General features: G+C 47.8%; 2 protein-coding genes across 4 annotated transcripts; one reads left to right on the top strand and one right to left on the bottom strand.

The window, feature by feature from the left end:
- Nucleotides 1-16,247: 16,247 nt before the first annotated feature.
- On the top strand, nt 16,248-46,659 carry LOC140407202 (uncharacterized). Its single transcript, XM_072494867.1, has 3 exons — nt 16,248-16,312; nt 17,746-19,064; nt 44,381-46,659. The coding sequence occupies exons 2-3, from the start codon at nt 17,853-17,855 to the stop codon at nt 45,170-45,172; spliced, it is 2,004 nt and encodes a 667-aa protein (XP_072350968.1). The 5' UTR covers nt 16,248-16,312; nt 17,746-17,852; the 3' UTR covers nt 45,173-46,659.
- Nucleotides 30,061-34,905, bottom strand: LOC140407203 (uncharacterized). 3 transcript variants are annotated; one of them, XR_011939524.1, is made up of 3 exons: nt 34,588-34,904; nt 33,370-34,500; nt 30,061-30,556 (listed from the first exon to the last, which is right to left on the bottom strand). XR_011939524.1 is itself a non-coding variant. In XM_072494868.1 (2 exons), the coding sequence occupies exons 1-2, from the start codon at nt 34,154-34,156 to the stop codon at nt 30,385-30,387; spliced, it is 954 nt and encodes a 317-aa protein (XP_072350969.1). In that variant the 5' UTR covers nt 34,157-34,905; the 3' UTR covers nt 30,061-30,384. The 3 variants fall into 3 exon arrangements, 1 of the variants encoding a protein (XP_072350969.1); XR_011939523.1 differs by having other exon boundaries at nt 33,370-34,905; XM_072494868.1 differs by having other exon boundaries at nt 30,061-30,551; nt 33,370-34,905.
- Nucleotides 46,660-54,440: the final 7,781 nt, after the last annotated feature.

Raw genomic sequence — 54,440 nt, 5'->3', positions numbered from 1 at the left:
ACCACCTCTGTGTATCTAATGAAGTAATATCTCACACATTCTTGAGCCCACTAAAATGCACTTATAAATTTAGACCAACTACTTGCATGAAGATTTTCAGATCTCTGTGTGCTGAAAAGGAAGTAGTGAGCATGAATCGAGATAAATGGCACCTTGAGAATTGGAAGTGTGTATATCAGGCACAGCAGAGTGAGAATGAACAGAGAGTGTGTGAGACGGTGATTTACAACTTTTGGGGGAAAAGAAAGGAAAGAATTTTCCATAGAAACTAAAATTATCTGTTCTGAATTTTTATCCTGGATTTACAGTGATGACTTTTGGAAAAACTATTTTTACAGGATATCAGAAGGGAAGGATTTTCAGACACAAATCTAAAAACAAATGTCATGCTGCGATCTGACACAGCCAATCGATTCATTGAGAGCTGAATATCATCAGATTTTGAATCTAGAGTGCAAAATGTTTCTGTGTCAAAGGATTTTAATCATCAGTGACTGGAAAAGCACCGAGACACACACACGCTCGAACGAGAGTGTTCCAGTGAACTGACTGTGGAAAGAACTTTAACCAGTTTCACAGCCTGAAGAAATATCACACCATTCACAGCGAGGAGAAACCATACACATGTTCCATGTGTGGACAATGCTGTAACTGACTGTCAAACCTGGAGAGACACAAGGACACCCACATGATGGAGAAACTGTGGAAATGTAAGGACTGTGGGAAGGGATTTCTGTTCCCACTGGAGAGAGACCGTTTACCTGCTCTGCCTGTGGAAAGGGATTCAGTGATTCATCCACCCTGCGAAAACATCAGCATGTGCACACCAAGAAGAGGCTGTTCACCTGCTCTGAGTGTGGGAAGGGATTCAGGGATTCATCACACTTGCTGACACACCAGCCGGTTCACACTGGGGAGAGGCCATTCACCTGCTCTGACTGTGGGAAGGCATTCAGGAATTCAGCACACCTGCAGACACACCAGCGAGTTCACACCGGGGAGAGGCCATTCACCTGCTCTGCATGTGGGAAGGGATTCAGTCAGTCTTGCAACCTGGTTGTTCACCAACGCGTTCACACCGGGGAGAGGCCATTCACCTGCCCCGAATGTGGGAAGGGATTCAGCGATCCATCTGCCCTACAGAGACACCAACTTGTTCACACTGGGGAGAAGCCATTCACCTGCTCAGTGTGTGGGAAGGGATTCACTCAATTATCCAACCTGCTGAGACATCGGCGAGTTCACAAGTGATTCCATTGGCTGGATTCTGCTGTTAATCACATTCAGGACTGAACTGTGTTCTTTCTGACAGTTGGTGAAGAGGGAGGATCAGAGAGTTTATTTCTGCTGGACTGGCCGGTTTCATTACTTTGCTTCCAGGGAGCTGATACTCTTTGAGCCTGGGAATGCACATTTCCACTCATTCAGCCCATCACGTTCCTGCTGGTTCCGCGAGAACAATTCAGTGAGTCCCATTTCCCTGTATTTTCCACAAGTGTCCTTTCTAAATTATTCCATCATCTCTGTTTCTCCCACACTCATGGGGAGTGTATTCCAGGTCATTACCACTCACTTGACTGACAGACAAAATGAAGAGGTTAGGAGGTGGCCTCTCTGCCAATCTTGATCATGCTGCCTGTTTGAAAGAGCTACCCAGTTAATCCCTTTTCCCTGCAATTTTCATTTCCTTTCTTTTGGAAAACAGTCTCGCAATGCAGGCCGCGGATTCCAAATCACAAAACTTCACTGTGTTTTCAAACAAATAATTCAGGAGAAAGTGTGTTTGGATTTTCAGAGTATTTAACATGGTGTCAAAGACATGGTCATTTTATACAATTAAAACATGAAGCTTTTTTTTTTTTGAAATATATTTTATTGAAATCTTTCGATCACAATTTTTTCCCTTTACAAATCAAACATAAAAAGAAAAAGAAAAATGTAACAGTACATGTAGCATGTTAACCACAGTCTAATAAAAGGTAATTAACCAACATGATAAACTAATCAATTAACATAAACTGAAACTTTCTCATCTTTAATAAAGGTCCATGCTTCTTCCGCCGTTTTGAAGTAGTGATGTCTCTCCTGGTACGTAACCCATAGTCGCGCCGGCTGCAGCATCCCGAACTTCACCTTCTTGTGTAACACCTCCTTGGCACGATTAAAACACGCCCTCCTTCTCGCCACCTCCGCACTCCAATCCTGGTACACCCGTACCACTGCATTCTCCCATCTACTACTCCGTACCTTTTTGGCCCATCTCAGAACTACTTCTCTATCATTGAAGCGGTGAAATCGCACGATTGTCGCCCTAGGTGGTTCTCCCGCCTTTGGTGTCCTCGCCGGGACCCGATGAGCCCCCTCCACTTCTAAGGGGCCCGCAGGGGCCTCAGCTCCCATCAGCGAGCTTAGCATCGTGCTCACGTAAGCCCCGCAGTCCGCTCCTTTCACTCCCTCAGGGAGACCCAGGATCCGAAGGTTCTTCCTTCGTGCTCTGTTTTCTAGGGCCTCAATCCTTTCAATGCACTTTTTGTGGAGCACCTCGTGCGTCTGTGTTTTGACCGCCAGGCCCAGGATCTCGTCCTCATTATCCGTCACCTTCTGCTCCGCCACGCGGAGCTCTGTCTCCTGGGTCCTTTGTGCCTCCTTAAGCCCCTCAATTGCCTGTAGCATCGGGGTCAGCACCTCCTTCTTTAGTAGCTCCACACACCGTCTTAAAAATTTGTCTTGATCGGGCCCCCATGTCGCCTGGGCTTTCTCCGCCGCCATCTTGCTTCTTTTTCCTTTCTGTCCCTCTCGTCGAGGATTCCTCGCGATGTAGCCGCCGCCGCCGATATTTTCTTCTTTCGTTGGGGGGGACTCCCTATTAACTCACCCCACACCGGATTTCGTTGTGCGAAAATTTCACGTTGGGGCTCTTAAAAGAGCACAAAGGTCCGTTGGAGCTGGAGCCGCCTAAACGTGCGGCTTAGCTAGTCATCGCCGCAACCGGAAGTCAAAACGTGAATCTTTATTAATGACTAAATGTACCATATACAAATTTGTGGCCAATTGAAAAAAATGCATTTCTTATTACACCTCTCACGACCGCAGGACTTCCCAAAGCATTTTGCAGCCCATGGAGTACTTTTGAAGTGGAGTCACTGTTGCAATGTGGGAAAATGTAGGGAGGCCTGGGGAGTCATTTTTAGTTTTAAAAATCAATCTTGTTCATACTGTATTCATACTGTATTCATTGTTATAAGTAACAAGGTCAAGGAAGCCCTTTTATCTCCAATTTCTTTCAGCTGTTTCACATTTAGTAACTCTTCTTTATTTATTTTTTAATAAATATTTTATTGAAAATTTTTGGTCAACCAACACAGTACATTGTGCATCCTTTACACAATATTATAACAACACAAATAACAATGACCTATTTTATAAACAAAAAATGAATAAATAATAAATAACAAAAATGAAAACTAACCCTAATTGGCAACTGCCTTATCGCAAGTAACACTCTCCAAAGATATAATTTAACAGTACAATATATAATTATCTGTCGCAACGACATATACATATTATACAGTATATATTAACAACCCAGAGAGTCCTTCTGGTTCCTCCTCCTCTTCCCCCCCCCCCCCCCCCCCCCCCCCGGATCCTGGGCTGCTGCTGCTGCCTTCTTTTTTCCATTCCATCTATCTTTCTGCGAGGTATTCGACGAACGGTTGCCACCGCCTGGTGAACCCTTGAGCCGACCCCTTAGAACGAACTTAATCCGCTCTAGCTTTATAAACCCTACCATACCATTTATCCAGGTCTCCACCCCTGGGGGCTTGGCTTCTTTCCACATTAACAATATCCTGTGCCGGGCTACTAGGGACGCAAATGCCAAAACATCGGCCTCTCTCGCCTCCTGCACTCCCGGCTCTTGTGCAACCCCAAATATAGCCAACCCCCAGCTTGGTTCGACCCGGACCTCCACTACTTTTGAAAGCACCTTTGTCACCCCCATCCAAAACCCCTGTATTGCCGGGCATGACCAAAACATATGGGTATGATTCGCTGGGCTTCTCGAGCACCTCGCACACCTATCCTCCACCCCAAAAAATTTACTGAGCCGTGCTCCAGTCATATGCGCCCTGTGTAATACCTTAAACTAAATCAGGCTTAGCCTGGCACACGAGGACGACGAGTTTACCCTGCTTAGGGCATCTGCCCACAGCCCCTCCTCGGTCTCCTCCCCCAGCTCTTCTTCCCATTTCCCTTTTAGTTCATCTACCATAGTCTCCCCTTCGTCCCTCATTTCCCTATATATATCTGACACCTTACCATCCCCCACCCATGTCTTTGAGATCACTCTGTCCTGCACCTCTTGTGTCGGGAGCTGCGGGAATTCCCTCACCTGTTGCCTCGCAAAAGCCCTCCGTTGCATATACCTGAATGCATTCCCTTGGGGCAACCCATATTTCTCGGTCAGCGCTCCCAGACTCGCAAACTTCCCATCCACAAACAGATCTTTCAGTTGCGTTATTCCTGCTCTTTGCCACATTCCATATCCCCCATCCATTCCCCCCGGGGCAAACCTATGGTTGTTTCTTATCGGGGACCCCCCCAAGGCTCCAGTCTTTCCCCTATGCCGTCTCCACTGTCCCCAAATCTTCAGTGTAGCCACCACCACCGGGCTTGTGGTGTAGTTCCTCGGTGAGAACGGCAATGGGGCTGTCACCATAGCCTGCAGGCTAGTCCCCCTACAGGACGCCCTCTCTAATCTCTTCCACGCCGCTCCCTCCTCCTCTCCCATCCACTTACTCACCATTGAAATATTAGCGGCCCAATAATACTCACTTAGGCTCGGTAGTGCCAGCCCCCCCCCCTATCCCTGCTACGCTGTAAGAATCCCTTCCTCACTCTCGGGGTCTTCCCGGCCCACACAAAACCCATGATGCTCTTTTCAATCCCTTTAAAAAAAGCCTTCGTGATCACCACCGGGAGGCACTGAAACACAAAGAGGAATCTCGGGAGGACCACCATCTTAACCGCCTGCACCCTCCCTGCCATTGACAGGGATACCATATCCCATCTTTTGAAATCCTGCTCCATTTGTTCCACCAACCGCGTTAAATTTAACCTATGCAATGTGCCCCAATTCTTGGCTATCTGGATCCCCAGGTAACGAAAGTCCCTTGTTACCTTCCTCAACGGTAGGTCCTCTATTTCTCTACTCTGCTCCCCTGGATGCACCACAAACAACTCACTTTTTCCCATGTTCAATTTATACCCTGAAAAATCCCCAAACTCCCCAAGTATCCGCATTATTTCTGGCATCCCCTCCGCCGGGTCTGCCACGTATAGTAGCAAATCGTCCGCATACAAAGATACCCGGTGCTCTTCTCCTCCTCTAAGTACTCCCCTCCACTTCTTGGAACCCCTCAACGCTAGCGCCAGGGGCTCAATCGCCAGTGCAAACAATAATGGGGACAGAGGGCATCCCTGCCTTGTCCCTCTATGGAGCCGAAAATATGCAGATCCCCGTCCATTCGTGACCACGCTCGCCATCGGGGCCCTATACAACAGCTGCACCCATCTAACATACCCCTCTCCAAAACCAAATCTCCTCAACACCTCCCACAAATAATCCCACTCCACTCTATCAAATGCTTTCTCGGCATCCATCGCCACTACTATCTCCGTTTCCCCCTCTGGTGGGGCCATCATCATTACCCCTAACAGCCTCCGTATATTCGTGTTCAGCTGTCTCCCCTTCACAAACCCAGTTTGGTCCTCGTGGACCAATAGAGTGAACACATTCCTCTATTCTCATTGCCATTACCTTGGCCAGGATCTTGGCATCTACATTTAGGAGGGAAATAGGTCTATAGGACCCGCATTGTAGCGGGTCCTTTTCCTTCTTTAAGAGAAGCGATATCGTTGCTTCAGACATAGTCGGGGGCAGTTGTCCCCTTTCCTTTGCCTCATTAAAGGTCCTCGTCAATACCGGGGCGAGCAAGTCCACATATTTTCTATAGAATTCGACTGGGAATCCATCCGGTCCCGGGGCCTTTCCCGCCTGCATGCTCCTAATTCCTTTCACCACTTCTTCTACCTCGATCTGTGCTCCCAGTCCCACCCTTTCCTGCTCTTCCACCTTGGGAAATTCCAGCCGATCCAAGAAGCCCATCATTCTCTCCCTCCCATCCGGGGGTTGAGCTTCATATATTTTTTTATAAAATGTCTTGAACACTCCATTCACTCTCTCCGCTCCCCGCTCCATCTCTCCTTCCTCATCCCTCACTCCCCCTATTTCCCTCGCTGCTCCCCTTTTCCTCAATTGGTGTGCCAGCAACCTGCTCGCCTTCTCCCCATATTTGTACTGTCCACTCTGTGCCTTCCTCCATTGTGCCTCTGCAGTGCCCGTAGTCAGCAAGTCAAATTCTACATGTAGTCTTTGCCTTTCCCTGTACAGTCCCTCCTCCGGTGCTTCCGCATATTGTCTGTCCACCCTCAAAAGTTCTTGCAGCAACCGCTCCCGTTCCTTACTCTCCTGCTTCCCTTTATGTGCCCTTATTGATATCAGCTCCCCTCTAACCACCGCCTTCAACGCCTCCCAGACCACTCCCACCTGGACCTCCCCATTATCATTGAGTTCCAAGTACTTTTCAATGCACCCCCTCACCCTTAGACACACCCCCTCATCTGCCATTAGTCCCATGTCCATTCTCCAGGGTGGGCGCCCTCCTGTTTCCTCCCCTATCTCCAAGTCTACCCAGTGTGGAGCGTGATCCAAAATGGCTATAGCCGTATACTCCGGTCCCCTCACCTTCGGGATCAACGCCCTTCCCAGCACAAAAAAGTCTATTCGCGAGTAGACTTTATGGACATAGGAGAAAAACGAGAACTCCTTACTCCTAGGTCTGCTAAATCTCCACGGGTCTACACCTCCCATCTGCTCCATAAAACCTTTACGTACCTTGGCTGCTGCCGGCCTCCTTCCAGTCCTGGACTTTGACCTATCCAGCCCTGGTTCCAACACCGTATTAAAATCTCCCCCCATCATCAGCTTTCCCATCTCTAGGTCCTGAATGCGTCCTAGCATCCAAAACAAAGAACAAAGAAATGTACAGCACAGGAACAGGCCCTTCGGCCCTCCACGCCCGTGCCGACCATACTGCCCGACTAAACTACAATCTTCTACACTTCCTGGGTCCGTATCCTTCTATTCCCATCCTATTCATATATTTGTCAAGATGCCCCTTAAATGTCCCTATCGTCCCTGCTTCCACTACCTTCTCCGGTAGCGAGTTCCAGGCACCCACTACCCTCTGCGTAAAAAACTTGCCTCATACATCTACTCTAAACCTTGCCCCTCTCACCTTAAACCTATGCCCCCTAGTAATTGACCCCTCTACCCTGGGGAAAAGCCTCTGACTATCCACTCTGTCTATACCCCTCATAATTTTGTATACCTCTATCAGGTCGCCCCTCAACCTCCTTCGTTCCAGTGAGAACAAACCGAGTTTATTCAATCGCTCCTCATAGCTTATGCCCTCCATACCAGGCAACATTCTGGTAAATCTCTTCTGCACCCTCTCTAAAGCCTCCACATCCTTCTGGTAGTGTGGCGACCAGAATTGAACACTATACTCCAAGTGTGGCCTAACTAAGGTTCTATACAGCTGCAACATGACTTGCCAATTCTTATACTCAATGCCCCGGCCAATGAAGGCAAGCATGCCGTATGCCTTCTTGACTACCTTCTCCACCTGTTTTGCCCCTTTCAATGACCTGTGGACCTGTACTCCTAGATCTCTTTGACTTTCAATACTCTTGAGGGTTCTACCATTCACTGTATATTCCCTAACTGCATTAGACCTTCCAAAATGCATTACCTCACATTTGTCCGGATTAAACTCCATCTGCCATCTCTCCGCCCAAGTCGCCAGATAATCTAAATCCTGCTGTATCCTCAGACAGTCCTCATCGCTATCCGCAATTCCACCAACCTTTGTGTCGTCTGCAAACTTACGAATCAGACCAGTTACATTTTCCTCCAAATCATTTATATATACTACAAACAGCAAAGGTCCCAACACTGATCCCTGTGGAACACCACTGGTCACAGCCCTCCAATTAGAAAAGCATCCCTCCATTGCTACCCTCTGCCTTCTATGGCCTAGCCAGTTCTGTATCCACCTTGCCAGTTCACCCCTGATCCCGTGTGACTTCACCTTTTGTACTAGTCTACCATGAGGGACCTTGTCAAAGGCCTTACTGAAGTCCATATAGACAACATCTACTGCCCTACCTGCATCAATCATCTTAGTGACCTCCTCGAAAAACTCTATCAAGTTAGTGAGACACGACCTCCCCTTCACAAAACCGTGCTGCCTCTCACTAATACGTCCATTTGCTTCCAAATGGGAGTAGATCCTGTCTCGAAGAATTCTCTCCAGTAATTTCCCTACCACTGAAGTAAGGCTCACCGGCCTGTAGTTCCCAGGATTATCCTTGCTACCCTTCTTAAACAGAGGAACAACATTGGCTATTCTCCAGTCCTCCGGGACATCCCCTGAAGACAGCGAGGATCCAAAGATTTCTGTGAAGGCCACAGCAATTTCCTCTCCAGCCTCCTTCAGTATTCTGGGGTAGATCCCATCAGGCCCTGGGGACTTATCTACCTTAATATTTTTTAAGACACCCAACACCTCGTCTTTTTGGATCACAATGTGACCCAGGCTATCTACACCCCCTTCTCCAGACTCAACATCTACCAATTCCTTCTCTTTGGTGAATCCGCCTCATAAAATTGGCATCATCCCAGTTCGGGGCATATACGTTTACCAAAACCACCGTCTCCCCCTGTAGTTTGCCACTCACCATCACGTATCGGCCCCCGTTATCCGCCATTATAGTCTTTGCCTCGAACATTACCCGCTTCCCCACTAATATAGCCACCCCCCTGTTTTAGCCCCGAATGGAACACCTGCCCCACCCATCCTTTGTGTAGCCTAACCTGGTCTATCAGTTTCAGGTGCGTTTCCTGTAACATAACCACATCCGCCTTAAGTTTCTTAAGGTGTGCGAGTACCCGTGCCCTCTTTATCGGCCCGTTCAGCCCTCTCACGTTCCACGTGATCAGCCGGGTTGGGGGGCTTCCTACCCCCCCCATCCTTGTCGATTAGCCATCCCCTTTTTCCAGCTCCTCACCCAGTTCCCACGCAGCTGTATCTTCCCCCAGGCGGTGCCCCCCCCCCCGCCCATCCCCTCCCATACCAGCTCCCCCCTCTCCCCAGCAGCAGCAACCCAGTAATTCCCCCCTCCCACCCCCCTCCCCGCTAGATCCCCCGCTAGCGTAATTACTCCCCCCATGTTGCTCCCAGAAGTCAGCGAACTCTGGCCGACCTCGGCTTCCCCCCGTGACCTCGGCTCGCACCGTGCGACGCCCCCTCCTTCCTGCTTCTCTATTCCCGCCATGATTATCATAGCGCGGGAACCAAGCCCGTGCTTCTCCCTGGGCCCCGCCCCCAATGGCCAACGCCCCATCTCCTCCACCTCCCCTCCTCCCCCCATCACCACCTGTGGAAGAGAGAAAAGTTACCACATCGCAGGATTAGTACATAAAACTCCTCTTTCCCCCCTTTTTAACCCCCCTCTTTGCCCCCCACATTCGCCCCACCACTTTGTTCAAACGTTCTTTTTAATAACCCGCTCATTCCAGTTTTTCTTCCACAACAAAAGTCCACACTTCATCCGCCGTCTCAAAGTAGTGGTGCCTCCCTCGATATGTGACCCACAGTCTTGCCGGTTGCAGCATTCCAAATTTTATCTTCTTTTTATGAAGCACCGCCTTGGCCCGATTAAAGCTCGCCCTCCTTCTCGCCACCTCCGCACTCCAGTCTTGATAAACGCGGATCACCGCGTTCTCCCATTTACTGCTCCGAGTTTTCTTTGCCCATCTAAGGACCATTTCTCTATCCTTAAAACGGAGGAATCTCACCACTATGGCTCTGGGAATTTCTCCTGCTCTCGGTCCTCGCGCCATCACTCGGTATGCTCCCTCCACCTCCAACGGACCCGCCGGGGCCTCCGCTCCCATTAACGAATGCAGCATTGTGCTCACATATGCCCCGACGTCCGCTCCCTCCGCACCTTCAGGAAGACCAAGAATCCTCAGGTTGTTCCTCCTTGCGTTGTTCTCCAGTGCCTCCAACCTTTCCACACATCGTTTCTGATGTGCCTCATGCGTCTCCGTCTTCACCACCAGGCCCTGTATGTCGTCCTCATTCTCGGCTGCCTTTGCCTTCACGACCCGAAGCTCCCGCTCCTGGGTCTTTTGTTCCTCCTTTAGCCCTTCGATCGCCTGTAGTATCGGGGCCAACAGCTCTTTCTTCATTTCCTTTTTGAGCTCTTCCACACAGCATTTCAAGAACTCTTGTTGTTCAGGGCCCCATGTTAAACTGCCACCTTCCGACGCCATCTTGGTTTTTGCTTGCCTTCCTTGCCGCTGTTCTAAAGGATCCACTGCAATCCGGCCACTTTCTCCTCCTTTTTTCATCCGTATCCAGGGGGGATTCCCTTCTGGTTTACCGCACAGTGTTTTTAGCCGTCAAAATTGCCGTTGGGGCTCCTATCAAGAGCCCAAAAGTCCGTTTCACCGGGAGCTGCCGAAACGTGCGACTCAGCTGGTCATCGCCGCACCCGGAAGTCCCTAACTCTTCTTTATTAACTATAGATTGAACTACATAAAGTCACTGATGATGAAGGTGATAATTACGTTTTCACAGTAACTTCATTGCAGTGTTAAACAGAAATTGAACTGGACCAGCCACATTAATACTGTGGCTACCAGGGCAGGTCAAAGGCTAGGAAAACTATGGCAAGTAACTCACCGCCTGACCCCTCAAAGGCTGTCTACCATCTACAAGGCACAAGTAAGTGTAATGGAATACTCTCCACTTGCCTGGATGAGTGCAGCTCCAACAGCACTCAATAAGCTTGACTCCATCCAGGACAAAGCATTCCGCTTGATTGCTCCATCTTCCTCAAAAATTCAAACCCTGCACCACCGACAGAAAGTAGCAACCTTGTGTACCTCGACAAGATCACTGCAGTAACTCACCAAGGTTCCTTTGGCAGCACCTTCCAAACCCACAACCCCTACCATCTAGAAGTACAAGAGCAGCAGATACCTGGGAACCCCACCACCTGGAGGTTCCCTCCAAGTCACTCACCACCCTAAATTGGAAATATGTCCCCGTTCTTTCACTGTCGCTGAGCAAAATCCTGAAACTCCCTCCCTCACAGCACAGTGGGTGTACCTACACCTGAAGGACTGCAGCGGTTCAAGATGGCAGCTCATTACCACTCTCTGAAGGGCAACTAGGGATGGGTAATAAATGCTGACCTAACCAACGATGCCCACATCCCATAAAAATGAATTTTAAAAATATAAGCCTATTTGTGACAATAAGAAAGATTACTAGATTATTATTAGTAATGAACCTTGATTCGGCTATGCTGAGTGCTGCAAAACCCAAAACCCATTGTGCTACATTAGATGTGATCCGCAATTGGATAATATTTGTTAAGCAATTCTGACTGTTGTAAGAATTACGCTGGCACCCAATTTAAGATTATCATTTGGGCTTTCAGAGTGGTTCTAGAAGCTACATCTGTGAATACACAGAGCCCTGATCAATGCAGACCGAAGAAGCTGGAAACTCATATGCTTGCTTGAACTGAACAAAATAATGACAGGTGTGTTCCATTGGCTGGATTGCGGGTTTGGGATGTGGAGCAAGGCCAGCAGCGCGGGTTCAATCCTGATACCGGCTGAGGTTATTCAGGAAGGCCCCTCCTTCTCAACCTTGCCCCTCGTCTGGGATGTGGTGATCCTCAGGTTAAATCACCACCAGTCATCTCTCCCCCTCAAAGGGGAAAGCAGCCTATGGTCATCTGGGTTGATGGCAATTTTACATGGCTCGTTCCACAGGAAATGCCCTGATACAATCAGAGTCAACCTGCCTGGTTTGAATTTAAACAAAGCTTGTCTCATCAGTTAACTGGTGCACTCTCCATAGCAATGCCTCTCCATGGCAATGTCTCTCCACGGCAATGCCTCCCCATGGCAACACCTCTACCAATCAGAGTCCACTTATCAACAAATCAACACTCTCTTCTCATGAAGTTTAAATTGTTGTTCCCTTTACATTTTCTATTCTTGCGAATGTCCTAATGAGTGGAAGATGAAAAGCTTCAACTCTTTTCTCGATTACTGTTTTCATTACCTACCAGTCTGTAATGCTTGAGTAAGAAGTGAGCCTTCATTGAGTTACAATTAACTAATCAGTAGTTATAGTGAAAGGCTCACTTTTATTTGTTGTAAAAATGTAAAAGCCTAATTGTTGTGTATGTAAAGAATGTGCAATGAGGATAAATGTACTGGCAAGAGAGACCTTCCAACTCTGATTAACCTCAACATTTGAAACGGTATGAATAAGGAATTGTACAGAATCAGATAAAGGGATATTATGAAACAGTTCAATTGTATTCCTGTCCAAGATAATGAGAGATGGTGATTCAAGTAATTACCATCCAGTCATAAATTAATCTAGTGATCAAATTGAACAATTTTCATGTTGCAACAAGCCCAACTCTTGCCTTTGCCAATGTGTCGCATAGGAGACTGTTAAATAAGTTTAAGAGCCCATGGTGTTAAGGGTAAGATCCTGGCATAGATAGGGGATTGGCTGACTGGCAGAAGGCAGAGAGTGGTGATAAAGGGGTCTTTTTCAGGATGGCCACTGGTGACTAGTGGTTAGCCTAGGGTCTGTGCTGGGACCACAAATTTTCACAATGTACATTAATAATCTGGAAGAAGGAACTGAAGGCACTGTTTGCAGATGATAAGATCTGTAGAGGGACAGATTGTATTGAGGGGGGCTGCAGAAGGATTTGGATAGGCTAGGAGAGTGAGCGAAAAGTGGCAGCTGGAATACAATGTGGAAAAGTGTGAGGTTATGCACTTTGGAAGGAGGAATTTAGGAATAGACTATTTTTTAAATGGGAAAATGCTTATGAAATCAGAAGCACAAAGGGACTTGGGAGTCCTTATTCAGGATTCTCTTAAGGTTAATGCGCAGGTTCAGTCGGCAGTTAGAAGGCAAATGCAATGTTAGCATTCATGTCAAGAGGAAAGAATACAAGACCAGGGATGTACTTCTGAGTCTGTATAAAATCTGATCAGACCCCATTTTGAGTATTGTGAGCAGTTTTGGGCCCATGTCTAAGGACGGATGTGCTGGCCTTGGAAAGTGTCCAGAAAAGGTTCACAAGAATGATCCCTGGAATGAAGAGCTTCTTGTATGAGGAATGGTTGAGGACTCTGGGTCTGTACTCGTTGGAGTTTAGAAGGATGAGAGGGGATCTTATTGAAACTTCTAGGGTACTGCGAGGCCTGGATAGAATGGACGTGGTGAGGATGTTTCCACTTGTAGGAAAAACTAGAACCAGTGGACACCATCTCAGACTAAAGGGACGATCCTTTAAAACAAAGATGAAGAGGAATTTCTTCAGCCCGAGGGTGGTGAATCTGTGGAACTCAATGCCGCAGAAAGCTATGGAGGTCAAATCACTGAGTGCGTTTAAGACAGCGATAGATAGATTCTTGATTAACAAGGGGATCAGGGGTATGGAGAAAAGGCAGGAGAATGGGGATGAGAAAAATATCAGACATAATTGAATGGTGGAGCAGACTCGATGGGCTGAGTTGCCTAATTCTGCTCCTATGTCTTATGGTGAGCTCATGGTCACTTTGGAGGATAAAATAGAGGTTCCAAAGGTCTTGTTAGCCAAGTGCTAAAGACTACCGAGGCTACGTTCCACAGAAATTGCTGTCAGAGAAGGAGCCTGAGAGGGTTAGGTTTCTACAGATTGGTCACCTGCATGACGTTGTGAAGGTCAATATCTCAAAGTTGTTCAGTAAACCTTTATCTTTGAATAAACCTATTTATCTTGGGGATCACTGCACAATGTTCAGTGCCATTCACAACTCCTCAGATACTCAAGCAGTTCATTTCCAAATGCAACAAGATCTGGACAATATCCAGACTTGGGTTGATAAGTGGAAAGTAACATTCAAGCCAGTCAAGTGCCAGGCAATGGCCATTTCCAACAAGAGAGAATCTAACCAATGCCCCTTGACATTCAATGGCATTACCACCTCTGAACAGTGCTAACCACCATGCTACCCATAAGTGTAATGCAATACTCTGCCTTTGCCTGAGTGGAGCTCCCAACAACAGGCAAGAAGCTTGACACCATCCAGGACAAAGCAGCCCACTTGATTGGTACCCCATCCACAACATTCACTCCTTCCACTACTAACAAACAGTGGCAATGGTGTGTAACATCTACAATATGCACTGGTGAAACTCACCGAAGCTCCTTACACAACACCTTCCAAACCCCCAACCACGACCATCCAGTAGGACAAAGACAACAGATATATGAAAACACCATCACCTGGAAGTTCACCTCCAAATCACTCACCATCCTAACTTGGAAATATATTACCATTCCTTCACTGTCACTGGAACTCCCTCCCTAAGAGTACTGTGTGTGTACCAACACTTCAGGTACTTCAGGGGTTCAAGAAGGAAGCTCACCACCAACTTCTTGAGGTCACGTAGGGATGAGCGATAAATGTTGTCCAAGCCCGTTAATGCACATCCCTTGAATAAATAAAAATTAAATAATAATGAACTTTATTAGTGTCATAAGTAGGCTTACATTACACTGGAATGAAGTTACTGTGAAAATCCCCTAGTTGCCACACTCCGGTGCCAGTTCGGGTACACTGAGGGAGAATTCACCTAACAAGCATCTTTGGGACTTGTGGGAGAAAGCTGGAGCGCCCGGAGGAAATCCACGCAGACACTGGGATAACGTGTAGACTCCGCACAGACAATGACCCAAGCCAGGAATCTAACCTGGGACCCTGGTGCTGTGAAGCAGCAGTGCTAACCACTGTGTTACCATGCCACCACCTTTCACTTAAACTGTCCTGGGTATAGACAAGGCAGCCATCTTGAATCCTACCCCTGCCATTTCACATTATCCAATTCATATCCAGGTGATAAATACCTACGATTACCTTTCTCACAAGTCCCTATTATTTCTGCAGCAATTATAAATCGACCAGGCTGCTTCTGTTAGGTGACATTTAAACTACTAAGTACAACCGTGACTTACTACTTATTTTGCTTATCTCCAGACAAGCTAATTCTACATCTGAGACGTAATTCTACATCTAATCAAGGGCTGGTTAGCACAGGGCTAAATCGCTGGCTTTGAAAGTAGACCAATGCAGGCCAGCAGCATGGTTCAGTTCCCGTACCAGCCTCCCCAAACAGGTGCCGGAATGTGGCGACTAGGGGCTTTTCACAGTAACTACATTGAAGCCCACTTGTGACAATAAGTGATTTTCATTTCATTTCATTTTCACATCTTCATCTTCTGAGCCAGGATAATTTCTCACGACTGTGTTGATCTCAAATGTGATCAACAGAACATACCCTTTCATCTCGTCCTATCCTCTGTGAAGTCAACTACCCCGCAATATTCAGTTTCCAGCCTCAGCAACTTTGCAAACACATCCCTGTATTGGCTGCGATACCATGCACATTTATTTCTATCTCTGCCATCAGTTCATCTATATTATTACAAATACTGGTGTATTCAGATGGAGAGCATTTAAATCTCTTTCTATCCTGTTTCCCTACTTTGACCCTCTGTTGCATCATTATATTTGTACATATCTGATAACTCTGGTTATCATTGCCTGTATTGCTACTTTGACTATTGCCTTGTCTTTGTTCGTTAAATTTGGAGGGTATTACTTTTTTGTTCGCTATTTAATTCCAATCTAAGATGCTCATGCTCCCAGAGGAGAACCTCTTGCTGTATGCTACCGATGTTGCTGGCAACAACATCTACCACAATAACTACGCCAACCCTCTCCTTCTCTGTATTCTATGGAGCAGATCCCCCACCATTCATAATGCGGACTTAAGCGTTTTACATCTGTGGTTCAAATTATAATCGGACCACGAAAGATGAATTTGTATTCAACAATATCTCGTCGTAATGGCGATTTGATTACCCAGCATGCACTGAGAGGGTGAATATGCCCTAACTTCACTACGGGCGTTAATTGCGCAGGCGCACTACCGCTCATGCTGGAGCGTGCGCAGTGCGGGTGTTGCCAGTGGGCGGATGGGTTGATGTTGGAGTCGCAGGAAGAGCAGAAAGTGATTGGAGACAGCAGGTGAGTGAGGTTAAATGGAGGCGGTGGGCGAGAGGGGAGGCTTCATAAACACCTGGGGCAGGAAGGGAAGCTTTAATAAAACCGGATGGAGGCCTTATACCACAAATGAAAAGCTCGAGGTCCCGTGTTTGGACCGATTATGCAGCCGCCATCTTGTTCAATAGACGAAGTTGGGGCCATCTTTATGGGGGGCACTGGGCAGCAGAGCGCATGCACGGCCGCCATCTTTATTGGGGCCAATAGGATCCGCCCATGAGACCAGGGTGGAGTCGGTCAATCTTACTATCGTGGGAATAGGCGGCCCTGTTGGTGATGTGAATGTGTGCTCAGAATCTCGGTTTGGGAATTAGTAAATAGTTTACTTCAGCCTCAGACAATCCCCAGGGAGAGGGCTGGAGTCAGTGACTAAGGAGTTTGTACTGGGGACTGAAGGCAAAGATCTCGCTCTGCCCCATATTCAAATAGAGGAAATCCAATACAGTCAGGCAAGTCACGAAGATGACCTGGTCCATCTAGAAGGTGCAGTTTTAGGGTTTGGGAAATTGTACTTCAGTTGTAGGTTTATAAAATACTTCTCCATCGCTCTGTGTCTCCCACACCTTTTCCTGTCCCTCTGTTCCCATTCTCGCTCTGTGTCTCTCACTTCCCCTCGCTGCTTCTCTTATCACAAAATTCTCTACCCCATAGGGTTGTGGGTGTACCATCATTGAATATATTTAAGGCTGAGATGGAGGGAATTGAGGGCGGCATGGTAGCACAGTGGTTAGCACTGTTGCTTCACAGCGCCATGGTCCCACGTTCGATTCACGCTTGTTCTCCCTGTGTCGGCGTGGGTTTCCTCCCACAAGTTCCAAATACGTGCTATTCGGGGAACATTGTGAATTCTCCCTCTCTGTACTCCAACAGGCACCGGGCTTTTCACAGTAACTTCATTTGAAGCCTACTTGTGACAATAAGCGATTTTCATTCATTTCATGTGGCGACGAGGGACTTTTCACAGTAACGTCATTGCAGTGTTATAATGCGGATTAGCCTACTTGTGACAATAGTACAGATTATTATTGTTTTGGTCTCTTGGGAAGTCAAAAGGATCTGGGGAACTGATGGGAAAGTGGAGTTGAAGATTAAGATCAGCCATGATTGTGCTGGATGGTGGAACAGGCTCGACGGGCCAAATGTTCTACTTCTCCTATTATGTTGTTACAGAGGGCAGAGTCTTGTCTCGGTCCACAACGGTGGCAAGTTCCCTTCACTGAAAGACATGAATGAACCAGTTGGTTTTCTGCAAAAATCCAGCAGCTTTCCTGGTCATTGTTTTCCTAGTGCCGGCCCCACAAATGACCAGATTCATTCAGCTCAATTTCAGAACCTGCCTTTGTGTTTTAGTGGGTTTTTTCTCACTCCCTATTTTCTGTTTCAAATCAATTTCACAGAATACTTGAAAGGGAGGATTTGCAATCAAGAAACACAAAGCAAACCACGTCATAATCGGACGCAGTTCCCCATTTAGTTGTAAACTGAATATCGATGAATTTTTAACATGGAAGAAAACGGCAACATTCACACTGAGGAGAAACCCTGGAAATGTGGAGACTGTGAGGAGGGATTTGGATCCCCATCTGAGTTGGAATCTCATCGACGCAGTCACACTGGGGAGAGGCCGTTCACCTGTTTTGCGTGTGGGAAGGGATTCGCTCGATCATCCAACCTGCTGCAACACCAGCGGGTTCACACTGTGGAGAGAACATTCACCTGTCCACAGTGTGGGAAGGGATTCACTCAATCCTCCCAGCTGCTGAGACACCAGCGAGTTCATAGTGGGGAGAAACCATTCATCTGCCCCGAGTGTGGGAAGGGATTCACTCGCACATCAGGGCTGCTGACGCACCAGCGAGTTCACACTGGGGAGAGGCCATTCACCTGCTCCAAGTGTGGAAAGGGATTCGCTCAGTCATCCAACCTGCTGAAACACCAGCGAATTCACACCGAGGAGAGACCTTTCAAATGCCCAGACTGTGGGCAGTACTATAAAAGTTCCCTGGACCTAATGCGTCATCAAATTGTTCACACTGATGAGAGACCGTTCAAGTGCTCTCACTGTGGGTCTGGGTTCAGGCGATCAGAAGAACTCACTGTGCACCTACGAATTCACACGGGGGAAAGACCATTCACCTGCTCAGAGTGTTTGAAGCGATTCACTCAGTCATCTGCACTGCTGACGCACCAGCGAGTCCACACTGGGGAGAGACCATTCCCTTGCTCAGAGTGTGGGAAGAGATTCACTGATTTATCCACCCTGCTGAAACACCAGAGTGTTCACACTGATGAGAGACCTTTTAAATGCTTGGACTGTGTAAAGTGCTATAAAAGTCATCGGCAACTGATGTATCATCAACGTGTTCACACCACTGAGAGACCATTTAAATGTCTAGACTGCGAGAAGTGCTACAAAAGTTCTGGGGAACTGATCCGCCATCAACGCGTTCACACTGACGAGAGACCATTCAAGTGCTCTTACTGCGAGACAGGTTTCAGGGGACCAGAACAACTCACTGCGCACCAGAGAATTCACACTGGGGAGAGGCCATTCACCTGCTCCAAATGTGGGAGGGGATTCACTCAGTCATCCACACTGCTGCGACACCAGCGAGTTCACACTGGGGAGAGACCATTCGCCTGCCCAGAGTGTGGGAAGGGATTTACTACCTCATCCACCCTCTGCAAACACCAGCATGTTCACAATGAACAACAGTGATTGGATTTTGTGATTAATCATATCCACACTGAACCATGTTTATTAGGGTCTGTTTCTGCTGATGTTAGTAAACTCCAGCCCATATATCTTCACTAATATTGTAGATAATGGTCAAATAAATCAGTTTTGTGCTAAACACAGTGTGTTGAGTCTCAAACACAACTTAGTTCTTTTTGGAGTGTTCTCCCTCTCCCCCGTCTCCTCCATCCTCACCTCCAACAACAAGTGTGAGGAGCTCATGGAGTTTCTTTGTCACCAAGGTTGAGACAATCTGATCAGCTGCCTCTGCTGCTTCCCTCCCACTAACCCACCAGGCCAAACTATTTCTACATTTCCTCAAAGTCTGAGCCCTGAACTACATCTTTCTCCAGTTTCTCTATCTCCTTCCCTCTCAGAGCTCACCTTGTCCATGAGACCCACCTTCTGCTCCTTTGACCCTATCCTCAGAAAAATGCTGACTATCCAACTTCTCCATGTGACTGATATCCTTAGTGATTCTCTCTTAAATTCACTATCATCAATCATCCTTTTTTTAAAAAAGTGTTCATCCCACCACCTTTGCAAACTAGCACCCCATCTCCAACCTGCCTTTCCAAAATTCTTTTCATCTGTGTCCCCCGAGGATCTGTCCTCGGCCACTCCTATTTCCCATCTCCACGCTGCCACAAGGTGACATCATCCAAAAGCACATTGTTAGTTTTCACATGGACACTGACAACACCCAGCTCTACCTCACTCCCATCCCTCTCCATTCCTCCACTGTTACTAAATTATCAAACTGCTTATCCCACATCCAGTACTGAATGAGCAGAAAATTCTTCCAATTAAATATCGGGAAGATCAAAGCCATTGTCTTCAGTCCCCATTAGAAATGCCGTTCCCTAACTCCCGAGTCCATCCCTCTCCCTGCGAACTGTCTGAGACTGAAGCACACTCTGCGCAATCTCCGTGTCAGATTTGACCCCAAGATGAGTTTCTGACCCCATATCCACACCATCACTAATATCAGATATTTCAATCTCCATAATGTCACCTGTGTCCATCCCCACCCCCAGCTCATCTGCTGCTGAAACCCTCATCCATGCCCCTGTTACCTTTGACTTGATGATTCCAATACATTCCTGTCCAGCCTCTCACATTCACCCCACACGGAAACGTGAGATCATCCAAAACTCTGCTGCCTGAGTGCTTTCTCACACCAAGTCCTGTTCACCATCAGCCCTGTGCTCACTGACTTTGCTCCTGGTCTGGTAATGCCTCAATTTAAAAATTCACATCCTTGTTTCAAATTCCTCCCTGGCCTCGCCCCTCCCTATGTCTGTAATCTCCAGTCGCACTCTCTCGGAGATGTTTGCACTCTTCTCATTCTGGCCTCTTCACATCTCCGATTTTTAAAAAAATGTTTTTTATTGGATTTTTGTACAGAGTATATTTCACCGTTATGTACACAGGATATTTGTATATACATGTAAGTAGGCATCCGTTTGTGCCGGCGAGGCACTTCCGGAGGGCAATCCTCAAGTGGGCCTGGTGCCGGTGATGGCCCTCGCTTCTCCCGGTCGGATTTCGCCGCCGTTGTCTTTCGTGCACGCTGCCGCTGCAGCCGGCCCTCCCGTCCTCCGCCTGTATTCTCCTTTTTCTCTGTTCCTGTGGATGTCAGGTTGGTTAACGTTCCCCCCCCCCCCCCCCCCCCACCTACCTCCCTGGCTCTCCTCTATTGTTCCCTATCCCTTCCGTCCTCTCACCCCACCCCCGCGGTTCGCCTTTCCTGCCTCTTAGAATGAGTTGTTCTCCCACCCACCCCCCAATCTCTCGTTCTATCTCACCCTCTCAGGCTTTGGCTGCTTTCCACTGGTTCCTGGCTATTCTTCTCCTTGTTTGTTGGCCACAAACGAGTCCCGGAACAATTGGGTGAATGGCTCCCACGTTCTGTGGAAGAGGTCGTCTGACACTCGGATGGCGTATTAAATTTTCTCCATTAGGAGAGATTCTGAGAGGTCGGACAGCCAGTCTGCTGCTTGCGGTGGTGCTGCTGACCGCCAGCCGAACAGGATTCTACGGCAGGTGATCAGGGAGGCAAAGGCAAGGGCATCCGCCCTCCTCCCCAGGAATAGATCTGGCCGGTCTAAAACCCTGAAGACCGCCACTTTCGGGCATGGCTCCACCCTCACCCCCACCACTTTGGACATTTCCTCGCAGAAAGCTGTCCAGTACTCCACAAGTCTGGGGCAAGACCAGAACATGTGGGCATGGTTGGCCGGGCCTCCTTGGCACCGTTCACATCTATCGTCCACTTCCGGGAAGAACCTACTCATAAGAATTCTTGTTAAGTGGGCTCCATATACCATTTTTAGTTGCGTCAGGCTGAGCCTTGCGCAGGTGGAGGTGGAGTTGACCCTATGCAGTGCTTCGCTCCAGAGTCCCCATCCTATCTCGATCCCCAGGTCCTCCTCCCATTTCCTTCTTGTTGCGTCCAGTATGGTGTCGGCCCCTTCTACCAGTCGGTTGTACATGTCGCTGCAGTTTCCTCTCTCTAATATGCTTGTGTCCAGTAACTCTTCCAGTAATGTCTGTCGTGGCGGTTGTGGGTAAGTCCTTGTCTCCTTTCGTAGCAAGTTTCTCAGCTGCAGATACCTTAAGCTCGTTCCCCCTGGTCATCTGGAATTTCTCCGTCAGTTCATCCAGTGTCGCAACCCTGCCGTTGGTGTATAGGTCCCTGAGTGTCAGTGTCCCCTCGTCCTGTCTCCACATTTTGAAGGTGGTGTCGGTCAGTGCTGGTGTGAACCTATGGTTGTTACAGATGGGAGCTTTGTCTGGCATTTTGGTCAGGCCAAATTGCTGCCGTAGCTGGTTCCAGGACTGGAGGGTGGCTATCACCACCGGGCTGCTGGAGTGTTTTTTGGGTGGGGATTGGAGTGCCACCGTGGTGAGGGCCCAGAAGGAGGTCCCCTTACAGGAGGCCTCCTCTGCGCGCACCCACTCGGCTGCTGGCTCCTTGATCCATCCCCTTACTCGCTCGGCCGTCGCCGCCCAGTGGTAAAATTGTAGGTTTGGGAGGGCTAGCCCTCCCCTTGATTTTGTTTTTCGTAAGACCTTCTTTGTGATCCTAGCATTCTTTTCCCCCCCCCCCCCCCCCCCCCCCGCCATATGAACGCCATGATTAGTTTGACTACTGCTTGGAAAAAGGCCTTGGAGATGTAGATCGGGATGGCTCTGAGTAGGAAGAGGTACCTCACATCTCTGATTTTAATAACTCCACCATTCATGGCAGGACTTGGGTATGAAACTCTGAAATTCACTCCCTAGAAGCTCCATCTCTCTCCTGATTAAAGATTGTTGTTAAAACCTGCCTCTCCAATCATGCGTTTGTCCATCTGTTCAAATATCTCCCGATGTGACTCAGTGCCAATGTTTTTCTTTATGAGTCTCCCCTGAAACACATTGGGATGTTTTATTACATTAATCATGTTGTATAAATACAAGTTGTTGCTGTTTCATGACCGCCAGTTAAAGCAGAGTAAGATTCCACAAACAGCAGTCAGATGAGTAACTGATGTTTTTTCGTGCTGTCAGTTAAAACAGGAATGTAGGTCCCACTGCAGCAGGAGAACTCCCCGGTGAACAGGATGTGTTGTTGAGCTCTCCTGAGCTGAGAGTGGAGCTGATTGAGCTGTCAGGCATGTCGTGTATCCGGTGTACACAAGTTACAAACCTTATCTCATACTTTTAATGTTCTCAGTAAGTACACAGTCCATGCAAACCAATGGGTGAAATGTGGTCAGACAACCCACACTCTCAAACCAAGTGACCGACACCATCCAATACAACGTCTATGGATTTCTCTTCAATTCCCCAGACCTTTGTCACACTGTGAGCCACTTCAAAGTTCATGCTGTCCCAATATAACCCTGGTTGCTAAGCAATAGTCTAGATTTTCTAAACCCGTACATTTGCTTTACTTTCTGTATACTGTACATGGCAGAACCCTAAGGAACATTAACATACAGAGGGATCTAGGTGTGCAGGTCCACAGTTCCCTAAAAGTGGTAACACAGGTGGCCAAGGTGATTAAGAAGGCTTATGGTCTGCTTGCCTTCATCGGCCGGGGCATTGATGTTTGAAACCTTTTGGAACAGGGAGCAAGGATTCCTATCTTGACTTTGGAATCGCTCATGCTAGTTGTGTCCTAATGAATCGAGATATTTCCGACTGCAAATCCTTCCATTCCAATCCCTTGTAAACACATCAATCAGAGACATCACTGCCAGGACAGGATAGAAATTTGAAACTGATATTCTAGTTATCACACAACATTCTCTCCTTCAATAATCTCTCCCTCAATGTTAACAAAATGAAGGAGATTGTCATCGACTTCAGGAAGCGTAGTGGAGAACATGCCCCTGTCTACATCAATGGGAATGAAGTAGAAAGGGTCGAGAGCTTCAAGTTTTTAGATGTCCAGATTACCAAAATCCTGTCCTGCTCATCCCCCACATGCCGACACTCTAGTTAAGAAAGCCCACCAACGACTACTTTCTCAGAAGACTGAGGAAATTTGGCATGTCAGCTACGGCTCTCACCAACTTTTACAAATGCACCATCGGAAAGCACTCTTTCGGGTTGTATCTTGGCTTGCTCTGGTGTACGGTTCCTGCTCTGCCCAAGACTGCAGGAAAGTACAAACGGTCGTGAATGTAGCCCAATCCATCACGCAAACCAGCCTCCCATCCATTGGCTCTGTCTACAATTCCCGATGTCTCGGAAAGGCAGCCAGCATAATTAAGGACCCCACACACCCCGGACATACTCTCTTCCACCTACTTCCATCAGGAAAAAGATACAAAAGTTTGAGGTCAAGTATCAACCGACTCAAGAACAGCTTCTTCCCTACAGCCATCAGACTTTTGAATGGACCTACATCGTATTAAGTTGATCTTTTCTCTGCATCCTAGCTATGATTTGACATTACATTTTGTAGTCTCTCCTTTCTTCCTTATGTATGGTATGCATTGTCTGTATAGCAAGAAACAATACTTTTCACTGCATACTAATACATGATGTGGAGATGCCGGCGTTGGACTGGGGTGAGCACAGTAAGAAGTCTTACAACACTAGGTTAAAGTCCAACAGGTTTATTTCGATGTCACGAGCTTTCAGAGCGCTGCTCCTTCCTCGGGTGAATGAAGAGGTATGTTCCAGAAACATATATATATATAGACAGATTCAAAGATGCCAGACAATGCTTGGAATGCGAGCATTAGCAGGTGATTAAATCTTTACAGATCCAGAGATGGGGTAACCCCAGGTTAAAGAGGTGTGAATTGTGTCAAGCCAGGACAGTTGGTAGTATTTCGCAGGCCAGATGGTGGGGGATGAATGTAATGCGACATGAATCCCAGGTCCTGGTTGCGGCCACATTCATGTGTGCGGAACTTGGCTATAAACTTCTGCTCGGCGATTCTGCATTGTCGCGCGTCCTGAAGGCCGCCTTGGAGAACGCTTACCCGTAGATCAGAGGCTGAATGCCCTTGACTACTGAAGTGTTCCCCGACTGGAAGGGAACATTCCTGCCTGGTGATTGTCGCGTGATGTCCGTTCATTCATTGTCGCAGCGTCTGCATGGTCTCGCCAGTGTACCACGCTTCGGGACACGTCATCGATGAAGATGAACATCTTGCCAAAGTCATCCCCACACCCCCACTACTTGCCTTCAAACAACCGTGCAACCTCAAACAAACCATTGTTTGCAGCAAACTACCCAGTCTTCAGAACAGTGACCACGACACCACACGACCCTGCCATGGCAATCTCTGCAAGACGTGCCAGATCATCGACATGGATACCACCATTACACGTGAGAACACCACCCACCAGGTACGCGGTACATACTCATCCGACTCAGCCAACGTTGTCTATCTCATATGCTGCAGGAAAGGATGTCCCGAAGCGTGGTACGTTGGCAAGACCATGCAGACGCTGCGACAATGAATGAACGGACATCGCGTGACAATCACCAGGCTGGAATGTTCCCTTCCAGTCGGGGAACACTTCAGCCTCTGATCTACGGGTAAGCGTTCTCCAAGGCGGCCTTCAGGACGCACGACAACGCAGAATCGCCGAGCAGAAACTTATAGCCAAGTTCTGCACACATGAGTGCGGCCTCAACCGGGACCTGGCATTCATGTCGCATTACATTCATCCCCTACCATCTGACCTGCGAAATCCTACCAACTGTCCTGGCTTTACACAATTCACACCTCTTTAACCTGGGGTTACCCCATCTCTGGATCTGTAAAGATTTAATCACCGGCTAATGCTCGCATTCCAAGCATTGTCTGGCATCTTTGAATCTGTCTATATATATGTTTCTGGAACATACCTCTTCATTCACCTGAGGAAGGAGCAGCGCTCTGAAAGCTAGTGACATCGAAACAAACCTGTTGGACTTTAACCTGGTCTCACCTCCTGACTCCCCAAAGCCTGTCCGGCATCTCCAAGGACGAAGTCAGGAGTGTGATGGAATACTCTCCCCTTGCCTGGATGAGTGCAGCTCCAACTGCACTCAAGAAGCTTGGCAAAACTCAGAACAAATCAACCCACTTGATTGGCATCTTTTCCTCATTCACTGCCCCCACCACTGATGTACAATATTGGCTGCGTGTACCATCTACAAGATGTGCTGCAGAAACCCACCAAGGCTCCTTCAGCAGCAATTTCCAAACTCACAACATCTGCCAATTAATGATAAAAATCTTTATTAGTATCACAAGTAGGCTTACATTAACACTGCAATGAAGTTACTGTGAAAATCCCCTAGTCGCCACATTTAGGCGTCTGTTTGGGTACACTGAGGGAGAATTCAGAATGTCCAATTCACCTAACAGCACATCTTTCGGGACTTGTGGGAGGAAACCGGAGCACCCGGAGGAAACCCATCCAAACACGGGGAGAACGTGCAGACTCCGCACAGACAGTGACCCAAACAGGGAATTGAACCCGGGTCCCTGGCGCTGTGAAACAATAGTGCTAACCATTGTGCGACAGTATCACCTAATTAGAAGGTAGAAAGATGAGGACAGCAGATACATGAGAACACCTCCACCTAGGAATTCACCTCCAAGTCACTCATGTCAGGAAAACAGAGATAGTTTTAAGTGATCTGTATTTGTGTTGTTAAATATTAAAATCGAGTATAGATTTCAGCGGGTTTGATTCAGTATTCTGTGCAGGAACAGAACAAAGAACAAAGAAAAGTACAGCACAGGAACAGGACCTTCGGCCCTCCAAGCCTGTGCCGACCATGCTGCCCGTCTAAACTACAATCTTCTACACTTCCTGGGTCCGTATCCCTCTATTCCCATCCTATTCATGTATTTGTCAAGATGCCCCTTAAATGTCACTATCGTCCCTGCTTCCACCACCTCCTCCGGCAACGAGTTCCAGTACCCTCTGTGTAAAAAAACTTGCCTCGTACATCCCCTCTAAACCTTGCCCCTCGCAGCTTAAACCTATGCCCCCTAGTAATTGACCTCTCTACCCTGGGGAAAAGCCTCTGACTATCCACTCTGTCTATGCCCCTCATAATTTTATACACCTCGATCAGGTCGCCCCTCAACCTCCGTCATTCCAGTGAGAGCAAACCGAGTTTATTCAACCGCTCCTCATAGCTAATGCCCTCCATACCAGGCAACATCCTGGTAAATCCCTTCTGCACCCTCTCTAAAGTCCTTCACATCCTTCTGGTAGTGTGGCGACCAGAATTGAACACTATACTCCAAGTGTGGCCTAACTAAGGTTCTCTCCAGCTGCAACATGACTTACCAATTCCTATACTCAATGCCCCGGCCAATGAAGGCAAGCATGCCGTATGCCTTCTTGACTACCTTCATCACCTGTGTTGCCCCTTTCAGTGACCTGTGGACCTGTACACCTAGATCTCTCTGACTTTCAATACTCTTGAGGGTTCTACCATTCACTGTATATTTCCTACCTGCATTAGACCTTGCAAAATGCATTTCCTCACATTTGTCCGGATTAAACTCCATCTGCCATCTCTCCGCCCAAGTCTCCAAACAATCTAAATCCTGTTGTATCCTCTGACAGTCCTCATCGCTATCCGCAATTTCACCAATCTTTGTGTCATCTGCAAACTTACAAATCAGACCAGTTACATTTTCCTCCAAATCATTTATATAAACTACGAACAGCAAAGGTCCCAGCACTGATCCCTGCGGAACACCACTAGTCACAGCCCTCCAATTAGAAAAGCACCCTTCCATTGCTACTCTTTGCCTTCGATGACCTAGCCAGTTCTGTATCCATCTTGCCAGCTCACCCCTGATCCCGTGTGACTTCACCATTGGTATCAGTCTACCATGAGGGACCTTGTCAAAGGCCTTACTGAAGTCCATATAGACAACATCCACTGTCCTACCTGTATCAATCATCTTTGTGACCTCTTCGAAAAACTCTATCAAGTTAGTGAGACCCGGGGCAGCACGGTGGCGCAGTGGTAGCACTGCAGTCTCACGGCGCCGAGGTCCCAGGTTCGATCCCGGCTCTGGGTCACTGTCCGTGTGGAGTTTGCACATTCTCCCTGTGGTTGCGTGGATTTCGCCCCCACAACCCAAAGATGTGCAGGATAGGTGGATTGAACATGCTAAATTTTCCCTTAGTTGGAAAAAATGAATTGGGTACTCTAAAGTTATTTTTAAAAAGTTAGTGAGATCCAACCTCCCCTTCACAAAACCATGCTGTCTCTCGCTAATACGTCCATTTGCTTCCAAATGGGAGTAGATCCTGCCTCGAAGAATTCTCTCCAGTAATTTCCCTACCACTGACGTAAGGCTCACCGGTCTGTAGTTCCCTGGATTATCCTTCTTAAACAAAGGAACAACATTGGCTATTCTCCAGTCCTCCGGGACATGACCTGAAGACAGTGAGGATCCAAAGATTTCTGTCAAGGCCTCAGCATTTTCCTCTCTAGACTCCTTCAGTATTCTGGGGTAGATCCCATCAGGCCCTGGGGACTTATCTACCTTACTATTTTTCAAGACGCCTAACACCTCGTCTTTTTGGATCTCAATGTGATCCAGGCTATCTACACACCTTTCTCCAGACTCAACATCCACCAATTCCTTCTCTTTGGTGAATACTGATGCAAAGTATTCATTTAATACCTCACCCTTTCCTCTGGCTCCACACATAGATTCCCTTGCCTATCCTTCAGTGGGCCAACCCTTTACCTGGCTACCCTCTTGCTTTTTATGTACATGTAGAAAGCCTTGGGATTTTCCTTAACCCTATTTGCCAATTACTTTTTGTGACCCCTTCTAGCCGTCCTGACTCCTTGCTTAAGTTTCTTCCTACTTTCCTTATATTCCACACAGGCTTAGTCTTTCCCAGCCTTCTAGCCCTGACAAATGCCTCCTTTTTCTTTTTGATGAGGCCTACAATATCTCTCGTTATCCAAGGTTCCCGAAATTTGCCGTATTTATCCTTCCACACAGGAGCATGCCGGTCCTGAATTCCTTTCAACTGACATTTGAAAGCCTCCCACATGTCAGATGTTGATTTACCCTTAAACATCCGCCCCGAATCTAGGTTCTTCAGTTCCCGCCTAATATTGTTATAATTAGCCTTCCCCCAATTTAGCACATTCACCCTAGGACCACTTTTATCCTTGTCCACCAGCACTTTAGAACTTACTGAGTTGTGGTCACTGTTCCCGAAATGCTCCCCTACTGAAACTTCTACCACCTGGCCGGGCTCATTCTCGAATACCAGGTCCAGTATAGCCCCTTCCCTAGTTGGACTATCTACATATTGTTTTAAGAAGCCCTCCTGGATGCTCCTTACAAACTCTGCCCCGTCTAAGCCCCTGGCACTAAGTGAGTCCCAGTCAATATTGGGGAAGTTGAAGTCTCCCATCACACCAACCCTGTTGCTTTTACTTGTTTCCAAAACCTGTCTACCTATCTGCTCCTCTATCTCCCGCTGGCTGTTGGGAGACCTGCAGTAAACCACCAACATTGTGATTGCATCTCTACCCATATAGCCTCGCTGCCCTCTGAGGTGTCCTCCCGTAGTACAGCTGTGATATTCTCCCTAACCAGTAGCACAACTCCGGCACCCCTTTTACATCCCCCTCTATCCTGCCTGAAACATCTAAATCCTGGAACATTTAGCTGCCAATCCTGTCCTTCCCTCAACCGGGTCTCTGTAATGGTAAGAACATTATAGTTCCAAGTACTAATCCAAGCTCTAAGTTCATCTGCCTTACCTGGTATACTTCTTGCATTAAAACATATGCACTTCAGGCCATCAGACCAGCTGTTTTCAGCAACATCTTCCTGTCTGCTCTTCCTCAGAGCCATACTGGCCCTATTCCCTAGTACTCCCTCAATGCTTTCACCTTCTGACCTATTGCTCCCATTCCCACCCCCCTGCCATACTAGTTTAAACCCTCCCGTGTGACACTAGCAGTGTGGGGGAGCGGTGGTTGTCTGTTCACGGATAACCTGTGCGTTCAAAGGCACGGTGTGTCCACTGAGAACATTATAGTAAAAGACATGTTGTAACCTGTGTTGTCCTTGAAAACTGTGCACGTTTGTGAAGATAAGGAGGAGTGAAGGAGTATTGTATCACAGTGAGACCTTTCATGTTTAATGAATGTTTTTGTTGGTGAAAGCTAATTGGCAATCCTGTGCTCTGTTCCTCCACATTTTCTAAACAAAGTTACAGTCTTTTTAGCCAGGGTTCCATTCTGGGATCTTCCCATCCAGTTATTACATCACTGGGATTGTAACACTCACCATCTTGCTGTGGAAATATATCACTGTTCCTTCACTGCCCCGGGTCAGAATCCTGGTACTTCCTCCCTAACCACACTGTGGGTGACACCATAGGGACTGCAGCAGTTCAAGACGTCAGCTCACCACCACCTTCTCAAGGGCAATTAGGGATGGGCAATAAATGGTGACTTAGACAGAGGCACACACCTTTGTTTTATTCATTCACAGGAATAAATGGGCTTTGACCTCCATAAAGGAATAGAAAATATTAGGCAAGACCTGTTTTTAGCCCATTTCATTGGGTTTCAATGCCATCATTGCCTTCTCCCTTGTTCTCATGTCCTGGGCCTCTTACAAGGTGATGCCTGATGGAATCGAGTCAGCCTGACTCCACTTTGTTACTTCTGACACTGTTATCAATCCCCAGATTGGTACAGAGACCTTTATCACCTCAAAACAAACACATCTTTCTCACAGTTTGAGGCTAGTTCTCCTGCACAATTCAATTCATTTTGCAGCCATTGCTAATTCTGGCAAGGCTGTGACTTGACTAAATTGTCCATCATGCTTTGCATTTTGAGCCCACAATGCAGTTCTTCAGATATCCACGGTCTGGGTTCTTCTATCACCTCGATGTTCCATGTTACCACCATGAGACAAACTCCACACACAGGGTTACACCACAGCCCGTCTACACTGATTAATATTAAAGAAATAAAGAGAGTTAAAAATTGATTGCACATTTAAAAAGGTGGATATTAATAATAATCTTTATTAGTGTCACAAGTCGACTTACATTAACACTGTAATGAAGTTACTGTGAAAATCCCCTCGTCGCCACACACCGGTCCCTGTTCGGGTACACTCAGGAAGAATTCAGAATGTCTAATTCACCTAAGAAGCACGTCTTTCGGGACTTTTGGAAAGAAATCTGAACACGCGGAGGAAACCCACGCAGACACGGATAACATGTAGCCTTCCAGTAGAGCTATTGAGTTAAAAGCAGGTAAGGTGGGCAGCACGGTGGCACAGTGGTTAGCATTTCTGCCTCACGGCGCTGAGGTCCCAGGTTCGATCCCAGCTCTGGGTCACTGTCCGTGTGGAGTTTGCACATTCTCCCCTTATCTGCGTGGGTTCACTCCCACAACCCAAAGATGTGCAGGATAGATGGATTGGCCACCTTAAATTGCCCCATAATTTGAAAAAATGAATTGGGTACTCTAAATTTATTTTTAAAAAGCAGATAAGTTATGCTGAACCTTTATCAATCACTGTTAAATCACAATGGTACGCCGCGCCACGTATCGATGGCCTCAGAACTTTGCCTGAGGTCCGCCTCCCGATGCTCCTCCCCGACCAGCCAAGTTCCTGAGGGTGTGGGTTGCTTGTGGTCCCAGCCTGTCGAGAACTCGGCATGGCGGCTGCGGACTCAGTCCAGCACTGCCACAGTCAGGGGAGGGCTGATCCGTGGGCAGGGGGTTCTTTACTAGGGGCTGGGGGCACTATGGGGGTGGTCCGGAGCGTGCGAGCCAGCCAAATGGGGGGCATTATTTCGCAGGCCAGGTCCGCGAGTGGCCTCTGCCATGTAGTACGGCGCGGCCGCCGCTGTGCGCATATGCGGCCACAGACCTGGCAAATCTCCAGGGCATATTGGCAGCTAGAGCCGGGTGCTCTACGCAGCCGACATGCTAGCCCCCTGGAAAACGGGGAATCGGTAGCCGTTTTACACCACTGTTCCCACGCCGGCGTGGGGATATAACCCCAGAATGGGAGAACCCAGCCCCATATGTTTCAATCAGATTCCCTCTCATTCTTCCAAACTCAAGTGGATACAGGCACCGCCTGTCCAAGTTTTCCTCCTACGATAACCCCTCATCCAGTCAAGTGAACCTTCTCTGGCCAGTTTCGAATGAAATTATGTCCTTTCTTAAATAAGGAGACCAAAATCGTACAGAGTACTTTGCATGTGGTCTCACCAGTACCCTGTACAACTGCAGTACTTTCCCCTTGCAATAAACAGCAACACTCCCTTTACCTTCCCAATCGTGTACTGTATCTGCAGAGTAACTGGTCCTGATTCCTGCACCAGTACACCTCGATCCCTCTGTACCTCGGAGCTGCAATCTCTGTGCATTTAAACAAGCAATGTAAGATGGCGCCGGAACGTGGCGACTCTCTGCGAGCTCTCTCACAGATCCTCTTCTTACATCTCCGATAATCATACTAATCTCTTAAAACTTAATTCTAACACCAACACTGACCTTTCTCTTTTACATTTTCTTCACACAGCTTTCTGAATGAGTAGTACTACACTCTGCATGCTTCACCCGATGTCTGTGTGATGATGTATTTACATTGTGTATTTTATGGTTGCCCTATGTATTTTCTTTTCATGTACAGAATGATCTGCCTGAGCTGTGCGCAGAACAATATTTTTCGCTGTATCTCAGTACACATGACAATAAACAAATTCAATCCAATATGTTGCTTTTTTATTCTTCCTGCCAAAGTGGACAAGTTCACATTTCCCCACATTATGCTCAATCTGCCAAATTGTTGCTCACTTATTTAGCCTATCTGCATCCTTTACAGACACCTTATGGTCACTCACAACTTACCTTCCTCCATACCTTTGTAGCAACAGCAAATTCTGCAACCGTACTTTTGATCCTGTCAACCAAGTCCTGAAAATAGTTGAGGCGCAGTCCTGACCCCTGTGGCACTCCACAGGTTACATCTTGCCAGTCCAAAAATGACAATGTTTTACCTTCTCAATGTTTCCTGTTCGCTAACCAATCCTCTGTTGATGCTGTTACCAACTACAGAATGAGCTTTTATTTTGTGGAGTGAACTTTTATGTGGCACCTTGTCAAGTGCTATGGAAATCTAAATACACACATCCACAGGTCCCCCTTTATCCACATCGCTTGTTACTTCCTCAAATAACTCTACTAAATTGGTCAAACATGATTTCCCTTGCACAAAATCATGTTGATTCTGCCTGATTGCACTGAGATTATCTAAGTGCCCAATCTAGCCTCTCAATAACAGAATTAACATGGTTCAGTCCTGCATTGTATTAGCAGCAGCAGCAACAGCAGAATCTAACCCCTGCAGTGACTTGTGAACTCGCTGGTGTCTCAGCAGATTGGATGACCGAGCAAATCTCATCCCACATATGGAGCAGGTGAATGACCTCTCTCCTGTGTGAACCTGCTGGTGTCTAAGCAGGTGGGATGATTGAACAAATCTCTTCCCACACATGGAACAGGTGAATGACCTCTCCCCAGTGTGACCTTGTTGGTGTCTCAGAAGGTCCTTAGTGCTCTTAAAGCTCTTCTCACAGTCAGAACATTTAAAAGGTCTCTGCTCAGTGTGAACAAGTTGATGTACAGTGAGCTTGGATGGCTGAGTGAATCCCTTTCCACACATGGAGCAAGTGAAAGGTCTTTCTCCAGTGTGAATTCGCTCATGTATCAGAAGGTGGGGTGAATCAGCAAATCCCTTACCACACACAGAGCAAATGAACGGCCTCTCTCCAGTGTGAACGCGCTGGTGTCTCAGACGGTGGGATGAATGGGTGAATCCCTTCCCACACACAGAGCAGGTGAATGGCCTCTCTCCAGTGTGAACTCGCTGGTGTGTCACTAGATCCTGTTTGCTTTTAAAGCTCTTCTCACAATCAGAACATTGAAATGGTCTCTGATCAGAGTGAACTCGCTGGTGTGTCTGTAGCTGGGATAAACGCCCAAATCTCCTCTGACAGAGAGAGCAGGTGAACGGCATCTCCCCAGTGTGAGTGCGTTGATGGGCTTGTAAATCATTTTTACTTTTAAAACACTTCTCACAGTGCGAGCATTGAAAAGGTCTCTGATCAGAGTGAACCAGTTGGTGTGTTAGAAGGTGGGATGACTGAGTGAATCCCTTCCCACACACTGAGCAGGTGAAAGGCCTCACCTCCATGTGAGTGTGCTGGTGTCTCAGCAGGTCCTTTGTGCTTTTAAAGCTTTTGTCACAATCAGAACATTGAAACGGTCTCTGATCAGAGTGAACTTGCTGGTGAATCAGGAGGCTTGATAAAGCATTACACCCCTTCCCACATTCAAGGCAATTGAATGGCCTCTCGCCAGTATGAACATGCTGATGTGTATACAGGCTGGATGAGTAAGCAAATCCTTTCCCACACACAGTGCAGGTGTAAGGCCTCTCTCCAGTGTGAATGCATCGATGAATATCCAATGCAGATGGGTAATTGAATCCCTTCCCACAGTCCCCACATTTCAATAGTTTCTCCATGATGTGAGTGTCCTTGTGTTTCTCCAGGTTGTATAATGTTGAAGCCTCGTTTACACAGAATATGTACAGGGCGACTACTCAATGTGAATGTGGTGGTTTTTCTTTCAGGCTGGTGAAAGCTCTTTCCGTATCCAGCACATTGGAAACTCTCGGGTATTTGCGTATCTCGGTGCTTTCTCAGTCACACTGATGGCTCACATCTTTTTCCACAGACAGAATGGAACAAACGTTTCTCCTTCTGTACACAAAGGCTGATGATATTCAGATTCTGATGAATCAAATCGCTGAAGCATCTTGATGTGAAGTTTGGTTTGAGTTTCATGTCTGTAAATTCTGCTAATATCCTGTAAAAATAATTTTACAAAATCCATCACTGACATTCCAGGGGGTTTGGGTCCTCCAGCGGGTGTTTGTGAATCCTCCCCGCCCACCTGCCAGGGTTTCCTTCCTTGCCAGAGATCAGAGTCCTCATTGATTTGAGTGCGAAGTGGAAGCTCTTATTTCTTATCCCCCTCCCCCATCCTCTGATGTGAACCATCCTCCAGTGTCTGAAGCAGGATGGTGCCCGTTAACCTGGGCCTGTTCCCGGGAGGGAGAAGCCCCGCAGCTACAAACCAGGGAGCTGACAATGATGGTGAAGAGTTTGCGGATCCACAAAGTGTTTCCAAATCCTCCCACCCACCGCCTGACGCTGACTCCGCTTCTCCGGGACAAACAAGGGCCGAGGCATCAATCACACTGCGCATGTTCCAAACTCTTTGACACTACGCCTGCGCATTGGTGTCCAGCTCTGTGCATGCTCCGGATCCAATGCCCGGCTGATTGACAACAGTTCCGGACCAATTGGAAGATGTTGTGGGACTGGAGAACTGAGCACGAGCTACTCATTCTCCAACCAATCAGAATGAATGAGGGGCGGGGCTTAGCCCGGATCTCCCTCATTGGCTGAAACTGCATCATTTTGAAAGCTGATTTGTCTCAAACTCCAGGAGAAAACTGGACCTTTCTGTTTGTGGCTTTAAACAGATGAAACCCTGTGGGTGTGGAGCAAACATTTCAACATTTGTTTCTGAAATGTGAAACTATGTTTACATAATTGAAGAGCTGACTTCACAGAAGAACAGGGAAGAGAGGGAATGTCCACAATTTGTATTTGGGTTACTGGGCATCAGTTTGCTCTCACTTACCATTACTTGTTTAAAGGTGTAGAAGGAGCTTTTAATGAAATGAAATGAAAATTGCTTATTGTCACAAGTAGGCTTCAAATGAAGTTACTGTGAAAAGCCCTGAGTCGCCACATTCCGGCGCCTGTTCGGGGAGGCTGGTATGGGAATTGAACCGTGCTGCTGGCCTGCCTTGGTCTGCTTTAAAAGCCAGCGATTTAGCCCTGTGCTAAACCAGCCCCATTGAGACACAGTGGGCGGGATGCTCCATTTCTGAGACGAAGTATTGATGCAGAGGCAGGATTCATGGACTTCCACGACAGCAAAACTGGCGCCGAGCGTGGACGGATTCAGTGACTTTAGAGGGGCTAGAACCGGCACCACATGGAACATGCAAGCGGTGCCATTGAGAAACAATGTGGGATTTGCCGGGTCCGTGATTGACACTTGGGAGGCTGACAAGCTGCAACCGCATATACACATTACACTCCCCACACACACTCATCCCAGCCAACAAGATGGCACTGGTTGCGCTGGAGCACGCCCATCCTGCTGAGGAGTCAGCTGAGGCCAGAGGGCACCTAGGGTGGTGCCCCGGGGGGGTGGGGGGGGGGGACTCATGTGACCTGTGGCCCTAAATTCACAATGGACAGTCACCGGTATACACAGCTGCATGGTTACCTTGCAGATTGCGGTAATGACGCTTTCTGCCGGTCCACCCCACAGCTCAAATCCAGGCTATCCCGAGCTACTCCCCCGACCCTGGCAGGAGCCCCCACCCAGCGGCACAACTGTCAGCGAACTATGGCGATGTTGCACACGTTCCGTACCCCCTCTCCCTCATCAGTAATGGGACCTGTTTAATAATTTTTAAAAGCACAAGTGAACCTCGCCATCAGGAATTTGGCCCATCCTAGGCAGAGAATCACAGAGGCCCCGGAGAATACTCGGTCAGGCCCACTAATCATAGAATCCTAGAATTTACAGTGCATAAGGAGGCCATTTGGGCCATCGAGTCTGCAGCAGCCCTTGGAAAGAGCACGCTACCCAAGCCCATACCTCCGCCTTATCCCTGTAACCCCAACCAAGATTTTGGATACTAAGGGCAATTTAGCATGGCCAATCCACCTAACCTGCACATTGTTTGACTGTGGGAGGAAACCGGAGCACTCTGAGGAAACAAACGCAGACAAGGGGAGAACATGCAGACTCCGCACAGGCAGTGACCCTCACCGGCAATTGAACCTGGGACCCTGGAGCTGTGAAGCAACAACGCTAACCACTGTGCTACGGTGCCACCCTAATGATATGCAAATGGTATCTAACTGTATGTGCATTCTGAAATGCATTGACGCCACTGTCGAGGTCATGGATAATTGTGATTTGGCATGAAATCTGTGCCCCCCATGATTTTAAAGTCAGAATCGATTCTCCACCCAATCGCATTTGGCGATTCCGGTGTCAGCCGATGGAGAATCTCACACAGGAACTGTCACGTTGCTCAAAGTGAAATAAAACTAACTGTTTGTCTTTACAAAGGAGATAAATGCTACCCAAGCCATGCAGACAGACTAGGAAGCCCTGTCCCCAGATAGAACAAAGAACATTACAGCGCAGTACAGGCCCTTCGGCCCTCGATGTTGCACCAACCTGTGAAACCACTCTAAAGCCCATCTACACTATTCCCTTATCGTCCATATGTCTATCCAATGAGCATTTGAATGCCCTTAGTGTTGGCGAGTCCACTACTGTTGCAGGCAGGGCATTGCACGCTCTTACTACTCTCTGAGGCAAGAACCTACCTCTGACATCTGTCTTATATCTATCTCCCCTCAATTTAAAGCTATGTCCCCTCGTGCTAGAAATCACCATCCGAGGAAAAAGGCTTTCACTGTCCACCCTATCCAATCCTCTGATCATCTTGTAACCTAGGTTCAAAATTGATAAGGAGTGAAGTGAAAATGTAAATTTCAGGGGTGCTGATCTCCCAGTCTTTCCTGGAGGTGCAAGACTTGAGAATTACAAATACAAAGAACAAAGAAAAGTACAGCACAGGAACAGGCCCTTCGGCCCTCCAAGCCCGTGCCGACCATGCTGCCCGACTAAACTACAATCTTCTACACTTCCTGGGTCCGTATCCCTCTATTCCCATCCTATTCATGCATTTGTCAAGATGCCCCTTAAATGTCACTATCGTCCCTGCTTCCACCACCTCCTCCGGCAGCGAGCTCCAGGCACCCACTACTCTCTGTGTAAAAAACTTGCCTCATACATCTACTCTAAACCTTGCCCCTCGCACCTTAAACCTATGCCCCCTAGTAATTGACCCCTCTACCCTGGGGAAAAGCCTCTGACTATCCACTCTGTCTATGCCTCTCATAATTTTGTAGCCCTCTATCAGGTCGCCCCTCAACCTCCGTCATTCCAATGAGAACAAACCGAGTTTATTCAACCGCTCCTCATAGCTAATGCCCTCCATTCCAGGCAACATTCTGGTAAATCTCTTCTGCACCCTCTCTAAAGCCTCCACATCCTTCTGGTAGTGTGGCGTCCAGAATTGAACACTATACTCCAAGTGTGGCCTAACTAAGGTTCTATACAGCTGCAACATGACTTGCCAATTCTTATACTTAATGCCCCGACCAATGAAAGCAAGCATGCAGTATGAGTTCTTGACTACCTTCTCCACCTGTGTTGCCTCTTTCAGTGACCTGTGGACCTGTACACCTAGACCTCTCTGACTTTCAATACTCTTGAGGGTTCTACCATTCACTGTATATTCCCTACCTGCATTCGACCTTCCAAAATGCATTACCTCACATTTGTCCGGATTAAACTCCATCTACCATCTCTCCGCCCAAGTCCCCAAACAATCTAAATCCTGCTGTATCCTCTGACAGTCCTCATCACTATCCGCAATTCCACCAACCTTTGTGTCATCTGCAAACTTACTAATCAGACCAGTTACATTTTCCTCCAAATCATTTATATAAACGACAAACAGCAAAGGTCCCAGCAGTGATCCCTGCAGAACATCACTAGTCACAGCCCTCCAATTAGAAAAGCATCCTTCCATTGCTACTCCCTGCCTTCTATGACCTAGCCAGTTCTGTAAACACCTTGCCAGCTTCCCCCTGATCCCGTGTGAGTTCACCTTTTGTACTAGTCTACTGTGAGGGACCTTGTCAAAGGCCTTTGTGAAGTCACTATAGACAACATACACTGCCCTACCTACATCAATCATCTTTGTGACCTCTTCGGAAAACTCTATCAAGTTAGTGAGACACGACCTCCCCTTCACAAAACCATGCTGTCTCTCACTAATACGTCCATTTGCTTCCAAATGGGAGTAGATTCTGTCTCGAAGAATTCTCTCCAGTAATTTCACTACCACCGATGTAAGGCTCACCGGCCTGTAGTTCCTGGATTATCCTTGCTACCCTTCTTAAACAGAGGAACAACATTGGCTATTCTCCAGTCCTCCGGGACATCACCTGAAGACAGTGAGGATCCAAATCTTATGCCTTTATTCAAAAAGTGTTGTAAGGATAGCCCCAGCAATTACAGACCAGATAGTTCAACACCAGTTGTTCGGCATGCTTCAAGAAAGTCATCTTTATTGTCACAAGTAGGCTTACATTATCACTGCAATGAAGTTACTGTGAAAAGATCCTGTGAAGTTACTGTGAAAAGATAGAATTAATAGCCACATGGAAAAATGTTGGCTTATTTGTAAGGAGCAGCATGGATTTCTAAAGGGGAAATCATGTTTAATTAATTTGCTGCAGTTTTTTTATAGAATCGGTAAAGAGAGCATTTAAAGCATATAATATGAGCTAGCTTAATAAGGGCATAAACTACAGGAACAAGCTGGTTATACTAAATTTGTACAAGGCACTAGTTAGACCTCAGTTGGAATATTGTGTACAGTTCTGAGCGCATGCCTTCTTCCAACTAACCACAGGATACCCAGGAAAGGTAATAACAGTGTATTCATGATTCAGGCATGGAAGGAACTACCCAAGAGAAACCTCTGGCTCTGGGGTAGCACTTTCCCCCGATACAGCTCTTTGTCTTTCCCCCTTAATGTTTAATATCACCTGGCTGGAGCTCAGGAAGGATAATTAGAGGAGTGGGTGGGGCAGGGAGGGTGGTGATCATATGACAAGAACAGAATTTCAGCCTGGACACAGTCCACGAGCACGGTGACCATCCACTTCTTGTCCCTGTTGTTAAAATAAATCAAGCACAGTATTTATTTGCATTCTAGTTATCGGACTTTTTTCATTTGTTACCTGACACACTTATCTCCATGGTAACACAGCTACTATGTTTCCTTCTCTCATTTGTGAATAGCCAATAAAAGACGTGTTCATCATGTGCAACTTCACAATTAGTCTTCCTGTTGCACGGCCTGTTTAGTTTGGACACAGTTTCAGGTGTTGACGAACATCCTGGTGTTTCCTCAGCCACCAGTAGTAATTATGAACATATGGGGACATGAAAGAGAAACGCTCCCTAAATCTGATCCCGAAACAAAATTAATTATTTTGTAAGACATCAAGGTGTGATGCAAGTCAAATTTGAGCCACTTTGTGATAGAAACCCCCATCATGTAGGATGGGTGAGACCTTACTTACTGAGGGAAAGCCTTTGCAATGGTGTACCACTGCTTTCCTATACTCACTCCAGGATCCGGGTCCTGACAAGTTTTAAAATTCAGGTTTAACTGGAGTCTGTCATACCAGTGCCAATGATTGAGTTTTCTATTTTGGGTGGATACCCTGAATCTCCTCTAGAGCAGCTTTCCGGGTGAGTCAGTCTGCCTGGTTATTACCATTACCCTCTTCACTAACTCCTGCTGCTAATGTACCTTCACATTATAAATAGCAATTCTCTCTTATCAGCAACATCCCAAATTATTGAGAGTTTGGAGTGGAGGGTGAGTGGTTTCCTTTCTGCTATGGATAAGCTGTGTGTTTTATTTTTTGCCAGAGATGTATGTTTTCAGTAAGGGTCTAACAGTGAATGAAGCTTTCAGAATCGTTGGTAATTTTATCAGGAACGATTTCAAGGGCTGCGATTATGATGATGTCCTGAGATTTATGGGCTAAATACTGTGGTGGGTATTTATTGAGGATACTACAGTTGTTATTGGGAATCAAAGACACAGCACCAGACTGACACGGACCCAGATTCATTCACAAACCTCAGTACAGTCGAACAGTGATGTGGCTTGAACAGGTCTATTGGACTTGGCCTGTTTCCTCTGACAGCAATGTGGGGCCCTTTCATACTGCAACATTCCAGCCAAGTGAGAATTGTGAAATTGCAGGATATTAATGCCTTTACTTTGTAACCCCATAATTCATCCACTCTATCATATCAAGATACTCCCTTGACTTGGCCATTTATGAATAATGTCACTGTGGTTTGTGCGGACTGTCAATTGTTGAATTAACTCCATTAGATGCTCTGTGTGCATAACTAACAGTGAGGACCTGATATCTGCTCAACAAAATAGTCAATCAATTTTTCCACAGGGGTGAATGTGACTGTGAACTATCCAACTGCAAATTAAGCACTGGATTACATCAGCAGATATACATTGTTCTGACTCTGCCAGCAAGGCAGGGTTTAATTGGACAGATCTTCCAAAGAGCGAGTACAGATAAGGCCAAATAACTTTTATTTGTGCAGTAATATTATGTAAAACAGTGAATATTCAGAATTAACGATGGAGAGGGGGAAACAGAGGAACCAGTGACTGTGATTGAACCCAGCCAGAGTCAGAAACATCAGAGGAGGGATGAGAGAGAGGAAATAATATAAACGCTTTAAAAACTCTGCATGGTCGCACAGGGGAATTTTGAGATATAGAGCTTAGCAGATCACTAATTCACAATTTGAGATTTTAAAAATTAATTTATCTCCAAGGGTAACAAAGTTATTTTGTATGAACTGATTGAGCTTTCAATGGTGTGGTTGTTACCCAACATTCCAAGCGGCTGTGAATGTGCCCTATTCACGCCACAGGAGCCAGTGCACAGGCGCAGTGTCACTTTGCCCGCAGCCTGACGAATGCGGGAGCTGCTTTTTGGGCGGATGAGTCGGTGGAGCGGAGAGAGGAATGGAGCCGGGAGTAAAGGTGGGGAGGGAGCAGGGTCTTTATAAACACCCGGTGAAGGACACAGGGTCTGAATAAGAGCCTGCAGTTCCCGTGTTGGCAGCTGCGGGGCTTTTATCCGGGGTCAGGCCCAGTTCCACCGCCGCCATCTTCGTTCAGCGGGCAGACTAGCGCATGCGCGGCCATCACCTTTGTGAGGTGGTGTCTCTGTGGGGGCGGCGTCTGTCTGTGGAGACGGTGTCTGTCTGCGGGGGCGGTGTCTGTCTGCGGGGGCGGTGTCTGTCTGCGGGGGCGGTGTGTGTCTGCGGGGGCGGTGTCTGTCTGCGGGGGCGGTGTCTGTCTGCGGGGGCGGTGTCTGTCTGCGGGGGCGGTGTCTGTCTGCGGGGGCTGTGTCTGTCTGCGGGGGCGGTGTCTGTCTGCGGTAGTGGCACAGCCTGTTTGAGATTCTGGGAAGGTTTGGCCCGAAGTTTGTGGCGTGTGTGCGTTTGTTGTATGTGGCCCCGGTGGCGAGTGTACAGACAAATGAGATGAGTTCACAGAGTTTTGGTTTGTACAGGGGAACAAGACGGGTATCCGCTGTCACCATATTGGTTGTGCTGGTGATAGAGCCCTTCACGATGGCCCTTAAGGGGTCAGTGCAGTGGCAGAGCATTGGGGGGGGGGGGGGGGCAGGGAACACTGGGTGTCACTATATGCGGACAACCTTCTGCTGTTGGTGTCGGACTCATTGGAGAGTATGGGAAGAATTATGGACATATTAGTGAAGTCAGGGCCTTCTCGGGATATAAGTTGAATGTCGGGAGGAGCGAGGTCTTTCCAGTGAATGCGGCGGATCGGGGGCCAATCTGGGGGCGTTGCTATTTAAGGTAGCCAGAGACAGGTTTGGGTATTTGGGAGTTCAGGTGATGAGTGAGTGGTCAATGATGTACAAGAGGAACCTGACAACGTTGGTGGAGGAGCTTAGGGGATTTTAGGAGATGGGATAGACTACACCTGACATTGGTAGGAAGGGTCTAGGCTGTTAAAATGAATATTCTGGCAAGGTTCCTGTTTGTATTCCAGACCCTCCTGACCTTCATCCCGAAGGCCTTTTTTCAGAATTGGATGCAGCACTCTCAAGAGTTTATATGGGCGGGGAAGGTACCGAGGGTGAAGAGGGCCCTGTTGCAGAGGCAGAAAGGGGGGTTGGCACTACCAAACCTGCTGTATTGCGACTGGATGGTGAATGTGGAAAACGTGAGATGGTGCTGGGAAGGAGAGGGGTTAGAGTGGGTTAGGATGGAGGAGGAGTCCTGTAGAGGGTCCAGCCTGAAGGCCATGGTGACGGCATCGCTTCTGCTGGCGCCGGGGTGGTACGTGGTGGGCCTGGTGGTGCAGTCCACGATTAGGGTGTGAAACCAGTTGAGCAGACACTTTAGGATGGAAAGGATGTAGGTGCTGACGCCGCTGTGTGAGAACTGTGGGTTTAAGCCGGGTGAGGGCGACGGCCTGTATAGGAAGTGGAGGGAGGTGGGGCTGGTGAGGGTGAGGGATCTATACCTGGAGCAGAGGTTTGCAGGTCTGGCAGAGCTGTGGGAGAGGGTGGAGCCGCCGAAGGGAAGCAAGTTCAGGTATATGCAAGTGATCGGTTTTGCGCGGAACGAATGGAGAAGGTTTCCCAGGCTGCCGGAGAATTCCCTGTTGGAGCAGCTGCTGCTCCCGGACGTAGAAGGAGAGGGCAGAATTGGGAATATATATGCTTGGCTTGGGGAGCACGGGGGAGTGCAGGTGATGAGGATTAACAATAAATGGGAGGAGGAACTGGGCGGATGATAGGATGTGGAGTGAGGTGATGCGCGGAGTAAATTCAACCTCGTGTGGGAGAATGAGTTTGATTCAGTTTAAGGTGGTGCACAGGATGCATGTGACTCGGGCGAGGATGAGTGGGTTCTTCCAGGGGGTGGCAGACAAATGTGAGAGTGTGGGTGAGAACCGGCAAATCCCGCACATATGTTCTGGGGCTGTGACAGGTTAGTGAGGGGGTATTCGCATGGTTAGAGATCAGGCCGAACCCAATGGTGGCTATTTTTGAGGTATGGGAAATGCCGGAGCTGATGGAGGGGAGGACGGCCAATGTTGTGGGTCGCCTCTCTGATTGCCCGGCGAAGGAACTCTGTTGGTTTGCCGATCGGCAACGCCACCAGTGGTAGCGGCCTAGCTGGGGGATCCTGTACGATTTCCTCCGACTGGAAACAATCAAGTTGAAGTTGACAGGATCAGCGGAGGGCTTTGAGACACGGTGGACACTGTTCATGACGATGTTTGAGGAATTATTTGTTGCGGTGGGGAAGGGGGTGAATAGGGGAAAAACCTGCATGAACTGTGGGGTGTTGACAATGGTTTTTTGATTCATGCCGTTGTACTTTTTGAATAAAATACATTAAATATATATACATCCAAGGCTCAGTTAGATTTTTGATCTTCAAGGGAGTTGAGGGTTATGGGTGACAGGAAGAAAATAATCAGCCATGATATTAACTAGAAGAGCAGGCTTGATGGGCCGAATGGCCTGCTCTTATTTCTTATGATCTTATGATCTCTCGGTCGAGAACTGGAAATGCTGTGTGTTGATCTGTCGATCGGGAGAGTAGGGACGGTGTATATTAGATAATGGAGTGAGATTGGAGAGTGTGTGTTTGTACAGATGTGTGCGGTGAAATTTACAGCTTTTGGGGAACTAGGGAGGAAAGCATGTTCCACAGCGATTAGAATTGTCTGTTCTGAATTTCTGAGCTGTACTGACAGTGATGACATTTGTAAACCCCTTTAACAGGATATTCAAAAGGGAGGATTTGCAGCAAGAAATCTCAAACCAAACTTCACATCCAAGGTCTGACAGAGTCACTCGATTCATTAGGACGGGGAAAACCATCGGCTATTTTACCATCAGTGTGACTGGAAAAGCACCGAGTCACGGACACCGGCACCATGGGAAAACCGTGGAAATGTGGGGATTGTGGGAAAGGATTCACTTCCCCACCTGAGCTGGAAACTCATCGACGAACTCACACCGGGGAGAGACTGTTCATTTGCTCTCAGTGTGGAAAAGGATTTACCGCTTCATCCAACCTGCTGACACACCAGCGAGTTGGCACCGGGGAGACGCCATTTACCTGCTCAGTGTGTAGGCAAGGATTCATAAATTCATCCAGCCGACTGACACACCAGCGAATTCACACTGAGGAGAAACTGTTCACCTGCTCAGTGTGTGAGAAGGGTTTTACTAATTCATCCAACCTGCTGACACACCAGCGAGTTCACACCGCAGAGAAGCCATTCACCTGCAATGTGTGTGAGAAAGGATTTATTAATTCATCCAACTTGGTAACACACCAGCGAATTCACACTGGGGAAAGACCATTCACCTGCTCCGTGTGTGAGAAGAGATTTGTTAATTCATCCAACCTGCTGACACACCAGCGAGTTCACACCGCATTGAGGCCATTCACCTGTAAAGTATGTGGGAAAGGATTCATTAATTCATCCAACTTGGTAACACACCAGCGACTTCACACTGGGGAGAGGCCATTCACCTGCTCTGTGTGTAGGAAGGGATTTATTAATTCATCTAACCTGCTGAGACACCAGCGAGTTCACACTAAGGAGAAGCCGTTTACCTGCTCCACGTGTGGGAAAGGATTCAGCAATACATCCTACCTGCAGAAACACCAGCGAGTTCACAAGTAATTACAGGGGTTGGATTCTGCTGATTTTTGCTGCTCTTGATCACATTCAGGACTGAACCATGGTCATTCTAACAGTGGGTGAAGTGGGAGATCAGAAGGTTTCTCTGTGGGCTGGCCAGTCTTCCAATGTTCACTCCAGTGGTCTGATACTCTTTCAGCGAGAGCACATTTCCACTGAAATGATCCACAGAAGCAGATGTGATACATTAATTTTATCCTGGATAGTACACAGGAACATAAGAATTAGGAGCAGAAGTGGGCAATTCGGCCCTTCGAAAAAGATCAATTCTTCAACTGTCTTGAAGACGCAAATTAATTAATTCAAAATCTCAATTTGAACTCTGTTTGATTCTCTTTCTTATTGGAGTTATTCTGCGTTGTGACGTTCGGGAGTTCTTACTGTGTTTAGCTGGATATATCAGAGTTACTCTGTGTTTGTCTGTATATATCAGAGTTACTGTGTTTTGAGGTTCAGGAGTTTTATATCGTATAAAATTTAGGGTATGAAGCTATTGTTGGGTTTTACACGAGTTGTACTTTTTCTTCTTCGCACTCTGGTTGCATTGTGAATTATATCAGTGTCAGAGTTTTTTTCTTTGAGTCTATGGTTGAGTGGAGAGCCTCCCAGCTCAGGATGAGGTTAGCTGATGGGAGGGACTGCGAGGTGTTGCAGCTCCTCGCCCCAAACACCTTGTGAATAGGAGCTCAGAATATTGTTGTGGTTAGATTATGTTATGTAGAGATTTAGAGATAAGTGATTGTTGGGTAATATTACTGATGGGTGTTGTTGGGTTAGGGAGGGATGGGGAGGGTGTTAGTTGTTTGACGGTGTCACTACTCTGTGTCTGTCTGGGCACTGGGCTGGGTTTGGTTGCCGGCCTGGATGATCTCCTCACCTTTGGCTTGTCAAGATCCCTTGCTTGATATTCTTCAGAAGTTATGGCTGACCCTGATGTAGGAATTAATGGGAGATCTCCACTTGGCCTTGTAACCTGGAATGTTTGGGGTAAATGGTCGAGTGAAGCAGATTGGGGTTTTTGCTCCTCTTAAGGGTCTAAACTCGGTTGGCGTATTTCTACAGGAAACCCACCTGTGTGTCAAGGACCAGATAAGGCTTTACAGATATTGGGTGGGACAAGTCTTTCATTCAGGCTTTAACGGTCGGGCTAGAAGCACGGCAATATTAATCCATAAGTCGTACAATTTACCCCCTCTCGGATTATGGACGATCCCAATGGTCGCTATATTATTGCCTGTGGTTCACTGGAAAACACTCCGGTTATTTCAGTAAACATTTCTGCTCCCAACTGGGACGATCCAAATTTTGGAAACTCTTTGGTGAACCTCCTCCCTGACTTGTATTCACATCGGATGGCTAGGAGGTGACCTGAACTGTGCCTTGGAACCGAAATTGGACCGTTCCATGTCTAAATCTCTGACTCCATCTGGGATGTCCAGGGCACTGCCCTCATTTATGGGATGGATTGGTGGGGGGTGGGGGTGGGTCCGTGGCCTTTGCAACCAAACAGGAAAGAATTTTCCTTTTTTTTCTCATGTTGACCGTGCCTATACCGGAATTGTTGTTTTTATTGTTAAGTGCCTCCTTCAACGGGGACAGCCGAATACTCGGCGATTGTCATCTCTGATCATGCCACTCATTTTGTTGATTTTCGTTTTGATTTTGGTCCTTCAAACACCCACCTTCGAGACGAGACGCCACTTTGATGTCTGATGATAAATTTTGTGAGCATTTGTCTGCTGCCATAGCAGACTTTATTAATGATGTGGAGATGCCGGCGTTGGACTGGGGTGAGCACAGTATGTGCTCACCTGAGGAAGGAGCAGCGCTCCGAAAGCTAGTGACATCGAAACAAACCTGTTGGACTTTAACCTGGTGTTGTAAGACTTTATTAAGATCAACAAAACGGAGTCAATATCTCCTTTGACACTCTGGGAAACCCTGAAGGCCACCATAAGGGGGGAGATTATCTCATATCAGGCTCACATCATGAAAATAGAGAGAATGGAATGGCAAAAGCTGGTGGATTCCATTTTGAAAGTTAACCATCAATACTCACTTGCCCCAACGCCGGATTGACTGATTCACAGAACAAATTTCCAGTTCCAATTTGAATTGCTATCTAAGGATAAGGCCAACATCAATTACGGCGTTCCAGGGCACCGTGTGTGAACATGGGAGAGGCGGGTTGTCTTGTTGCACATCAACTCGAGGCAGACTACCTCTCGAGAAACTCCTTTGGTTCAGAACAAAGAAGGTAACTTGAAATGAAATGAAAATCGCTTATTGTCACAAGTAGGCTTCAAATGAAGTTACTGTGAAAAACCCCTAGTTGCCACATTCCGACGCCTGTTCAGGGAGGCTGGTACAGGAATTGAACCGTGCTGCTGGCCTGCCTTGGTCTGCTTTCAACGCCAGCGATTTAGCCCTGTGCTAAACAGCTCCTCCTCTCCAGGTTAATGGGCTTTCAGCTCATATTGCCATGAGCTGTATGAGTCAGAACCTTCTCCAAACACTTCAGATGTGAAGAGTTTTCTGGATGGTCTACACATCCCGACCATAGAGGAAGGCAGGAGTCGGGAATTGGACTCCCCGTTATTCCCAGAAGAAATACTGAAATGTATTGGTGGTTGCAATCCGCCAGAAGGCACCCAGTAGAGTGTGGGCCAAACCGACCCATTTCACTTCTGAACACGGATGTTAAACTGCTGGCTCAGGTCCTGGCTTCCCGAATGGAGCCCTGTCTCCCAGTTCTAGTATCTGAGGATCGGACAGGCTTTATTAAAGGCCAACAGTTGTCTGCCAATGTCTGACACCTCTTAAACATTGTCCTTTTCCCCGCCACTGCTCTGGAACCTGAAGTCATCGTATCTTTGGATGCAGAGAAAGTATTAGATAGGGTGGAATAAGCCAAGAATTGGGGTACATTGCATAGGTTAAATTTAACGCGATTGGTGGAACAAATGGAGGAGGACTTCAAGAGATGGGACATGGTATCCCTGTCACTGGCAGGGAGGGTGCAGGCAGTTAAAATGGTAGTCCTCCCGAGATTCCTCTTTGTGTTTCAGTGCCTCCCGGTGGTGATCACGAAGGCTTTTTTCAAAAGGATCGAAAAGAGTATCATGAGTTTTGTGTGGGCCGGGAAGACCCCGAGAGTGAGGAAGGGATTCTTACAGCATAGTAGGGATAGGGGGGGGCTGGCACTACCGAGCCTAAGTGAGTACTACTGGGCCGCCAATATCTCAATGGTGAGTAAGTGGATGGGGGAAGAGGAGGGAGCGGCGTGGAAGAGATTGGAGAGGGCGTCCTGTAGGGGGACTAGCCTACAAGCTATGGTGACGGCCCCATTGCCGTTCTCACCGAAGAAATACACCACAAGTCCGGTGGTGGTGGCGACTTTGAAAATTTGGGGACAGTGGAGACGGCATAGGGGAAAGACGGGAGCCTTGGTGGGGTCCCCGATAAGAAACAACCATAGGTTTGCCCCGGGGAGAATGGATGGGGGATTTGGAATATGGCAAAGAGCAGGAGTAACGCAACTGAAAGATCTGTTTGTGGATGGGAAGTTCGCAAGTCTGGGAGCGCTGACCGAGAAATATGGGTTGCCCCAAGGGAATGCATTCCGGTATATGCAACTGAGGGCTTTTGCGAGGCAGCAGGTGAGGGAATTCCCGCAGCTCCCGACGCATGAGGTGCAGGACAGAGTAATCTCAAAGACATGGGTGGGGGACGGTAAGGTGTCAGATATATATAGGGAAATGAGGGACGAGGGGGAGATTATGGTAGATGAGCTGAAAGGGAAATGGGAAGAAGAGCTGGGGGAGGAGATTGAGGAGGGGCTGTGGGCGGATGCCCTAAGTAGGGTAAACTCATCGCCCTCGTGTGCCAGGCTAAGCCTGATTCAATTTAAGGTGTTACACAGGGCGCATATGACTGGAGCACGGCTCAGTAAATTTATTGGGGTAGAGGATAGGTGTGCGAGATGCTCAAGAAGCCCAGCGAATCACACCCACATGTTCTGGTCATGTCCGGCACTACAGGGGTTCTGGGTGGGGGTGACAAAGGTGCTTTCGAAAGTAGTGGGGGTCCGGGTCAAACCAAGCTGGGGGTTGGCTATATTTGGGGTTGCACAAGAGCCGGGTGTGCAGGAGGCGAGAGAGGCCGATGTTTTGGCCTTTGCGTCCCTATTAGCCCGGCGCAGGATACTGTTGATGTGGAAGGAAGCCAAGCCCCCGGGGGTGGAGACCTGGATAAATGACATGGCAGGGTTTATAAAGCTGGAACGGATTAAGTTCGTCCTAAGGGGATCGGCTCAAGGGTTCACCAGGCGGTGGCAACCGTTCGTCGAATACCTCACAGAAAGATAGAGGGAATGGAAAAGAAGAAGGCAGCAGCAGCAGCCCAGGGGGGAGGGGGGGGGGGGAGGAACCAGAAGGAGTCTCAGGGTTATTAATATATATGTATAATATGTATAGGTCGTTGCTATAAATAATTGTATATTGGATTGTTAAACCATATTTTTGGAGAGTGTTTATCTGAGACAAGGCAGTTGCCATTTAGTTTTAGTTTTCGTTTTTGTTATATATTATTTATTCTTTGTTTATAAAACAGGTCATTGTTATTTATACTGTTGTATTATTGTGTAAAGGATACACAATGTACTGTGATGGTTGACCAAAAATTTTCAATAAAATATTCTTTTAAAAAAAAAGATAGGGTGGAATGGAACTACCTCGTGAGATTTGGGTTTGGTCCGAAATTTACCTCTTCGATTCCTCCGATGTACAATGTTCCTGAAGCCGACATCTGTACGAGTATGGTATCTTCAAAATACTTTCCATGAGGCAGAGATACTACAGATGGCCAACCCCATTTCCCCGCTGTTCTTTGCTTTAGCTAGTGAGCCTCTGCAATAGTGTTGAGGTCATCTGATGAGTGGAAGAGTATCTGCTGGGATGGAGTGGAGCACCGGGTATCTACTTCTATGCCGATGATCTACTTCTGTATATTTCAGTTCCGGTCTCCTCTGTAGACAACAGTGAAGATACTCACAACATTCGGCACCTTGCTATCTGCTGGGTTTCCTTTTTTATACGATATATAAGATTTTACGGGTGGCCCGAGAACCTTGCCCACTGGTAGCAATATTTGGAGTCTCAGACTTGCCGGCATTCCATTCCGGGGTTGGGGCGGACGTTCCCACCTTTGCTTCTTTGATAGTCAGGAGGCAAATATTGCTCAGTTAGAGATCTCCCACTCCATCTAAAGCATCCATGAGATTGGAGGATATGACATCATTCCTATATCTGGAGAAGACCAAACATACCATTAGGGGCACAGTGGGGAGATTCTACCAGAGGTGGCTGCCATTCATCTCAATCTTTAAAGAACTGGACACGGTCAAGGGTTAAGGGGGTTAGGGTAAAATGGGGACAGTTTGATTGTTGCTATAAAGACCGATGTATATGACGTTTCTGAATCTTTACCTATATATTCTGTATACCTTTCTGTTATTGTTCATCTTTGGAAATTCAATAAATATATTTTTCAAAAACAAAGTACTTTGTATCTGTGTTCACCAGGGAGAAGGACATGACGGATGTTGAGGTCAGGGATAGGTGTGTGAACTCTCTTGGGAATGTCAATTTATCAAAGGAGGAAGTGTTGAGTAACCTAAATTGCATTAAGGTAGACAAGTCCCCTGGGCCGGATGCGATCTATCCCAGGTTACTGCAGGAGGCAAGGGGAGAAGAAGCTGGGGTCTTAACAGATATCTTCACATCCTCTTTGATCACAGGCCAGGTTGCAGAGGACTGGAGAATCGGCAATGTTGCTCCCTTGTTCAAGAAAGGAAGCAAGGAAAATCCAGCAAATTATAGACTGCAGAGCCTGACATCAGTGATGGAGAAGCTTTTTGGAAAAGATACTGGGGGACAAAATATATCCACATTTGGAGGAAAATGGATTATTTAGTGACAAGCAGCATGGTTTTAGAACATAGTGCAGAAGGAGGCCATTCGGCCCATCAAGTCTGCACCGACCCACTTAAACCCTCATTTCCACCCTATCCCCGTAACCCAATAACCCCTCCTAACCTTTTTGGACACTAATGACAATTTAGCATGACCAATCCACCTAACCTGCACATCTTTGGACTGGGAGGAAATCGGAGCACCGGAAAAAACCCATGCAGACACGGGGAGAATGTGCAGACTCCGCACAGACAGTGACCCAGTGGGGAATCCAACCTAGGACCCTGGAGCTGTGAAGCTACAGTGCTAGCCACTTGTGCTGCCCACAATGTATGGGGAATGTCACGTCTCACCAATTTGATTGAGTTTTTTAAAAGGGTGACAAGGAATATTGATGGAATGGCTGTGGATGTAGTTTATATGGACTTTAGTAAGGCGTTTGGCAAGACCACATGGCAGACTGGTGCAAAACTAAAATCACATGGGATTCGGGGTGGGCTGGTTAGATGGACTCGGAACTGGCTTGGTTATAGAAGACAGAGTAGCAGTGGAAGAGTGTTTTTCAGAATGGAGCTCTGTAGCTAGTGGTGTTCCACAGGGATAAGTGCTGGGACCTCTGTTGTTTGTAGTATATATAAATGATCTGGAAGAAAATGTGGGTGGTCTGATTAGTAAGTTTGTGGATGAAATGAAGATTGGCGGAGTTGCTGATAGTGCCGAGGATTATCAGAAGATACAACAGGATACGGATAGATTGGAGACTTCGGCACCGAAATGGCAGATGGAGTTTAATCCGGACAAAAGCGAGTGATGCGTTTTGGAGGATCAAATCTAGGTATGAATTATACTGTAAATGGCAGAACATTATACTGTAAATGGCTGTAACATTAACATACAGAGGGATCTGGGTGTGCAGGTCCACAGTTACCTAAAAGTGGCAACACTAGTGGCCAAGGTGATTAAGAAGGCATATGGCATTCTTGCCCTCATCAGCCAGGGCATTGAGTACAGGAGTTGGGAAATCATGTTGCAGCTATATAAAACCTTGGTTAGGCTGCATTTGGAGTATTATTATTTTTTTTTAAATAATTTTTATTCAAATTTTCACAAAATATCAACAACAAAATACAGAAACAAAAGAACAACCGCCCCCCCCCCCCCCCGCCCCCATATACATAAATAATAAATTAACAGCCATCATCAACACAAAAGCAAATATACACGCCTCTTTCGCCTCCTGCACTCCCGGCTCCTCTGCCACCCCAAATATTGCGAGCCCCCAGCCCGGCTTGACCCTGGATCCTACCACCCTCGACACCGTCCTCGCTACAACCCCTTCCAAAAGTCCTCCAGCGCTGGGTATGCCCAGAACATGTGGATGTGGTTTGCTGGCTCCCTGAGCACCTAACACACCTGTCCTCACCCCCAAAAAAACGGCTTATCCTTGCCCCGGTCATGTGAGCCCTATGCAGCACCTTACATTGTATGAGGCTGAGCCTCGTGCAAGAGAGGAAGAGTTCACTCTCCCCAGGGCATCCGCCCACATCCCCACATCAATCTCCTCACCCAACTCCTCCACTGAGGCCTCCTCCTCCTCCTGCATCACCTGATACGTTGCCGAGATCTTCCCCTCTACAACGCACCCCCCGACAGCACCCTGTCCTGGACCCTGCGTGGCGGCAACAGTGGGAACTCCACCACCTGTCGCCTAACAGACGCCCTAACCTGCATATATCTGACGGTGTTCCCCGGGGGAGCCCAAACGTCTCCTCCAGCTCACCCAGGCTCGCAAACTTCCCGTCCACAAACAGGTTCCCCACCCTTCTAATACCTGCCCTGTGCCAACTCAGTAACCCTATGTCCATCCTCCCCGGGACAAACCGGTGGTTCCCCCGTATCGGGGACCACACCAAGGCCCCCACCTCCCCCTCTGACGTCTCCATTGCCCCCAGATTTTGAGGGTAGCCACCACCACCGGGCTCGTGGTATACCTCGTTGGAGGAAGCGGCAGCGGTGCCGTCACCAGCGCCTCCAGGCTCGTGCCCACACAGGACGCCATCTCTAGCCTCTTCCATGCTGCCTCATCCCCCTCCATCACCCACTTACGCACCATCGCCACGTTGGCGGCAAAATAATACCCACAGAGGTTAGGCAGCACCAACCCCCCCCCCCCCCCCCAAATCCCTGCACCGCTCCAGGATCACCCTTCTCACCCTCTAGGTCTTCTGCGCCCACACAAACCCCATAATGCTCCTGTTAACCCGCCTGAAGAAGGCCCTAGGGATCAGGATGGGCAGGCATTGGAACAGGAACAAAAACCTCGGGAGCACCGTCATTTTAACTGACTGCACCCTACCTGCTAGGGAGAGTGGCAGCACGTCCCACCTCTTTTAAAATAAAATATATTTATTAAAGTTTTTAACACAATATTTCTCCCTTACAAACAATAACCCCCCCCGTAACAAAAAAAAGAAACGAGAAATTGCGCGGAGCAAGATATATACATGGCAAAATAGTATATTTACATAGCTTTGTACACGGGCTCTCTCCCGTACGTGCCAGTTTCCCCGACTCTTCATGTTGTCTCTGGCTCATCCCCCCCCCCCCCCCTCCGCCACCCCAGGTTGCTGCTGCTGCTGACCGACCTTCCTCTAACGCTCCGTGAGATAGTCTAGGAACGGTTGCCACCGCCTGTAGAACCCCTGCGCAGACCCTCTCAAGGCGAACTTAATCCTCTCCAACTTTATGAACCCAGCCATATCGTTTATCCAGGCCTCCACGCTGGGGGCTGGGGGGCTTCGCCTCCTTCCACATTAACAAGATCCTTCGCCGGGCTACTAGGGATGCAAAGGCCAGAATGCCGGCCTCTTTCGCCTCCTGCACTCCCGGCTCGTCCATTACTCCGAATATTGCTAGCCCCCAGCTTGGCTTGACACGGACTTTCACCCCCTGAGATATTGCTCCCGCCACTCCTCTCCAGAACCCCTCCAGTGCCGGGCATGACCAAAACCATATGGACATGGTTCACTGGGCGCGCGTCCCACCTCTTAAACTGCTCCTCCATCTGCTCCACAAGCCTCGAAGTTAAGCTTATGTAGAGCCCCCCAGCTCCTAGCCACCTGGACCCCCAGGTACCTGAAACTCTTCTCTGCCCTTTTTAGCAGGAGCTCACCAATCCCCCTCTCCTAGTCCCCTGGGTGCACGACAAACAACTCGCTCTTCCCCATGTTGAGCTTGTACCTGGCATTCCCCCCACCGGGTCCGCCACATATAGCAGC

Source organism: Scyliorhinus torazame, unplaced genomic scaffold (assembly GCF_047496885.1).
Source record: "Scyliorhinus torazame isolate Kashiwa2021f unplaced genomic scaffold, sScyTor2.1 scaffold_1329, whole genome shotgun sequence".
Classification (NCBI taxonomy): domain Eukaryota; kingdom Metazoa; phylum Chordata; class Chondrichthyes; order Carcharhiniformes; family Scyliorhinidae; genus Scyliorhinus; species Scyliorhinus torazame.
Note: the sequence above shows the minus strand (reverse complement) of the source record. Positions and strands in the feature narration are given on the sequence as shown.

What these genes read in the sequence shown, in the direction of transcription:
- LOC140407202 (XM_072494867.1), top strand. Translation starts at nt 17,853, where the DNA reads ATGGAAGAAAACGGCAACATTCACACTGAGGAGAAACCCTGGAAATGT. An exon ending in ATGTTCACAATGAACAACAG is followed by an intron (nt 19,065 to 44,380) that starts TGATTGGATTTT and finishes CCATCAGTGTGA; the next exon opens with CTGGAAAAGCACCGAGTCAC.
- LOC140407203 (XM_072494868.1), bottom strand. Translation starts at nt 34,156, where the DNA reads ATGGAGAAACTATTGAAATGTGGGGACTGTGGGAAGGGATTCAATTAC. An exon ending in GTTCATTTGCTCTGTGTGTG is followed by an intron (nt 30,552 to 33,369) that starts GTAAGGGATTTG and finishes TAATCAGTGTAG; the next exon opens with ACGGGCTGTGGTGTAACCCT.